The sequence below is a fragment of the Pogoniulus pusillus genome, chromosome Z, assembly GCF_015220805.1.
Source record: "Pogoniulus pusillus isolate bPogPus1 chromosome Z, bPogPus1.pri, whole genome shotgun sequence".
NCBI classification, from domain to species: Eukaryota; Metazoa; Chordata; class Aves; order Piciformes; family Lybiidae; genus Pogoniulus; species Pogoniulus pusillus.
In genome coordinates this window covers 29,948,527-30,020,615 of record NC_087309.1, presented here as the reverse complement: position 1 = coordinate 30,020,615, position 72,089 = coordinate 29,948,527, and the positions used below count along the sequence as shown (strand labels likewise).

The window sequence follows — 72,089 nt, the reverse complement described above, 5'->3', positions numbered from 1 at the left end:
CTTTCCAGAATATCTTATTCTTACAGATTCTCACCAAAGCTAGCATACAGGACCAGTGACTATTGGAGGAAACCATAATTTCTTATTCCTGGCATATATTTCAGACCTAGGACCTCTGGGTAATACTTAAATCGTAATTCAGAAAATTACTTTGTAAAGGACTCCTTATAAAAATTACTAAAAAAAACCCCAAAACCACAATAAATCTAAGGCTAAGATTAGATAGTTAGATTTTTGAATAACACCCTCACTGAGCACTTATATAGGGAAAGGCTGTCCTAGTATTTATGGTAAAATAGCTTAGAGATAATTATCTAACTGCTGAATCAGTAGTTTACCCTGTTAAGAGGTAAGTTATCCAGCCAAAGTGCTTCAGACATGTACTGATATCCTACTGACCAGATAGGCATAAGCAACTTCAATTCTGAGGATCTGCTTAAGTGTCTTTCTCAGCAGGGGCTATGACTGAATATTGAGTGATCCTGTTACATGTCTTTCCAATATAAGAAAAAATATGTTTTCTACATTCTTTACTATGGAATCTGCCCATTCTATTGACATTCTGATGCTTCTTTTTCCCCACAAGAAAGTAAAATGTCTTTCTCTTCTACAACGTTCTGTTGTGGAGGGCCTGTTGGCCTGAAAGCATGTTTATTTATGCCTCCTCTGCCTGGACATGTCTCTCTGCCTGCACCAGGGGTAAACGAGCACAAAGGGGCACAACAGACTGGGGCCATACAGTCAGCTGCCCAGGACACCTGATTGTGTAAGTTCCCACACACCCAGCTTGTGCCTGCCTGGTGCTGGGCCCATGTGATTCCCATATTCACAGTTCAGGCCTGTAGGTTTTACCCAGTATGGTAAGGTTTGGCTGACTGCCAACCTGGTTGGTCATTCGAGTGTCCAGAGTGTCCAATGAGACCATTAACTCTCGGCCCACATTTAATAAATAGGAGTGCACAGGCTCACGTGCAGCCTTCCCCACATTGCTTGCAGCTCCGCCATGTTGCTTGCTTGCCTGCCTGCATACTGCCTTGCAGCTTTATGCCTGCCTTTATATGATTATCTGGTGTGCGCCATGCCATGGGTTGCCAGGAGCAGACCCACTTGTCTGCATTTGATTGGCCTGAGGAGCCAGCATTAGACCCATGCTCAGACTGCATGAAATCCTGCCTCTGCACCTGGAGGTCCTGCTTGCGTACTCCTGGAGAGAGCAGCCAGCAGAAATAAGCAGCATAAGGTCAGAGACTGTCATTTCCCCTGATGCCGGAGGATTCCAGCCTTAAAGTCCACAGGCAGAGACCCTGAAGATTTGAACACTTGCAATAGGCTGTGATGTAGCCCTGGAGGGTGATTTCTTATTAATCCGAATCGTGAGTAAATACTTGAAATGCCTCTGTAATTTCTATTACCTCTGCCATAAAGCAGAGAGCAGCTTTCAGCTCAGCTTTGCTGGGCAAATAGTATAAGACCCCAGGTGGCATTAAGCCGTGGGGAAAACTCTCTCTCTGTTAATAGTTTCCATGTCTGCTAGCTATTAATATGTTTCTGTAGATATATATTCCCATAATGCCTTCATAACTGTGTAAAGAATACATTAATATTAAAGTTCAGTGGTTGGGGGTGGCGAGAGTTGAAAATATTTGAGTTTAATAAAAATACATATTTTTATAAATATCCTCTCGCATTAATTAATTCCTCCCCTCCACCTAATCAACACAGGTCACAGAATACGCCATCAGCGACACATTCTCTTTTATTATAGCCACTAACAACATCAACAGAAAACCCAGGGATGTAAGCAAGCTGATGAAGCATAGATGAACTTTTTAAAAACTGTTTTTCTTTCATATGTCCTTAGGAATCAAGGACAAGGGGAATGAAATACGGAACACATGCAATGCATAAGTAGAATTATTTCTAAATAGGATTTTTCTGTATTTTCTATAAGCCATGAACAACTCTTTCATGATCCATCTTGTATTCTGATGTGCTCCCATGACAGAGAGCAACCTTTTAATTTCAGCCTAGTTTTCCAAGGACATTTTAAAATTTTATCAGTATAAGTGTCTACTTGTTACAAAAAGAAAGGAAAAAAAAAAAAAAGAATGGAAAGCATCTTAACAAGTTGGTTTTCTTTCAGTCAAATCCCTGGTGAACTTCTTCATGAAAGTGAAGTGGACCTGCAGACTCCAGATGCCAGAGCTCACAAAGCAGAAAAAAAATCTCTTTTAAACATACACATGTAAGCTTTAGTCTGTAACAGAGATCAAACATGGACTGTGTCTGCCAGTCAGCTGGCATAGTTTGCATTTTAACTTCTTAGTGTGTTTTAGCACAGAGTTGGAGGACATTTCAGAAGAATAAGGGGGAAAAAAGTATGAGATGGTGGAATTGGGTCCTAAAATAATAGATGAGCTTTACCTGTCAATGCAGATTAGAATTTTTTTCACTTACAAACAATAAATAATTTATAAATATTTCTAGATTTAGTATTTGCCTTGTTTTGCCTTGCCTGCCTCTTTTCCCTGTCCCACTCCTCCTTCCTCTCCCCCTTTTCCTTTTCCCTTCACCTCTCTTTTCCCCTCCCTCAATGTAGTTAGATGTTGCATGTGCGCATCTAAAGCAGAAAGCTCTTTGCAACGTAAATTGTCCATGTTTTAATGCCCCCCACCCCTGGTTAGGACTTAAAAACATTGACAGAAGGGATAGAAAATGTCAGTTTTGCCATGACAATGAGCTTAAGGAATGGTGGAGGGAGAAAGCAGAGCATACTGCAGCTCATGGCTCTCCTTCTGGCCCTTTGACTTTTTCCCAGAAAGGCATTTTAATAGCATGATAGTATTTCAAGGACTGAAGAAATGAAGGAGCAATCATAGTAAAACACTTTTCTTGGCCAACTGTACCTGTTAGGAAGTTCAATTCCTTATAGCATGTGTCTGTGCCAACTTGCCATCAGTGCTTGTTCCACTGAAATTAGTGAGCTCCACCAGGAGACAAGACATTTTGAAATAAAGGTTACTAGTTAAAAGCAAACAAACAAAAATCCCAAACAACTTTTCTGTGGTTAAAAAGAAAGAAAAAAAAAAAAAAGAAAAAGCAAAGCAAATAGAGATCATAGCAAATTCAGCAGTAGAAGACTGATTTTCATCCTCAGGACTCCACCTTGTAGTCCACACTGCCTTTCAAAGATTTCTTCTTGGTAATTTACATACCTCAAGGGGAAGAAACTGGAGACAAGGGAGGATTAGCAGGGACTCTCTAAGTGTGAGACTTCTTCTGTGTTTTATGTTATGTGCATGCAACTCATCATATCTGCTCAGCACTTTATATGCTTATGATCACTAAGTTTGCTAGAGCTAGGAAAAAAAAAAAAAAGAAGAAGGTTTTACTATTACTGAAGAACTCCTGCTGTGGCTTACTAGCCCTGTTTCTGTCCTCATCGTCTTCTCCTCTATTCTGCATATTTATGTTTTCAAAGATCAAGAACACAGGAAAAGAGTTACAGAGATTTTTTTTTTTTTTTTTTTTTTTTAATGAAAATGAACCAGCAGTCTATCTAGTGGACTTGCAAACAGAGGCTGCTGTGAGAATCCACTAAACAATGCACTAGGGAGAAAGAATAGGCTGGACTGGCCAGGATATTGCACAGGCAATTACCACTTTGCTGTACACAATTGATATTTCACAGTGAAAAAACTCTTGGCTGGTGCTTTTGAATTGTGAAGCACAGGTGGCATTACTGTAAATTAATACAATGTGTTACTGTTATGGGATTACATCTGCATTCCACCTTTGTAGCAAGGCTCCTGTTTTTAATAGCTCTATGTGTGTTTATCCAGGCATAACCAGGGAGCTTATCATCCTGGGAGCTGAATTGACTTTTAATTTGAGTTGCAGAAGTGTTCCCCAATATGTTTATGCGTTTAATGATCACTGTTCCAAACAGGCAGGACTCAAATGGGAAAGAAGAGTAATTATTTTCTGCTGTCCATGCTTGTTGTATTTGTATTTATCTCTCTGTTTAAAAGAGTGAGTTTCTTGTAGGTGTCTTTCGAAGAGAAAAACATGTGATGTGTGAATTCATTTGAATCAGGCTGAGGAGGTTACATAAATGTATCTATTAAAAAAAGCTTAGTTTTCATTTAACTTGCTACAGTGTCACACACATATATCTCTCTCACACAATTTACTCCCTTGGCAACAGAGAAGGACAGAATATACTAATATAGCTCCAGAGAGTGCTAGAACTACTTCTGAAACCAACAACATCAAAAGAAATGTATCTGCCATTGTGCTCCCATGCATTGTTCTGACTGGATTGGGAGAATATATGATTCAGTAGGCTTAAAGAAAAAGCTCACGATTCTGCATTTTCTCTAACTCTCATCATCTTTCACATTGTAATATTTGCTTTCCATCTACTGTAGAAATCCTGCGGGCTTCCTTTTCCAGAAGGCTGAAGTTTCACCTGTGTTACACTATGCAGCATAAACAAAGTTGATTTTCCTGCTGCTATTAAATATTTGTCCTATCAAGACATTGCAGGTCATCTTTTTTTTTTTTTTTTTCTTTGCTTTTACAGTGCAGAACTTGTTGCCTCTCTTTTATCCACCATTTGAATCTTTGTTTATTGATTCTTTATGCAACTATACATTTTTACCTGCTCTAGGATTTTTATTATGCAATCCTGCATCCTTTCTAGAAACATCAGCTGCCATTGCAGCTACTTAATAATGAGTTTAAAGCTGCAAGATTTTATATCATCCAACCAGCCTTTATTATCCCTGTACTTTGGCTGCTTGGTATCTGAATGGAGAAAACAAAATACTATAATAAAGCATCTGTATCTGTATGTCTGTCATCTTCTGCCATTATCCTGAACAGGTTGGTCTTCCCTAAGTTAGATGGTTTGTGACACAAATAAAGGATAAGAAAATGAGAAAATATACTCTCCTCTCTGAAGAAGCTTTTATATACAAGCACCAGCAACAGTAATGAAGAGTGATTACTTTCTTATGTTACTTTCTTAATTAAATTGCACAGCTATTTGCAGACCTCCTTCTGGGGTCACGACTCTTGGGATCTGTCTTCACCAGTCACTAGCAGACAGAATCCGTGCAGCTTACTGTGTGGAGAAAATTGTTGTGGTCTCAGGTGATCTCGTCTTCTAGGTTCATTAGACTCTGCAATCTGAGAGCAGAGCCTGTGCATTAGCAAAAGGAATCCACTTCTTGGCAATGATTTTTTCCCAGCCTTAAGCAGGTATTATCTTGTGTTTCATCCAAAGGAACAAATCCTGCTCCACTGAGTCAAGTCTGAGTTAAATCAGAGCAAAAAGGGGAAAAAAATAGCTCTAGTACCTTCATGGTCTATAGCTCCTACCTCTGAAGAATCTGTGTCAGATGTGTCACCCCAGTTCCTTCCTGTGCATAAGATACTGACTGCTCAGTACAGACCCAGGAGCAGTGCAGGATGGTGACGAGACACACAGGTGTTCATTCTCTCTATAGACCTACTTCATGGCTCAGCCAGAACCATGAAAACATACATCATTGCAAAAGGACAACTATGAATAATATTCTGCTGTTTTTTTCAGGACCAGACTGCTTCCTCCTCAGCCCTAACTGTCACCAAGGTAGAAGGTGATATCACTTCAGCTGTAGGTATCACTTCAGCAAAGCATTGAGCACCTCATCACTGACAGGGGTGACTTCATTGCTGTCTACAACGACTTGAAGGGAGGTTGTAGCCAGGTGGGGGTTGCTCTCCTCTCTTAGGTTGCCTCTCTTAGGCAGCCAACAATAGAGCAAGGGGACACAGTCTCAACTTGTGCTGGGGGAAGTATAGGCTGGATGTTAGGAGGATGTTCTTGCCAGAGAGAGTGATTTCCCATTGGAATGGGCTGTCCAGGGAGGTGGTGGAGTCACCATCCCTGGAGGTGTGAAAGAAAAGCCTGGATGGGGCACTGTGATGGTTTGGGGGTTACCCCACCCCTCCCACACTTTTGAATTTGCCCCAGCTAACTCAGACGGACCCTGGGAATATAGATGAAGCAATTTATTTACAGCTAGGAGAATTTACAAGCAGCTATTTACAATATATACAGTTATATACAATTATATACAGAAATATACAAAGGATAAACAATACAAAAGCACAACTCCCCTCCCAGAAACCTAAGTCCCCAGGAGGGGCTTTTAAACCACCCCAACACCTCCCCCCGGCCCTCTTAACCTTACCCCAGTTCTCAGGAAGAAGAGAGGTGCAGCCAAGAGGTTAGGGAGCAAGGTTAGTAGGAGCAGGGTTAATGAGATGTGACCAGGTCTAAGGCAAAAGCAAGAGTGAGTAACAAAATGGAGAAAAAGTCTTTCTTCTTCCCAGAGCTCTCAGCGAGACTGTGAGAGAAGTTGACATCAATTGTTTTCATTTCACTGCCTGTTATCTAGTTCTTTTGCCAAAACATTCCAGCTTGCTTCAAACTGGCACAGGCACTTAGTGCCATGATCTAGTTGACTGAATAGGGCTGGGTGCTAGATTGGACTGGATGATCTTGGAGGTCTCTTCCCATCTGGTTGATTCTATGATTCTATGACATTTGCTGATTGCTGCAGATGTTGGATTAAGCAGAATATGGCCAAAAGTAGTTAGGAAAGTTAAAATATCTGACGGGTTTTGCCCACTTTCTCTCTTTTCCCATTTTCTCCCCTTCATTCAGCTGGTTAAATCAATTTCTGTATTGGGAAGACATACTCCATCCCCCAGGATGTTACTTTTATTGATGGTTTTCACTCATATTGTAAATTTTCTCATGGATTTTAAGTTAAATAAGACAACAAATCTTCCTATCTTTCTTTGCTTATATGTGCTCAGGGTACTTCTTATTTTACTCTTAAGCTTTTTTTTTTTGTGTTAGTTGAACCCGTAATGATACATCAATATGAAAGAAAATGCAACAAGGCAAAAGCAATCTTTTTTTAACAGTATCAGATAAGGGAAATGGGAAGATTATAAATCACATGAGGTACTTTTAATTCCACAGAGTAGGAACAGAGTTTGTGAGAACAGTATATACTCCACATGCAGCTGTGACATCAGAAAGTAACTGCTGAATCCTGCAAAGCTGCTCCTGTAATGAGATTTCTCTTAGAAAACACAAGCTGGTTAAGCTCTTTCTGGGTTTCTAAACCTCACTTATAAATAATTCAGGAAGAGTGCCTCAAATGCTGGATTAGGCCTGAGAACATTTTTATCCAATCTCATTTCAAGATATATTTTTAAGGGTGAAAAATGCATCTTGAAAATAATGACCTGATTTGGAGCTTTACCTTAAGAAAAATGATGCCCATTTGTTAACTGCTATGTGATAAATGTGTGTTTGTTCATGTGTGTGTGTGACACTATCTCACAGAGTGGAGTTTTGTACTTTTATATCTCTATATAAAGTTTTTGTTCGTGAAAGGATGATTACTTTCTATGTCCTGAAAAAAAAAAAAAGGCTAGTAGAATTTCTTCTGAATTCAAACTCTCTGTTTGCTGTCTAGTATCTACTTTCTTTGTATTTTGTCTTAAAGTATTTTAGCTTGGGTTTTCTAAGTACAGACGTATCATAAACGGTAACAACTGAAGAACAAGTAGAAAGGTTTTTGAGTTGAAAAAAAATTTTCTTACCTCAGGATATGAGGCATTACCTGCATTAGAATCACAGAATCAACCAGGTTGGAAGAAACCTCCAAGATCATCCAGTCCAACCTAGCACCCAGCCCTAGCCAGTCAACTAGACCATGGCACTAAGTGTCTCATCCAGTGTAGTCTTGAACACCTCTAGGGATGGTGCCTCCACCACCTCCCTGGGCAGCCCATTCCAATGGGAAATCACTCTCTTTGGGAAGAACTTCCTCTTAATATCAAGCCTACACCTGCCTTGGGACAACTTGAGACTGTGTCCCCTTGTTCTGTTGCTGCTTGTCTGGGAGAAGAAACTGACATCTTAAACTCACATGAATTTTTGGGAGCAGCTAACTTGGAAACAGGAATATTTTATAAAACAAATTCTGCCTCAGATTAGATGCACTGATACTGGAAAGGGAATCTACAAGGGACTGCCTGGCTCTCATGTGCTTCAGTAAAAGTTGGTCACCAGGTTGTCAACTGAAACAAAGTCTGTATCCAGATAAATGTCTTGGGGAATCCACAGTCATCTGACTTGAAAACTCCTGTGTTGCATTCAAGTCACAATCTTCTCCTCCCTGCATTATCTCTTGAGGTTGAGACATTAGCAAAAGTAGCAAAAAGTGAGCAATATCTTCTGTATTAGTGAAAAATCTATGTAAAATAACAGCAAAGTGATGGAGAAGTCACTAAACTCAACAGAAATTAATTACATTATTTATTGACCAAAACCACTTTAGGTTTAGATTCTTGAAACTTAATATTTAGTTTAGATATTTAGTTCAGGCACTTAGTTTAGATACTTAGAAACTTGAAAGCAAGTGAGGTGAGTAGGAAGTCTATTGAATGTATTGACAAAGTTGTCTGAGATTTCTGGCTACCTTTTTCTGTTGTTGTTGTCATTGTCTGAATTTTGTGTGTTGTAGTCAGTTGTATTATGACCTAAGGATGGGGAAATTTTCCTATGACTGTTGCTTAGAACCAAAACCTTGCTGTAAGGGCTGCAGTAGTGTGAAATGTATTCAGATGGGAATTGCTTTGAGGCAGATAAAAAAGAAAAAAAAAAGGATCATAGGATTAAAAATCCATGTGCTTGTGTATAAAGCTGCTACAAAAAAATGTAATTATATTCTATTGACTAAGCAGTATCTTTTTATTGCATTGTTTATGAATAGAAGAAACAAATTAATCTAGCTAAAAGCATCAGCGTTAAAGCCATACTACATTTCATACTTACCTTCATACAAACACACACAGACACACAAGATTTGCCAGCAAGATGAAAACACCCGAATTCTTGAATAAATTTAAAAGTCTCAACTGGATATACAAAAATCCTAGAGGATATGCAATCTATGCTTTGCCTTGCTATAGAGAGTGACTGTAAAACTCTGGGTAAAGTGCTCTCAAGCCACCTAGATCCCTTACTGTAAATGAAAGCAGATCATAGAACTTTGCAATGTGCAGCAAATGTGGAGTTTGATACAACCTGTTTTCTAGAAAGATGACATTGTTTTCATCAGATAAAGGCATAAATTCACCTTTCAAAGATTAATAATATAAATAGTAACTGTAGACTTGCAGTAATTTGCTTGTCCTAATGTGGTTTAGAAAAAGAAGATTTCTCTGTTGTACTCTTGTGGTCAAAGCCTACCTAGCAGTTAACAAAGCATTCCATTGATGCTCACTCCTATCCTGCATCAGTGGGATAGGGAGAAGAAAATCTAACAAAAATCTCAAAGACTCAAACAAAGGAGAGAGAAGACTCACTCACCAACTATGATAAAGGGCAAAAGACTTGGCTGAGGGAAAAAAAATAATCTATCAGTTAACTAACTGAATAAGAGTAGTACATGGGTAAATACAACTACAACTTAAAAAAACTACTCATAATCCTTCCCTGTGGCAATGTGGCATCCTTCCCATAGGAAACAGTTCTGTATGAGCATCTCTCACCACTGTAAGTCCCTTCTACAGGCTGCAATCCTCCCAGTGATGAATTGCTTCGGCACAGCCTTCACTTCCTTGGGATTAGTCTTTTGTTCCAGAAGGGTCCTCCAGAAGCTGCAGAAAGGAATCTCCTCTCCTGTTGATCTACAAGGCTCTAGCCCTTCACATAACCACAGGCTGAAGGAGAATGGCTGCTCTAGCATGCCTCTCTTCTCCCTGCTCACTGACCTCAATGTCTCTCTCTCTTGTTCCACTGGTCTCTCAAACAAAGGAACCCCTACAACAAAAAAACTAGCCAAACAGGTTTATAGCCTCTTAAGTATGTTTATCAAAACCGTACTGATTGGCTCAGCCTTGGCCAGTGGCACATCCAACTTGAAGACAGGTGTTGCTTCTTACAGGAGCCCACACCAGTAGACATCCCACCCTGCTACCAAATCCCTACCAGACACAAACCCCAGAATGTTGATGCTTAGGATGGAACTTTGGGATTTGCTTTATAAATATTATAAGTTCGCTTCTAAAATGTGTGCAGATTTGAATCGTCTATCTGTTTGTTTGTTTGTTTTTTTTTAAATTCAGTACCAACATGTACATCCTCTCCCCTTCCCTTGTTTCTTGTCCAGAAATCTAGTGAGGCTTTCTTGCAGGTCTGCATGTGAGTGTCTGCTCCCGGTTCATATTAATATTCATAGTGAAGGCATGCAAAGTAACATAAAATGGCTGCTTTATTTCCTTTTCATAGGTGGCTGAATTGCTTCAACACTGGATTACTGGATGGCTTTCACACATATGATCTGTTTATGTATTGCAAATTACTTTGTGTCTAGAAGACTAATTCCTTTTTTGGAAAATATGCTCAGAATGCTTCCTAGCTTTTCAATGCTATCTATCTGATAAAACTCCTTGCTAATGACATTTTCTACAGTACCAGAAAAGTGATAACATTTTACGGCATAGTTGTTAAGGGTATAAATAATATATGAAACAGCATAATCTCTCATTTTATTCCATTTCTCCACCCGAGTGTTTTGATGTGCTTATCACTGGGTGGGATTCAAGTTTCAGGATATTTCTCATTTTACACATACGAATTTGTGGCTTGCTGCCTTGGAAGTCAGATCTCATTTGATGAGGGCTGTGAGCCGAGTTTTGTAGCATATGTCTTTAAAATAATTTTTAAAAAATCATTTTTTATTAATACGAAGACCCCACCTCAAACTATATACAACATTTAGGAGAATTCATTTATAGATTTAGTTATTCGGTTGGGAAGGAATTTTCACATTAGGAGGATATTGATAATACAAACAATTTTAAAGTTCAGAAGTTGGAAAAGACAAGCCACAAGCAGACTTTGGCCCAATATAAGTGGTAGGCAAAATCCCCAGAGACTCCAGGAAAATAAAGCCAAATTATTCATGGAGGAAGTGGAGCAATTTGTGAGGGTCCTTTCATCTCCTGGTTTTAGGCAGCCTTCCATAACACTGCAAATATAATCCAAATGTGCAGAATGTGTGAAACTAAGCCAAAATGGAGCCTTGTAGTGGAGGGCCTGTAGGCCCCAAAATAGGCTTATTTATGCCGTGTCCTGCTTGGACATGTTTTTCTGCCCAAACCAGAGGCAAACACATTAAATGGATAAAGGGGGCATAACAAACCTGGTGCCATGAAGTCTGGCCTGTCCAGGGCCCATAATTGTGTAAACATGGTTGCATAAGCCCATGTGCCCATGGGTGCTAGGCCCATGCTATCCCCATATTTGGAAGGTCCAGGCTTGTGGCTTTCACCTAATATGGTATTGCTTTGGCTAACTGCCAAGCTGATTGGTCATTCTAGCAGCCAAGGGGCCATTAATCTCAGACCATATTTGATATATAGAGATACACAGGTAAACAGCTTGCTCTCTTAAACTCACCTACACTGCTTTTTGTTTATGCCTGTCTGCCAGTTCTCCTGCAGTGCATTTACTTTATTCTGCAGAAACAGTCTCCCAGCCAGCCACACACACCTTACACACCACTGCAATGAGTTACCAGGACTAGATCCTGTATTGCCTGCTTTTACCTATGGAGCTCAAACTCCCATTCAGCCGTGCACCCTATTGCACGTCCACTGCCTTATTATTGCCTGGTGTGCGCCACTGCTGCTGAGTTACCAGGAGCAGACCCCACTTGTCTACACATGACCGGCCTATATGGCCAGCGTGACACCGTGCTGGCACCGCACGGCATCGTATTCCTTCTGCACTTGAGGTCTTGTTTAAGAATCCCTGAACAGAGTGTCCAGAAGAAGCCAGGAGACATGGGCAAAGATTGTATCCTTTCCCCAGAAGCCGGGAAGATTCCAGCCAGCATCCATGGGCAAAGCTTCCCTAAAGATTGGACACTTGTAATAGGCTGTGATGTAGCCCTGGAGGATGATTGATAATTAGCAAGAATTTGTGAATAAATGCTTTAATGCCTCTGTAATTCTCTATAGCCTTCTTCCATAGAGCAGAAAGAGCATGGGCCCATCTTTGGGCAAATAACATATTGTCCTGGAGTCCTGTATACGCCTAAATTCCTCTCCCTCTGTGGCTTGAATGGGAGAGGAAAAGGTGCAAAAAGAGTTCTTCCCTCCCTGCCCTGCAGGCATGAAGGGGGAGTGAGCAAGGGGCTCTTCCGGCACGAGGGGTGCCCATGCAGTGCCCGTGCTGGAATTGGGCTGTAATTGACTGTGGTCTTCACGCCTAGGAAGTGGTACCTCTGCTCTTTGTCCAGGAAGAGTATAAATATTAGGGGACTTCCTGCCTTTGGGGTTCCCGCGTTAGAGATGGTACCTGCCTGAGTGTTCATACCTGCCTGAGACTTCTCCCCCTCCTTGCTTGGCCTGGATAGATTCGTCGCTCTGCTCCAAAGGACTGCTTCACCCATTAGCGCCCATTAAGATCTTAACGACACTCCTATGGCTTCTGAAAGAGAACCCAAGTGGACAAGCAGCTGCTTTTCAACCAGCCTGACTGTGAGTTTATTTTGGCTCAGCTTTATTGTTAAGAAAAAACACTATGAAAAAATAGCTCAAGCCTTTTCCAACTTCTGACTTCCAAAATAGTCAAATTATCTATGGCATCCTGTAGATTTTCTCAAACGAGCTGAATCTGCTAATTAAAACTAAATTAATTCTGTATATAGCTTTGGGGGTGGGTTTTTGGGAAAATAAAATAACTTCATTTTTTATATAAATCCCTGACTCAGCCACATTAATTCCCTGCCTCCACAACACATATTGACACCAAGCAGTACTTGGCACAGGGAAACTCCTCTCTCTGTTTATAGTGTGAATGTCTGCTAGTTATTAATGCTACAATTTGATGTTATTTCTAGAATGTCTTTCATAATTGTGTAGATCCTAATTAATATTAAAACACAGTGGTTGGGGGTGGTGAGAGTTCATACCATTGAAGTTAATAAATTATATATTTTTATAGAATATTATCTCACACCAATTAATTTCTCCTCTCCGCCACAATTGGTGTAGGCAGCAGAATACCCCTCCATGACAAGCCTGCACACGCTCCATAGCCAGGAGTGCTTTCTGGCATGCCACAGGAAACAGCAGCTTTACAGCAGGAGCAATGGCAGAGCTTGGAGAAGCAGAATCCAGTCCAGAAGAAGCCGCCTGCAATTTTGGATTACTCCCATTTAACATATCCTAGAAAAACTGTCCAGTGACATAAAAACTGAGAGGGGAAAAGCCCAGCCTCTCACACCACAGACTGGCTACAAACCAGGCGTGGGGTAAGGCATGTGTGAGCAGACCTCAGCCTGAGGAGGGAATAAGGGGGCCTTCTCTAGCTCTTTTTTGTCTCTCTTCTCTTTCCCCACTCAAACCCATAAAAGTGAGGGAGAAAAGCATTTTGGAGCATGTTCCCCACATTTCTAAGAGAACAGGTTGGGATTTTTGAGCATTGGAGTTGTTTGGCTTTTGGTGGTATGTTTTCAGGGAGGGAGAGGTTAAGTGTGGACTGTTTGCTGTATTATTTGATTGTTTTGTCAAGGAACTAATCATGTATATTTAAAGACAGAACCCAGTTAACAAAAGAACCTTTCTTGACTGACAGCAAAAGCCTATTGTGTTGGTGCTCTTAACTAATAAATTATTATGACACTATAAAATATCACATTTAATTAACAAAAATATGCTTTTCTGCTGCTTCTGTGTGATGCATGGAAATTCTTCTCAAACTGCCTAGAGGTTATTCTTAGTGTTCTGCTGTGAACCTGGACTCCAGCCACTGCTGTCACATAGATTCTGCATCCAGCAAAGTACTTTTTATGGTAAGTGTTACACTTCAGTAGATGTTTAGATGTGCAGATAGTGAGTGCAGTCCACTTTGAGATTAGTTGTTAGCAAAAGATTAGCTGCCTACTTTTAAAAATCCTTCTTTAGGCATACATGTGAATGTATTAAATAGTGTTTCTGTCCTTATTTCTTGGAACTAGTTCCTGAAATGTAGTGTTATCATATCTTATGTAAAATGAGAAGTGTGTTGGCTTTTGACTTGCAGTGTGTTTCCTAGCATTAACCCAGCTACAAATAATAATTTTTAGTTCTTTGCCTAAAAGTTTTAAGAGCACTACAAAGCATGGACAGTAGTTACACAGTGTTCAAAACCTTTGCTTAAAGCTGTGGTGGTTTGGGTGTTACCTGCCCACCCACCCTTGGAAATCACCCAGACTAGACTGTCGTGAAGGGGTTTGTCTGGGTTTTGGGGGAATGAAATGTGAGGCCGAATTTTAAAAGGGTTTAAATAATTTAATATTGTATACACAAAGAAATAGCCCCTTCCCCAAACTTATTTACAGCTAGCCCACACAAGCTCTTTGTATGTGGTTCTGAGATTATATTACAGAATGTCTATATACATCAAAGTTGGGAATTTAACAGAGGTTTGAAAGGATTTAGGAAGAGATAATTGAGAGTTTATGCCATCTTAGATTGAGTTTGCTCAGTTACTGGCTGGAGTCAGTTTTGATGGTCCCAAATATCATGGGTTTGAATAGATTAGCTCAGGGGTTATTGGGGCGCGCTGTCTGGAGCTTCCACAGGCACAGTCAAGCTGGGAACGGCAGCTGGAGTGGTGGCTGGCCGGGAGCACCTTGGTCAGTTTCCCTGGGCTGGTGCCGTGGGCTGGAGTCATGCAGCGGCGGTGGTCCCCAAAAGCGGCTGGAAGCGGCTAGGAGCAGCAGGTGGATGAGGGTGGCAGGATAGGAACAAGGTGTGAGATGCGAGATAGCAGGAACACTGAATTGTCCCTTTTTATGAGTTTTGATCCCATGATTGATAGTCCTTGGGCCACAATTCCGTCCAATGGGTTCTTGGCAACAGGCCAAAACACACCAAATAAGGTGAAGTCCGAGGGTCTGGTACCCCCAAATATGGAGAGGGCTCAGGTGGATTCCCCACCCTAGGTGCGTGAGCTTAAGCAACGTGTTTACTTCAACCTTCGAGGAGGCAACCCAGACTCGAAGGCACCAAGGCTATTGTGTCCCTTTGTCCTCCTTAACTTGTTTACCCCAAGTATAAGCAGGGTAACACCCTTTGTGGGGACAACATGTCCGGGCATGAATAGATTTGTAAACGTAGTCATTTGAGGCCCGTGCAACCCTCCACCACATAGACTCAGCCAGCTCTGGTAATTTGAATGAAGCTTTATATTTACAGCTTAGTACAATATACAAGCAGGTATTTACAGTATATACAGTTCTATACAGAAATACACAAGGTAAAAGGTAATACAGAAACACAGCAGCCCTTCCAGAAACTCGAGTCTCCAGGAGGGACTCCCAAATGCCCTTCCACCTTCTCCCACTACTCTACCTTATCCGAGATGTTGCCTTGTGCCCAAGGAAGAATGGAGGGTTGGCCAGGGGGGTTAGGAAGCAGGTGGATTAATCAGAGAGATGAAGCATGAGGTTAGAGAGAAGATTGCAGCCCAGAGATCAGGCAGTGCTTGAACTGCCTTATCTATGTTTGGATTCTTGCTCTTATACATCTCAAGAAGCCTATGAGTGAAGTAGACATCACCATCGTTTCCCTGTCACAGCCTGTATTGTAGTTATTCTTACCAAAATATTCTATCTAGCTGTAAACCAGCACAAAATCTCTGCACTGCATTTCTACTTAAAAAATAAAGCAGAATCTGTAAAAAAAACTGAAATGCTTTCTGGTCTGCCATTCTGCATCAAAAATCAAGGTTAAAGGAGTCTTGAGATATGATACTTTGGACATGGAGTCTGTCGCTATACATATTAATTAGTGACAGAAAAAAACAACAGTGACACAAGGATATGTGGGCACAGTAGTAGCCGAAGTCAAAGATGTTGATTGCTATAGCAGCAATATGCTGCCATTCTACAAATTGTGGTAACTCTACAAGTTGTGGAATGCAATGATTGGATAAAATGTTATTTTTAACATTCTTACTGGATAACAGTGAGGTGTTGGCTATCTTGGCACAGACTACTTTCAGTTATTTGTTTTAACTTTACTATGCTTCTGTACAAATGTTACTCAAGGTGAGCATACCAGTTTACTAGGTTCCTAACCTCAATTTCCCTGCATCAAGGGTACACAGGGATGAGCTCTAGCTGACTCCATTCCTTGGTTTCCACAGTCTGCTGCAGACTCTTGAGAAGTGGCTCTTGATCCGTTCTTCCTGCCCAAGTAATCAAAATTAGGAAACAGAGCAAAAGCAAATGGTTGTACATTGTGAATGGCAAGGTAGTCATTGTGAGGGTTTCATGGTTATGAGAAGGCATGTTTGCAGAGCTTTTTTATGAGGAAAAGAAATCTATTTGCCCTAGATTCTTAAACTACATCATCAAAGGTCAGATGACATGGTGAGCTCCAGCCCCACTAATTTTTAACCCCTGCATGATGATTGCACTTGTATGATACAGTATATCAAGGTGGTGTTGTGGAGACAGGGAATTAAGGTGGCCAAGTCAGGAAATATATAAAAATATAATTATTTTATTTTTATGGAACCCTGCCCCCGAAACTATATACAAAAATTAGTTTTGTTTCTAGCAGACTCAGTTCGATTCAGAATATCTTACAAATGATATTATAGATAAATTTGGCTATTTAGGAAGTCAGGAAATGGAAAAGGCTAAGCTATAAACACAGTTTTACCCCACTATCAAGCAGGCTGAGCAGAAGATTAAGGGAAAAGCTTACTCATGGATGTGAGCTAGGCACTCAGCAAAGATCCCTTGCTGGATTCTTTCTGAAGGAGCAGCTTCTGACCTTACCGGCAATATCTAATAATATATATCCATGCCACAGAAGTCCAAGATGAGTCACAGAGCTGCCAAACTCAGAAGTGTTTCAAGTGCTTCTTCCTGAGTGTGATGGTCATGGGACAATGCTGCTCTCACAATGGCAATGGGGGAGAGCCCAAAACTGTTAGGGTCCCCCATCTGGGAGGCAGCTAGCAATTAACTACTAATCGGATCTGAGAGAGGGTGGTCCAGGTGCTGCTGGCTCTGTCTTTCAAAGGACCCAAGGCTCGTTAAGCCTGCTGGCTTGCACAAAAGACTGCAATGTGGGGAGAGTCTTTCAAAGCAGGGAGTTTGTCCTTTGCAGTGCCAGGGGACTCTCCAGATGGGAACTATCAAGGCAGGAAGAACCCCCTATTTATCCCTTTATACAAAGTGTCTAGGCATGAAAACACAGTCAATCAGCAGCCTGATTTCAATGCAGGCATCTGCACAGGTCACCCCATGTGCTGGAATGACCCTTTGCTCCCCACCTTCAAGCCTGCAGGATGTGGGGGGGACAGGGTTTTTGAACCTTCCCTCTCCCATTCAAACCATGGAGTAAGAGGAATTTGGGGTATCCAGGATAGGTAGGTACAAGCACAGCTGCTGCTGTTACTCCAGATGGATTTCTACTTTGATGTTGCCATTGCTGGGGTAAGATAGAAGTATACTATCACCTTGACAGAAGTATTTCAAGGTCCAGCAATTAGTACCTCACAAAACTACATGCAAGACCTTAACCATTCTAGAGGACACATACGAAGAGGGAAAACCAGTATAGCTGAAATTAAAGTGCTCCTGTAGTTCAGGCCCAAACAACTGCTGTATGTGATAATGCTCGATAGTTTCAGTAATATTTTTACAGTCTCATCATACAAACTATACTTTGTTCCCATTTTGTTTCTTTGGGCTGGCATAATATTTTTTTCATGGAGAAGCCAGAGGAAAAATACACAGCGTATTTGTCAAACTCATCAGAACACTTCCTTCCAGGCAGTTCAATTCATAGCTTAGTTGAACTTTGCATGTTCTCTAAGTAATCTACTTGAAAATGCCTTGGGAAGAGAAAGGAATTTGAATTCATCCTTCTTATATCTGCTTAAACTTAGGCTTTTAAGTGAGTTGTATATCATTGCTCAACAAGACAGATTACTTTGGTGATGGTAAAGTAGAGGTGGTGCACACTTATAAGAATAATCAACATTTGGAAGGTTGATGGTTTTTGTTTGTTTGTTTGTTTTTCAGTTAAGGAGCTGCAGGAAATTTACCAAGTTTAAGAAATTCAAGGAGCAATGTTGACACACACACCAAAAAAAAAAAAAAAAAAAACCAAAAAAAAAAACCAAAAAAAAAAAAAACAAACCAAAAAAACCCCAAACCAAACACCAAACCTGCAGGGGTAAAAAAAAAAAAAATTAAAAATGTAGTCCACTACTCATTTGATGGATTGTTGCAAGAAACAGTTATTAGCTCATGGAAAAAAAAATGCTACCCAACCAAAACTGGGAATAATTGTATACCTTTCCCTGCATGGTTACAATTGACTTCCCAGAGACAGATAGACAGAAAACAGAAGGGAAATTATGCTTGCTGATTGCAGTGTTTCAGTGAGACTTTGTAAAGGTGATTGCCTTCAGATTTCCTACATAAATCAGCTGCCACTGTTAAAGTTAGCTGATTTTAAGTCTTCTCCCAAAAGCAGGAAAAAGGAGACAGGGACAAAGGCTCATAGTGTAAGAACTTTAAAAGGAGAAGTAGTCATTTCATCAGCAAGACCCTGGCGCAGCTTTATTTGCATTTCATTTGCACTGGAATTAATAATAAATGCATGGGTGTTTTGTTTTGTTTGGCTTTCTGGATTAGTCACAATGAAACTTTGTTTCCTTCTTTATCTGTCTCCCTTAAAAGTAACTTAACAAGTTGTTATGAAAAGTAACAATGATTTTTTTTCCTTTTTATGGGGGCATGACTGCTGACATTGATAATGCTAGCTGATACTGAGAATGTTGCAGATAAGTATCTGTAAAGTATTGAAGCAGCCAGTGTACCAATGACATGTCTTTTTTTTGTTACACAGTCCAGTTACATTGATGCCAATTTTTTTTTTCCAAAACTGGCAGAAAGGAGTGTTTAGTAGTGACAATCACTTGTCTAGAAAAATATCAGCTGAGCACAGACCATATTGGTGCTTATAGAAATATATACACATGTAGGATATTCTTGTCAGATACTCATCTTGAAGAATCATTTTATTAATGTGAACAATAGGGAATAACAAAAGGGCTGCAGTTCATTTGGCAGGTTCAAAGGACACCATCCATCACCCTGAGCACAGCTCAAGTACCATAGGAAAGCCAGGCTGATTCAGCAACCTATTCATTTTAAGGCCATAAAGAAATATTTATAATGGATGAGAAACTTTAGAGATAATGGAAACTGCAAAGATAATTCACAGTTTGAGCAAGCAGGTGTGTCATTTCTCTGTGAAGTCCTGCCTTTAATGAAACTGTAGAGTTTCTGCAGATGTTGGATTATAATAAAAACACTATTTCTCCTGTTAATGCTTCTTCTATATTTAACAATGGTTATCGTGGCTGGGAAATCCAGGAGTTTGTAAATAGCATCACATGGCCAGTTAGACTAAGGCCATGCATTTCAAGCTTCTGTTAGTGTTGGGAGTAGCATGTATGCAACATGAGTATTTGTTCTCCAAGAATATATCTAGGGAGCTGTTTGCTTCAGTATGTGCTGTAAGTCTTAAAAAATGTGACAGGAATAATTTGAATAACAAGCAGTTGTTGTCTTCAGCATTTCTAAATATATATTTCTGCTGCAGGTTTTTTTTTTTTTTGTGTGTTTTTTTTTTTTTTTTTATATAATGAACACTGTTTGAAGGAAAGTATATGTTAACATGAAGTATTTATCTGAAGATTTTTCCCTTCTACCTATTCTTCTAACATATTGTACACTATTGTTTGCAACTGTATGCTGAAATTCAGCTCTTGTGATCTCTATAATAACCTACTGACACCTAACAGCTACACAGGCAGAGCTTAATCCTGGATTAAATAAAGACTGGACTGTGCTCCATTCTGCTCTGACTTGAAAGAGAACAGTGTTTCTGAGTTAGTTTCTTGGAGAATATATTTATTTTCAAATGTTTATGTTGCTCAATCTTGTTCTGACTGACAAAAGACATGTGAAATAAATACTGGAAGAAGAATTCCAGATTTATTTGGTTAACAAAGCACTGCATTAATCAATGATGGAATCAGTGAAAGTAATGTTCCTCAGGACTCTATTTCTCAATGGAAGATAGTTGAGATTCACAAAAGAAATCAAGGACAGCATATGGTGCTCCTATTGCAACAGGAGTTACACAGTGTAGATTTAGAAATGTCTTAATCATATTGACCAACTTTTACTGCCCATGTTTCACTTCAAACATCTTACAGCCAATAAATCAATTCTTTTTTTTCTTTTTAATGTATCTTGTACATAATCACAGTATCACAGTATCACAGTATTATTAGGGTTGGAAGAGACCTCACAGATCATCAAGTCCAACCCTTTACCACAGAGCTCAAGGCTAGACCATGGCACCAAGTGCCACGTCCAACCTTGCCTTGAACAGACCCAGGGACGACGACTCCACCACCTCCCTGGGCAGCCCATTCCAGTGTCCAATGACTCTCTCAGTGAAGAACTTTCTCCTCACCTTGAGCCTAAATATCCCCTGGCACAGCCTGAGGCTGTGTCTTCTCATTCTGGCACTGACCACCTGAGAGAAGAGAGCAACCTCCTCCTGGCCACAACCACCCTTCAGGTAGTTGTAGACAGCAATAAGGTCACCCCTGAGCCTCCTCTTCTCCAGGCTAAACAATCCCAGCTCCCTCAGCCTCTCCTCGTAGGGCTTGTGCTCAAGGCCTCTCACCAGCCTCATTGCCCTTCTCTGGACACCCTCAAGCATCTCAATGTCCCTCCTAAAATGGGGGGCCCAGAACTGAACACAGTACTCAAGGTGTGGTCTAACCAGTGCAGAGTACAGGGGCAGAATGACCTCCCTGCTCCTGCTGACCACACCATTCCTGATGCAGGCCAGGATGCCACTGGCTCTCTTGGCCACCTGGGCACACTGCTGGCTCATGTTCAGGCGGGTATCAATCATTACCCCCAGATCCCTCTCTGTCTGGCTGCTCTCCAGCCACTCCAACCCCAGCCTGTATCTCTGCATGGGGTTGTTGTGGCCAAAGTGCAGCACCCGACACTTGGAGCTGTTGAACCCCATCCCATTGGACTCTGCCCATCTGTCCAGGCGGTCAAGGTCCTGCTGCAGAGCCCTTCTGCCTTCCAACTCAGTCACATCTGCCCCCAGCTTGGTGTCATCTGCAAACTTGCTGATGACTGACTCCATGCCCTCATCCAGGTCATCTATGAGGAAGTTAAAGAGGATGGGGCCCAGCACAGATCCCTGAGGGACACCACTAGTGACTGGCCGCCAGCTGGATGTGGCACCATTCACCACCACTCTCTGGGTCAGGCCCTCCAGCCAGCTCCTAACCCAGCACAGAGTGTTGCCATCCAAGCCATGGGCTGACAGCTTAGCCAGCAGTTTGCTATGGGGGACAGTGTCAAAGGCCTTGCTGAAGTCCAGATAGACCACATCCACAGGCCTCCCCACATCCACCAAGCGGGTCACCTGATCATAGAAGGAGATCAGGTTGGAGAGGCAGGATCTGCCCTTCCTAAACCCATGCTGGCTGGACCTGAGCTCTTTGCCATCCCTCAGGTGTGCTGTTATTGCCCCTAAGATAATCTCTTTCATTTGCAGTGCTGAAGTACTTTGAGGGAGCTCAAGTACTTAACTTGGGAATCACGTGAATTTATGTTTCTGATACAAATATCAGCAATAGAAGATAGAGCCTACAGAATAGATTTAACCTTTCAAATGAGACTGAAGATTACTCATATTCCACTTGTCTTTTGTACAACCACATTTTAAAAGCCCTTAAGAAGCTGACTTCCCAAACACTCATATTCTGACTGGAATAAAATTGATTACACATGAAATAGCTGTACTTGTAGAGAAAGACAGTTCACTGAAAAATAATTCACTTTTTAAATTCATTGTAATGAGCAGCTGTTTCCAAGATGTCTAGAGTCCTTCTTCATAGTTAGACAGAAAGATGGTCTTTCAAAGCCTACATAATGTAAAACAGTGATCTCTCTCTTTTTAACTTGATTACAGTTTGCTTGAATCTGAGCAGCATATGCTGATGGGAATTAACTCCCAGGAAATATTCTGCAATGTTTTGTTAGGTGATGGAATCCAGACAAATGTAGATAAGAAGTAACTTTTTTTTTTTTTTTTTAATTTTTTTTTTTAGTTTTTGTATTTTGTTTTTAACTGGAAAGAACAAGTGGTAACTATCTCTTCAAACTTTATTTCAACATGTTTTAAAAATATTACTTCAACTAGTGACAGCTCTAAGTCAAGTTCAGGAGGACAAAGAACACTCAGAAACAGCTACTGAATTGAATTGCTGACTGTTATTCACTGAAACTGTAGATTCAAAAGTCTGAATTAGCTATAAAACAGGTGGATCATTGTTCAGGGTTTGGGTGTTTCTTTTCCTATATAGAATCATAGAATCATTCCAGATAGAAAAAATGCTTGAGACCATGCCCTGGAGTCCTGGATACCCCAAAATTCCTGTCACTCTGTGGTTTGAATGGGAGAATAAAGGCTTGAAAAAACTGTTTCACTCCCTGCCCTGCAGGCTTGAGGTGGGGGGGGGAGCAAAGGGTCCTTCCGTCATGCTGGGTGACCGATGCAGATGCTCGTGCTGGAATCAGGCTGGTGACTGGCTGTGTGCTTCGCACCTAGGAAAAGGTAAATCAACTCTTTGTCTAGGAAAGGTATAAATATTGGGGTAGTTCCTGCCTTAGGGTTCCCACATTGGAGCTCTCCCCCACTTGGATAGGTCCTGCAGAGAGAGTCTCCCAGTGCTGTGAAGGACAAGCTCCTGAGGGACAGGACTGTCCCTGCTTAGGATGGCTTCCTACTGAAGGCACCCCTTTGTGCAAGCTTAATAGGCCTAACAAGCCTCAGATGTCTTTTGAAAGAGAGAGAGTTGGCAAGCATCTGGACCACCCTTTCTCTCAGACAGCCTGGCTCACCTGTGAGTAAACTTTCTGTTCAGCCTGATTAATAGTGGGGAAAAGCTGTGCCTATAGCTTAGCCTTTTCCATTTCCTGACTTCTAAAATAATCAGATTTATCTATAGTATCCTTTGTAAGATATTCTCAATCAAACTGAGTCTGCTAATTAAACTGAATTAATTTCTTTATATAGTTTTGGGGACAAGGTTTCAGGAAAATAAAATAATTCTGGTTTTATATATATATTCCTGACTTGGCCACATTAATTCCCTGCCTCCACAACAGATCACCACCTCCAACCATTAACACTACACTATCATGTTCACCACTAAAACATATCACTAAGTGCCGCATCTAGGAGACTTTAAACACATTCAGGGATGATAATTCAACCACCTCCCTAGACAGCCTGTTCCAATGCTTGACTACTCTTTCTGTGATAATGCCTATCCTAAACTTACCCTGAAGACTCTTCCCCCTTGTTCTATCATCTGTTAGAAGAGACCAACACCTACCTCTCTACATTGTCCTTTCAGGTAGTTTAGGAGATTATTCTGTAGGCCATTCACCAGCCTTGTTGCTCTTCATGAGACATGCTTCAGGATCTCAATGTCTTTCCTATGCTGAGGCATCCAGAATTGAGCACAGTACTCAAGCTGTAGCCTCTCCAGGGCCAAGTCCAGGGGCATAATTCCTTCCCTATTCTTGTGGGGCACACTATTTGTGATACAAGCTAGTATGCTTTTGGCCTTCTTGGCCACCTGAGCACAGTGATGCATCATGTTCAGCTGCTTGTTAATTAGAACCCTCAAGACCCTTTCTGTTGGACGACTTTCAAGCCACACTTTCTCAAGCCTGTAGCATTGCATGGGGTTGTTGACCCAGTTACAGGATCCAGCATTTGGCCTTTGTTGAATCACATACCCTTGACTTCAGCTCATTGATCCAATCTGTCTACATCTCGCTATAGAACCTCTATAGAACCTCTATACCCTCAAGCAGATCAACACTCACACCTAACTTGGTGTAATCCACAAATTTACTAATGGTGCACTCCAACTTCTTATGAAGATCATTGATAAAGATGTTAAACAGAAGTGGTCTTATGCTTAACTTAAACTCCAGAATGGTTTAAATCTATGACTTACAACTATCTTATCTGTAGAGTCTTCTTTCCATAGTGTATATCTGGAGTGACCTCAGTTTCTTTTTTTCTTTTCCTTTCTTTCTGTTTTCTTTTTTTGTTTGTTTGTTTTGTTTGTTTGGTTTTTTTTTCCATGCCCATCAGTGTCCTACAGAGAAAGCAGATGCACAGGTTAATCAGAATCTGAATCTGCTAGGCTATCAAAAGAAAATGTTAATAAAAAGAAATATTAATTTATTTGAAGAGAAGATATGTCCTAATTCTATGCCTTGATAACATCAAAAGTTTGGTCTTTCTTGAAAGTAGGCTGGAGGATGTGTTTTTTTAATGCTGAATGAATCCACAATGTTATCAACATATGCAGATGGAACACATGGAAGAATTGTGAGGAAGTGAGAAGTCCAAGTTGGTTTAAGATAAAAATTCTTCTTTAGTAAGACTAGTTAGTTTCATACCTCATTTTAGGAAACAGAGATCAACATTAAATTCTGTGGAATACAATAGAGAGCTAAGATGCAAGCATTTATCACTAATGAGAGTCTATCTACTGACAATACAACCTGGGCAGTGTTAGCAAGATAGACTGACAGGACAGCTGCAGAGATGGACTGTGAGCATCATCTTAGAGGTTAAGTGATAAAAGGTCTTGTCTTGCTTATCATAGCAAAATGAAGGTTTACAGAGGGATTGATTCTCTTTTGAATTTTATTAGGGTGGTGAATGTTAAGAATGGAAAGTTTGTCAAGCTGGCCCAAAAGCATGTATTTAAAAGTTGCCTATCAGTAACTGAAGCCTGGAGGTCGGGCAGAAGTTCCTAAATTGCCTCAGAGGAACCATGTTCTGCAACAGCATTACTTTTAAAGCAAGAAGGATAAAATATTTTAAGGAAAGAATATGATGAGCAGACGCAAACTTAGATTGGATTCTGGGGCTCATTCTTTGGTAATTTACGCTAAGAAACCACACAAATTGTACAAATGGTTGAGCTCTGAGAGAGTGAGTGTGTTCCTGAAATGTAGACACTTAGATGAGGTTTTGCAAATGATAATGAATTTTGGTGACTGTTTACTGATTATTGTAATTGTATGTATAGTAATGACATAATTAGGTAGTTAAACTTAGATTAGATAATTAAACCTAGCTTCCTCTAATTTAATTCCAACACACATTACTATTAGGAAAGAAATACGCATCAAAGTTATGAATTAATTACAAAGATTTCATAAACATGTATTTTGTAGTTCATAGACTTTTTGAAGGAAACCACAAGCCTCACTTGAGCATCGTATTAAACTGCTTTTGAAATAGACTCACTAATTCCAGAGGGATTACTTTTTCTTAAAACTAGACATGTAAGTGCTCCACCAAATCCCAAAAGGAGCAGGCACCTGTGGACCTGTGATGTGGATTGAAACTAGCTTTATGTCCATTCTACAATTTATTTCTTAACCTGCAATAGAAAAAATGTCAAATCCGTGACTAATGGAAGTCTTGACTCAGAAACAAAGTTAAGTACTCAAGCATAATGAAAGGCAGCTTAGAATTTCCTCTTTTGTGTTTCTTGAGTTTACAGTCTTGTAAAGCATATTAAAATTCTGTTAATGTACCATGGGAAATACTTGGTCTGATAAATGCAGTGGTTTATATTTGTGATGTTAAAGTCCACAACAAAATGTCAAACAATGAAGTGAAAACAGTAATATAAAAAGGAGGGGGAAGAAGGCCCGAAACGTTCCTTACTTCATTACTTGACAGCTTTTCTATGGCCTTTTTTTTTTTAATAATTTGATTTCAAACTTTTAATGAGGTATCTGCTGATAGCATCTGAGAAAAAAATCTCTGTTGTAACATGACCTCTGTTCAAATCTGCTCCCACTGATTACTAATAAATAGGAGAGACTTTTACTTGTTTACACTAATTTGATATAAACAAGTTACTTACTGTTTTTCCTTAACAAATAATGACTGATAAATTGCCCATATATTTGAGGCTAGATGGCAGTTGGCAGACAGTCTGCTAAAGTACACTTGTTTTAAATTCCCTATCTGTTGGAAGGACAGTACAGCAGATCACTAGCAATCTAAGAGGTTCCTGGAATTCATTGATGATAACTTCCTCCTCCAAGTGGTAGAGGAACTCACAATAAAAGGTGCTATGCTGGATCTAGTCCTCACCAAAAAGGAGCATCGGGTGAGTGAAGTGAAGCTGAAGGGTAGCCTTAAGGTATCAAGGACAGTGCATAGCAAACTCACCACTCTGGACTTCAGAAGAGCAGATTTCAACCTCTTCAGGTCAAAATCCTGACAGGGTCCATGGGAAAATAACTCCGGAAGGAAAGGGGCCCCAGTAAAGCTGGTCAGTGTTCAAGCATCACTTCAGCCAGGCCCAGGAGCAATGCATCTCAAAAAAGAGGAAGGCAGGTAGGAATGCCAGGATGCCTGTGTGGATGAATAGAGAGCTCCTGGGCACACTTAGACACAAGAAGAAAGCCTACAGAGAGTGGAAGCAAGGACAGGGAACCTGGGGTAAATACAGAGAAATTGTTTGTACAACCAGAGCTCAGGTTAGGAAAGCTTAAAGGACAGCTAGAATTAAATCTGGCTATGGTCATTAAGGCAAACAAGAAGAACTTCTTCAGGTATATTACTGAGAAAAAGAGGACTGGGGAGAATGTGGGACCCTTCCAGATTGGAAATGGAGAGCTGGTAACAAAGGATATGGATAAGGCTGAGGTGTTCAATGACTTCTTCACCTCAGTCTTCAACAGCAAGAGCTCCAACCACAATGCCAAAGCCCCACAGGGCAAAAGTAAGGACTGGGAGAAGGAAAATCTGGCCACTATAATTGAAGACTGTGTTTGTGAGCACCTAAGGAATCTGATCATGAATAAGTCCATGGGGCTTGATGAGATCCACCCATGGGTCCTGAGGGAACTGGCAGATGAAGTTGCTAAACCATTGTCTATCATGTTTGAAAGGTCATGGCAGGCTGGTGAAGTTCCTGCTGACTGGAAAAGGGCAAACATAATGCCCATCTTCAAGAAGGGAAAAAAGGATAACCCCGGGAACTACAGACCAGTCAGTCTCACCTCTGTGCCTGGCAAAATCATGGAGCAGATCCTCCTGATGTCTCTGATAAGGCAAATGGAAAACAAAGCAGAGGTGACTGATGGTAACCAGCAATAGCTTCACCAAGGGCAAATCATGCCTGACAAATTTATTGGTTTTTTTTTTTTTTTTTTTTTTTTTTTTTTTTTTAATAATGAAATCACAGCAATGGTGGACAAGGGAAGGGCAACTGACATCATCTACCTGGACCTGAATAAGGCATTTGACTCTGTCTCACATGACATCCTGATCACCAAACTGGAAAAAACACAGACTTGATGGGCGGAGCACTGCTATATAAGGAATTGGATGGATGATCCCATGCACAGAGTAGTGTTCAAAGGCACAGTGTCCACCTGGAGATCAGTAAGAAGTGGCATCCCTCAAAGATGTTTAACATCTTTGTCAGAGATATGGACGGAGGAATTGAGTGCACTCTCAGCAAGTTTGCAGACAACACCAAGCTGTGTGGCACAGTTGACTTACTAGAAGGAAGTGATCCATCCAGAGGGACTTGGACAGGCTGGAGAGGTGAGCCCAGGCCAACCTCATGACATTCAACAAGGCCAAGTGTAAGGTCCTGCACCTGGGTTAGTGCAATCTGAAGCACAACTCCAGGCTGGCTGGGGAATGGCTGGAGAGCAGCTGAAAAGCTCAATATGAGCCAGCAGTGTGCATGTGCAGCCCAGACAGCAACCGTGTCCTGGGCTGCACCAAGAGAAGCATGGCCAGCAGAGCAAGGGAGGGGATTCTCTCATTTTACTCTGCTCTTGTCAGACCCTATCTGCAGTACTGTGTGCAGTTCTGGAGCCCTCCAACAGAAGGACATGAAAGTGTTAGAGTGAGTCCAGAGGAGTGCCACGAAGATGATCAGAGTGCTGGAGGCTGGAGCACCTCTGCTGTGAGGACAGGCTACAAGAGCTGGGCTCTTCAGCCTGGAGAAGAAAAGGCTTCAAGGAGACCTTGCAGTAGAATTCCAGGAAGGCTGGGGAGGGACTATTTACAAGGTCTTGTAATGACAGGATGAGTAGTAATGGATTTAAATTGGAAGAGAGGAGACTTAAAACTAGATGTTAGGAATGGGTTCTTTACAGTGAGAGTGGTGAGACACTGGAACAGGTTGCCTAGGGAGGCTGTGGATGCTCCCTCCCAGGAGGTGTTCAAGGCCAGGTTGGATGAGGCCTTGAATGATCTATTCTAGTGGGAGCTGTCCCTGCCTATGGCAGGGGGTTGGAACTGGATGATCCTTGAGGTCACTTCCAACCTGAACCATCCTATGATTCTGTGACTCTATAGATTGCAGCAAGCTGTGCACACAAGATTTCCCCCTTCATCTGTGTCCATGAATGCAAACAAAAAATAATCTTGGTTTTGGGACTGAATGGGAGTATTGCACTTGATTGATGGAACAATGGGCTAATTTCAATAGCAGCAGATTTATGCCTCCTTTGAGCTCATGGTGCAGCATCTGCTATCAAAGAGTACTCTCCCAAACATCATAGAATATTTGCTAAGCAGGTTCTTTTTTCAGCTTTATTCTTACCAGGAAAGGGTTAATTAGGGAATGAATAAAAATTCCATGTTTACAAAGAGGTAATAAAGAGCAAGAGAGAAGATGGGTACCAGTGTTTTTATTCGTTGCTAGCCAAGGCTATTGGTTCATTCACAAATTAATTTACAAATAGTGCAGGCCTGTATTATTACTTTTTTAAAGTGGTTTGCTTTTATAGTTAAAGCATTAAAATGGGAATGTTGCTTTGTAGATCAGATATTTCAGAAAAACATCTAACCCTCAGAACCTTGCTTCATTTATATGACAGTGAATGCAAAATTTCCCTGCTCTGAAGGGAGGCCTGAATCCTTTACTCCTTGCCCACAATACATACAAATAATAACATTTTCATAAGACTAAGGCTAGGTAGGGTAATTGTAAATTAAAATAGCCCACTTGAAAATCTGGCTTGAGATCTTTATATTGAAAAGTATGTAAATTACTGGAGAAGCAAGATGGAGCATTAAACAAAACAAAACAAACCACCCATCAAAACAACCCACAAAAACATTTAAAACCATGAAAGAGAGACATTTTATTTGCAATATTTATTTTTGGTTTTACCTAAACATAGAAAGTTTAAATCCATGGTGAAAGATGAGTGAAAAACTCAGCCCCTTGCTTACATACAGATTTTTCCTGGAGAAGTTCAGGATATGCAGTTACAAAACTTTTTTTTTTTACATTTGCATTATTTCATAGAATTATTTTATAGAATTAACAGGTTGGAAGAGACCTCTAAGGTCATCCAGTCCAACTTATCACTCAGCCCTATCCAGTCAACTAGATCATGGCACCAAGTGCCTCATCCAGGCTTTTCTTGAAGATCTCCAGGGATGGTGACTCCACCACCTCCCTGGGTAGCCCATTTGTATAGGGTTAACACTCCAGGAGGGCGTAACCCTGAACCTGACCCTAGGGGTCTTGGCCCCTCCCCAGGGGTGGGCCACACTCCAGGTGATGGTTAGCCCACTCCCCCCCAGACAGAGGAGCTTCCTGTCTCTTCTCTCTTTTCTTTGCTCCCTCTCGACACACACACACACACTGCATACCAGCACACCACGTGGCAGCCACGAGGCAGAGACACCATCACATTGCTCGGGTTGTATCCATCCCTTTTTGTATTTTGCTGTTTTCCCTTCCTTATCCTTTGTAAACTCCCCTACCTCCAATACCTTTTCTAAGTTATTGTTAAACTTTTCCTTTTAACTTCCAAATCGAGTGAGATTGATTTATTTGGGTGTGCTTACCTGTCTCTCTCTCGATGTCTAATTCCCTATCTCTGGAAAAGGAGGGGGAAGAGGGGAGGGAACTCTATAAATTCTATAAACTGTCATTGGGTCTATTAAATTTATTAGAGTCTCTGGGAACCTGCATTTGAACCCAAGACAATTTATTAGGGGTGGAGTTCGGGGCGGAGCCGCGCTAGGGGCTTCCTGACCCATCAGGCTGGTCTGACCTGTCTCCCACCCCCCGCAGCTGCAGCCAGGGCAGTGAGAGCCACCCCTCCTCCTAAGCATCCTAATGGTGGCCCCCACACGAGGTCTCCACGCGTTCCAGCTCAGAGCTACATTGTAAATTCCCAAAACCACATTTAAACACAGTGAGATCACTGCTATCCAGTATGAGTTTTCCCCCAAAATATCTGGAGCTTCTGTGTCCCAACACATATACTCAGATTGATTCCATGTTCCAGAAACATTTCTAAACACAGTGAGATTACTAACAGAATTCAGGAAATAGGCATAGACTCGGACAGGCAAATGCTTAGAATATTCCCAGACCATATCAATGACAATCCAGAAGACATGGTAACTTATAAACTTTAACACCCAGGACCAAAACAGACATCCAAAAGCCTGAATGATTAAGACTCTCAGAATATCCATTTTTTAACTTCCAAATCTTCTCTGAAAGAATTCTTTCTACCTAGCCCCATGTTGAGATGCCAAATAAATTGTCTTGGGTTCAAATGCAAGTTCCCAGAGACTCTAATAAATTTAATAGACCCAATGACAATTTATAGAATTTATAGAGTGCCCTCCCCTCTAGAGTGCCCTCCCCCTCCTTTTCCAGAGATAGGGAATTAGACATCGAGAGAGAGACAGGTAAGCACACCCAAATAAATCAATCTCACTCGATTTGGAAGTTAAAAAGGAAAAGTTTAACAATAACTTAGAAAAGGTATTGGAGGTAGGGGAGTTTACAAAGGATAAGGAAGGGAAAACAGCAAAATACAAAAAGGGATGGATACAGCCCGAGCAATGTGATGGTGTCTCTGCCTCGTGGCTGCCACGTGGTGTGCTGGTATGCAGTGTGTGTGTGTGTGTGTCGAGAGGGAGCAAAGAAAAGAGAGAAGAAACAGGAAGCTCCTCTCTCTTTTTATACCACAGGAAGTGGGGGGAGTGGGCTAACCATCACCTGGAGTGTGGCCCACCCCTGGGGAGGGGCCAAGACCCCTAGGGTCAGGTTCAGGGTTACGCCCCCCATGGAGTGTTAACCCTATACACCATTCCAATGGGAAATCACTCTCTCTGGCAAGAACTTCCTCCTAACATTCAGCCTATACTTCCCCCAGCACAACTTGAGACTGTGTCCCCTTGTTCTATTGCTGATTGCCTGGGAGAAGAGACCAACTCCCACCTGGCTACAACCTCCCTTCAGGTAGCTGTAGACAGCAATGAGGTCACTCCTGAGCCTCCTCTTCTCCAGGATAAGCAACCCCGGCTCCCTCAGCCTCTATTCATAGGGTTTGTGTTCCAGGCCTGATGGTGAGGGGGATTCTCAGTACCTACACCTATTTGGCGGAGGGGAGAAATTAATTGGGATGAGATAATTTTATATAAAAATATATATTTATTAATCTCAATATTCTGAATTCTCGCCACCCCCATATCTTACCTTTGAATATACTAAGAACCTTCCATGGGCAAAGGAAACTCACAAAAACTCCTGACAGCTGTATGAGCCAGAACATGAGAACTTTGTTTTGAGGCTTGTCTAACGCAAAACAATTCCCTAAATGCAGTACAAAGGTGGTACAATCTGAGCAAATGATGAACTTAGTTTTTTAGGAATTATCAGGATTGTGTAATGTCTGACAGGAGGCAAGCATGACTATACACCATGCAACTCCACATCTTCTATCCCATTGTGTGAATATTGTAAATGTCACACAACCTTGCACTTCATCATTAAACTTTCCTCATAAAGGTAAAAATATTTTTTCCTCTTTTTTTTTTCTTTTCTTTTACATTTCTGTCTTTACATTTTCCTCTCCTCTACTTTACCCTCAGGTAACCATGAGTAATAACCATTTATATGCATAAAAGACTGTTACTAAGGCTTCCACATTTTATAAAACCTCATTCTTGCTAATGTTTGGCTGGCAGGCAAAAATTCACCTTCACAGATGCATCAGACTTTTAACTCTCAGAAGGCAAGAAAGGGATTTAATTATTTTTAGGTTCAAAGTAAAGAACTCGCACTAGCTTTCCACACAGAGAAAAATCTGACATAAAAATAGATGGCATAAAATTGCTGCACACAACTATTTCACAAAGACCTTTATTAAGGGCTGGATTTCTCCAGTATGGTCTGCTGAAGAAAGAGTCAAATTTTAGACAGTGAAGTGGTACAACAGCATGGCACTTCAAAACATAATTCTGACTAAGGCAGCAACTTCTAATACAATCAGACTTTAACATCTTGTTGTTTCTGAACTTCTACATGAAGTCAGCTCTGAGGTTGTTCAGGGAGAAGGAGTGCAAAGTCCTTTACTTGGAAAGGAAGAGTCCCAGGCTCAAATCAATCCAGGGGCTACTTAGCTGGAAAACAACTATATGGAAAAGGACATGGTGGTCCTTGGACACACCATGCTGAACCTGAGCCAGTAAGATATCTTTGCCATGAAGAAGGTTTATGATATCCTGCATTAGGGCTGTTTAAACTAGAGAAGGCTGAGGGAGGACCTGAAAGAAAGGTGCAAGGAAGACAGAGCCCTTCTTAGTGGTTCTCAGTGATGGAACAATAGAAAAGGAACACAAACTGAAACACGGGAAATACTATCTTAAAATCCTTTTTAAAGGGAGGATGACCAGGCACTGGAACAGGTTGCCCAGAGAAGTTGTAGATTCCATGCGTGGTAATATTCAGAAGTCACCTGAATGTGTTTGAGCAAAAGGGTTGGAGTAGATGACCTCCAGAGTTCTCTTCCAACCTCAGCCATTCTGTGATTCTTTGTTTCTGAATTATCTAACAACTGGAAAAGTTGGTAGAAAGATTAGAGATGAGATATATTTCTGCTCCTTTCTCAACCCTCTTCAGTAATTAAACAGGATGTCTGAAATAAAGACCATTCCATCCAGGAAATAACTTTTTTTTATAATCAATTTATGATCAGACACAAAATTCATCTAGGCATCAGATACAGGCCAACCAGTCAGACCAAAGATTGACAACTTAAGACCTCAGCCAAAATATAGGCAACAATGTGAAAACAGGTTCTCAATTATGGGAGAATGACAGACTTGTGCTGGACAGTTGACAAAAATCTTCTTGATAATATAAAAGCAGACTAACAAAACATTCTCCTGTACTCATTCTCAGAGAGAGCAAATTCAATGCAAAACAGTTTTCATTTTCTGAGTTCCTAATACTAACTGTTAGAAAACAGCCTCTGAAGACAACATTATCTATTGGTCTTACAGAACATTTCACAAGTTTTTTATTCACAATATTAAGTTTTCTTCTGAGGAATGACTTAAATCTACTAAACACTCATTGATTTTATCCAAAACATAATACGTAAGAGCTTCAAAACAATCTCTCTCCAGATTTCATGTCAGGCACTGGATCAGGAAAAAACAGCAGAAGTTAAAATGTATTTTAATTGCTCTCCTCATGTGCTTCATAGCAAAATTTTAGAATTATTTCTACTTCATTAGGACTTCAATAATCCACTGAACGAGTAGAAGTAAAAGGATGGAAAGAGAAGCAAGCAAAGGAAAGAGTTATGAAAGATTCCTATACACCATTAGAAATCAGTTTAAAGCTTGCACTGAAACTTACACAGCTACATTTTAGATAATGAAAGGTCTAATTAGTTTAGTTAGCAATTGCCTGTATTTTGCTGGCTTAAGGTTATTTGTGTCTTTCCTGACTGGTCTTTTGGCCTTGAGTAATTTGCTTAGCAGTTCTAATGTCAGCTGTGTTGTGAAAAAGGAGACAGCCAGCACTTTAGTCCAACTGGTAACACAACTATTTCTGTTTAAAGGACTCAGTATTCTTAATGAATTTCCTGTAAGACCCATACATCACCATTTGGAGGATATGAAAGGAGAAGGCAAAGGAATAAAACTGAAGGATGGCATCTTTTTATCTCCTTTTAATGAGATTTCTGCTCAAACTTTTATAAAACCTTTCTTTGTCATGCAGTCATAGCTGCAGCATAGCGTATTTTGAAAAGCTGGTTTAAATTAAATTCGATTCACCCCATTTCCTATAATATGAACCAGCACAGATAGCCAGAGACAGACATGTAGCTGGAAATCTATGATCCTGACGCCACATTTTCTTTAATGCCCTGCCCCAGGGCAGTATTGGCTCACTGATTCAAAGAACTTAGGTAGTAATGTTTTGGTAGCCAAAGATGGTTTGTCCTTAAAGCTGTGAGGTAGAGAAGAGAAAATCTGCAAGGGATAAAAATACTTCTCCATCTCTCTCAGACTGCGCAGACTATAGATTTTTTTTTCCCTTGTATTACTCCTAAAATAAAATATTGCATTTAAGACTGTTCAGTTACAGATAGGAAGAAAGAATATGACTGCTGAGAAAACTAGTTTCTCTTCATCTGGTTACTGCAGTTCAATACTTTTCACTGGGAGTTACTAGTCATCTGGGCAAGTGTAAACTGAATTCTGATGTAAACAGAAACAAATTCAGATAAGGTCCATGTAATTCTTCTTGGCAAAAAGACTGTTGGTTCAACACATTTCACACTCTTGCAGTGATGCTACAAATCCTGCCCAAGCTATAGAAAAGACATTCACTGGCTTGCACTAGCAGCCAAATTAATCAAAGAAAAAGTGATCTGCACCAGTTTCAAACTGTTTTGTGTGCAAAAGGAAGAAATGGAAAGTTATCCAAAGCAGGAATCAAATTCTACCCTGTGACCTTAAAAACTCAATTCCCTTTGATCCAGTGGCCCAAGACAAAAGCCGCCCCCCGCAGCCGCCCCCCGCAGCTGCCCCCCGCAGCCGCCCCCCGCAGCCGCCTCCCGCAGCCGCCCCCATGCAGCCGCCTCACCACCTGTGCCCAGCGTGATGGAGGAGGCGGAAACGTTTGTAGTGGTAAGCAGTGGAAGCGAAGAGGAGGAGGTGGAAGTCGTCCCTTTAGCCGAGAGGCTGAAGAGGAAGGTGGAAGCAGAAAGAGAGGTAGATTTTGAGCCCTTCCAGCCGAGCGATGGGGGTGCAGGAGGTGATAGCAGTGGCCCATTGGCACCTGGCAGCAAAGGACCACTGGAAGACCTATTGTATGGAGATGTGCCGTGTGGCAACCAAGATGGCATGCGCCGAGCTGAGAGGCCCTCCTTGTGCACGGTGCCAGCCTCTCAGTCTGACACCTCAGATCGGTCTAGTAGGCTCTTAGTAAATGGGGCAAGCCCAGAAAAATTCCCCCCTCCCAAGAAGCCAAAATACAGTCAAGAGGAAAGGGAGGCGATCTGCCAGGCCGCACAACAGAAGCGGAAAGAGCGAGAAGCACGGAGAAGGCAGCAGGAGCAGGAGAAAGAGAGGAAGAGGGCCCTTGCCAAGATGCTGAAAGCTCAGCGACCAGGGGAGTGCCAGAAATACATAACTGTGGTGCTGGATGAAGTTCTCTTACAGGTAGATGGTGGTGGACAGGTCCTTAGTGCTTTGCAGGCTGCAAATTACTCCTCTGTGGTTGAAAATCAGGCCGTTCCCTGCAGCATCACCTGGAGGAGAAAGACAGTGTCATCTCAGGTGGGAGAAGGAGATGAATGGACAGAAGAACCAAATGTCCTGGTTCTGCATGGATTGGAGGAGTTTTTGTCCATGGTTCGCAACTACAAAGAAGAGGCTCAGGGCTTCACAGAAGGGCAGAGCGAGACCCTGCAGAGCTACGTAGCTCATGTGATGGATAAAATGCCTGGGAAAATTCTGGCACTAGCGGTAGTTGGAATAGAAAATTATTTCAGAGTTCAGTCGAAAAAGAGACCACAGCAGGCAGCAGCAAGTGGAAACCAAGAACAGGAACAGCAAAAACTGAGAAAAAGGAAAGTTAAGGATTCTGGCCTGGAGATAACAAGAATGGATGTGGAAGAAGCCTTGGTGGATCTGCAGCTGAACAAACAGGTCCAAGTTACCTTTTTTGAGAGCTGGGAGGAGCTTGGAGAATTTGCTGCTATGTTCACAAAAGCTGTAGCTGAAGCACCTTTCAAGCGAGAGCGTGCGAAGACAGGGTTCTCTTTCTACTTAGAGAAGAGCTGGTGTGGAGGGGTGAAGGTGGATCCTTCTGGAAAGGGTCTATTGGAAGTCTGGAAGAGACAAATACAGCAGTTTAACCGTGTGAGCCTCGAGATGGCCGAGGCCATAGTGTCTGCATATCCTTCTCCTCAGCTTCTGACCCAGGCCTATAGCAGGTACTCCTCAGAGCAGGAGTGGGAAAACATGCTGACTAATATCCCTGTGCACCGTGGGGAGGGTGTGACAGCCACCTCCCGGCGGGTTGGACCAGAAGTCTCCCGACGGATCTACCTGCAGATGACTTCCCACGATCCTGATATCTACTTGGATTTCACTGGGTAGCCCCGGGGGATGATAAAAATACTGTTTGCTTGGTTTAGGTGTTCAGCTATACAGTAGCCCATTTTAAACTTCCTTCAGAAGTGCTTAGGTAATAAGTAGATTCATTGATTCTGGTTTAAAGAGTTTGTGATGGTTTGGGGGTTACCCCGCCCCCCCACACTTTTGAATTTGCCCCAGCTAACTCAGACGGACCCTGGGAATATAGATGAAGCAATTTATTTACAGCTAGCAGAATTTACAAGCAGCTATTTACAATATATACAGTTATATACAGAAATATACAAAGGATAAACAATACAAAAGCACAACTCCCCTCCCAGAAACCTAAGTTCCCAGGAGGGGCTCTCAAACCACCCCAACACCTCCCCCCGGCCCTCTCAACCTTACCCCAGTTCTCAGGAAGAAGAGAGGTGCAGCCAAGAGGTTAGGGAGCAAGGTTAGTAGGAGCAGGGTTAATGAGATGTGACCAGGTCCAAGGCAAAAGCAAGAGTGAGTAACAAAATGGAGAAAAAGTCTTTCTTCTTCCCAGAGCTCTCAGCGTGACTGTGAGAGAAGTAGACACAATTGTTTTTCATTTCACTGCCCGTTATCTAGTTCTTCTACCAAAACATTCCAGCTTGCTTCAAACTAGCACAGAGTTCAAACTTTTAAACCTCATTATAGCAGGTTAGATAAAATTGCTGAATGGCTGTAGAGTTTACACAAGATTACTAACATCTCCCATAAGAGTGAGCTGGACACTGCTTACAGTACTAGTGGTTGTTTTGTCTTCATCCAAAATAAATAATTTGGGATAATAATTAAAAAAAAAAAAAAAAAAAAAAAAAAAAAAAAAAATAGAGCTGGCAGCTGAGCTGGCCAAGCCACTCTCCATCATTTATCAGCAGTCCTGGCTCACTGGAGAGGTCCCTGAAGACTGGAAGCTGGCCAATGTGATTCCCATACACAAGAAGGGTCGTAAGGAGGAGCCAGAAAACTACAGACCTGTGAGCCTGACCTCAGTGCCAGGCAAGGTCATGGAACAGGTCATCTTGGGTGCCATCACAAAGCACCTACAGGATAGCCAAGGGATCAGGCCCAGCCAGCATGGGTTTAGTAAGTGCAGGTCCTGTCTCACCAACCTGATCTCCTTTTATGATCAGGTTACCTGCCTGGTGAATGTGGGGAAGGCTGTGGATGTAGTCTACTTGGACTTCAGCAAAGCCTTTGACACTGTCTGCCACAAGAAGCTCCTAGCCAAGCTGGCAGCTCATGGTTTGGACAGATTCACTCTGTGCTGGATCAAGAACTGGCTGGATGGCAGAGCCCAGAGAGTGGTGGTGAATGGTGCCACATCCAGTTGGCAGCCAGTCACAAGTGGTGTTCCCCAAGGATCAGTGCTGGGCCCAATCCTGTTCAATATCTTTATTGATGATCTGGACGAGGGCATTGAGTCCAGCATCAGTAAGTTTGCAGATGACACGAAGCTGGGAGCAGGTGTTGATCTGTTGGAAGGTAGGAGAGCCCTGCAGAGGGACCTGGACAGGCTGGATGGGTGGGCAGAGGCCAATGGGATGAGATTTAACAAGGCCAAGTGCAGGGTTCTGCACTTCGGCCACAATAACCCCAAGCAGCGCTGTAGGCTGGGGACTGAGTAGTTGGAGAGCAGCCAGGAGGAAAGGGACCTGGGGGTACTGATAGATAGTAAGCTGAAGATGAGCCAGCAGTGTGCCCAGGTGTCCAAGAGAGCCAATGGCATCCTGGCCTGCATCAGGAACAGTGTGGCCAGTAGGACAAGGGAGGTTATTCTTCCCCTGTACTCAGCACTGGTCAGGCCACACCTTGAGTACTGTGTCCAGTTCTGGGCCCCTCAATTCAAGAAAGATGTTGAGGTACTGGAACATGTCCAGAGAAGGGCAACGAAGCTGGTGAGGGGCCTGGAACACAAATCCTATGAGGAGAGGTTGAGGGAACTGGGCCTGTTTAGCCTGGAGAAGAGGAGGCTCAGGGGTGATCTTATTACTGTCTACAACTACCTGAAGGGGCATTGTAGCCAGGTGGGGGTTGGCCTCTTCTCCCAGGTAACCAGCAATAGAACAAGGGGACACAGTCTCAAGTTGTGCCAGGGTAGGTATAGGCTGGATGTTAGGAAGAAGTTTTTCACAGAGTGATTTCCCATTGGAATGGGCTGCCCAGGGAGGTGGTGGAGGCACCGTCCCTGGGGGTCTTCAAGAAAAGACTGGATGAGGCACTCAGTGACATGGTCTAGTTGACTGGCTAGGGCTGGGTGATAGGTTGGACTCGATGATCTTGGAGGTCTCTTCCAACCTGGTTGATTCTATGATTCTATGATTCTATGGAAAAGCTTAGATGTGGGTCTTTCTCTTGAGGAAAGATATTTTAGAAGGTAAATCCAGTAATTCTGAGTGGTAATAGAAGTGTTTGGCATCCACAGTGGAAAAAAAAAATGAAAAGATCATCTGAAAGTGTGAAGCTCACACAACTGCCTTTATTCCACTCCTCTAAAAATTATGCTGGGGAAGGTAAAATTGATCTTCCAAAGGTTTGCAGGCTGCAAATTTACACTGAGTACCTGAGGAATTTTTTGCTATTTAAAGTATTTGCTACAGTTTCTCTAGCTTTTGCTCAGCAGCCACATGCAATCATTTCTTTCTTCATCCCATTTCACAGCCACACGTACTAAAAGAAGGAAATTGGTGCACAGGGTGGACTACTGTTTCTGTCTACAACACAGAAATCCTGAGCTATAAGAATGAACAGATTATTATGAAGAATCACTTACAAATTAAAATGATGTGTCCCTCTACACTCAACTGTCAGATCCCTTTCAAAGACACCTACCCCAAACTACCACGGAGACTTAGTCTAAGTAAAGTGTATGTTAATGATACTGGAAGAGAAAAGAGAGCACCGTAAGCTGCAGGTAATTAATCCATTTAAATATTAACAGAACAATTTAAGTGCTTTCTTAGTAGAAACCATTCTGACCACTTCTATCTGAATGATTAGACTTTGAGGGAGGGAAAGCAATTCAGAAAGGAAATAATTCACCAACCCCTTGAGGTTTAGACTTCTACAACCATAAGAAACCCTTGAAAATCTCAAAGGTTTCAGCCATGGTATTTGAAGTGATATGTAAGTATAAGCAACAGCCTGACATTAAGAAGCTTGAAGTTCACCAAGCAGGTGTGAGCGCAGACTTGAAAACAAAATTGAGGCAATTTTTTGGGACTGTGATACACTCTGACCAAGTCAAAGACATATAAAGACATTTTTCTATTGAAGTTGTAATAACAGCACCTCACAAACAGGTATTGCAGTTATCTGGATAGCACCAGTTGACCTAATAGCTCCTTTTTCTTCACTTTTATGGCTTTTATTCCACTACATATTTTTCCTATGAGGAAGCTACAGCTATACTTAACATTCATCTCCACTGCTCTGATCTCTCTAGAATCTGGGGGAGAAAGGCTATTTATTTCAGTTTTCTTCCTCTTGGTGACCTCTGAGAGAAAAGCACTACTGTGGAGAACATCAGATACCAGAACTAAAAAAAAAGAAAAAGCACATAGCTTTGTTCATACAAATATCTTAATTTCTTTGAGTACTAATCACATTCACAGAACTGAATACTGCTTGAAGTTGGCCTCAAGATGAGAGAAAAAGCAGTCAGTAAATGGTCTGGAAAAGACTTTCCAGTGGCACTGCCACTTTTATAAGCAGAACACCATAATTTTCTCCCATATTTCAGTTGAACACAGTTAATTCCTTATATACTACAATGAACTGTCAAGAGCAACCAAGAAATAGAAGCCTGGTTGAAGAAGTCTAGAAAGAAAGCCTGAGCATTTACTAATGTCTAGTTACTAGTTACCTAGATGTGGTCTTTATCTTTTTACTATGCGTCAGTCATATATGTCCTAACTTGAATGTTCTGTAGATGACTACCAATCAATGTAAGGCCTGCACTGGAAGAGGAACACAACATAAACAGCAAACTTCCAGGCTGGAGACCAGCAGGGAGATTTCTAATTGCCAATTAAACACAGCATGCTACAATTTATTTTACCTCTAACAGAAGCAGTTTTCTTCCCTTCTTGCTTCATTCTGACTTAGAGAAGTATTTCACTGGAACGGGGAAAAACATGTTAGAGAAGCCTTACTTCTGAAAATTGTAAACTGGGACATTCAGCTGTTTGTGTGTTACTATTGCATGACACTGAGTGGAGGTTAAGGTGTTAATATTTCAGTTCAAACTGATAATGCGAAAGATTATTAGAAACATTATGAGGTACATTGATCCTTGTAACTGCCACTGAGGAACTGCCACGAATGATCTTGGAGGTCTCTTCCAACCTGGTTGATTCTATGATTCTATGAAAAAGAGCAAGTCAGATGTTAAAGGAGAAACCATCAAAACCACTCAGTGCTGACAAACTACTATTGCTTAAGAGACAGCTGGCAATTCCTCTTCTGTGTTAACAGGCATAACAATTCGAATCAGACTGCCTACAAAATTGTCATGTATTCAGTAACATTCTGTGTCACTACATGCTTTGGTCCTCTGGAGTGTACCTCCATAAATGCTGAAATGATATCACAAGTCCAGCGCACCGTGTAATGCACAGTTAAGGTTGTCACCCAAAGAGTCTCTCATCCAAATGGTGACACAGGAAGCCCATATATCAAGATTATAAATGGTCACAGACCCATCAACTGTCAATATAATGTTTGATATCTGCTTATTTTAAGGTAATTAATGTATTTGTAGTTATTTATAGCAATCTTTACACAAAAAACCTGCAACCCAACAGTAGTGAATCTTGCATATTTGATCCCAAAATTTGCATCCAGACTTTTTTTCCCCCTCCAAATTCTGGAAAGGTATAGGAAAGTAATGCGGAAGAAAATTACAGGGCCTCACTTTACATACCTTGCAGCCTATAAAAAAATTTGCTTCTAAAGCTTTTTTTCCTTTATTTTACTTTTCTTTTCTTTTTTTTTTTTTTTTTTTTTTTTTCATTAAGAGTGATATTTCTGCAGTATTGAGAATGCCCAACAAAACACACTGTGTTGGTAGCAGAACACACATTGCTATCAAAAGAAATTTTATGACAAGAACCACCATGTTATTGTTTGAACATGAAGGTGCAAACAATCAGTTTCACTGCTGCACATTTAATATAACATATGTCAAAATACCCCAAGTATTTTTGTGATTTCAGGTTTCAGGTCCTAGCTAAAGGCACTCCTGCCATACATTGGCTCTTCCAGTGCCATCCTTGCAGCTGACAGAGGCAAGCCCAGTGACCAGGCCTGGAGGCTGATGATGGTGCACACATACAAAGCTCATCCTGTGGTCTGATTGGGTTGCTCTGTAACTGCTTCTCCCACCTTTGCACAGGATATCACCCTCTTTAAGAATGCAGCTGGAGATGGTCACAACCACACTACCAATACTTATGCACAAGGATACTGACCTGGGAGGGTCAAGCACCTTTTTTCACCCATCCCACCAACTACCACTGAGTCGCTTTGCCCTCTCTCTCTGCTCTGCTGCTCACAACCTCCCCTGTCACACAGACGTTGTTGAGATGGGGGTTCCAATTGAAGTCGTAGCTGTGCATTTTGACAGCTAGGGCACTGCCATGAGTGGTCAAGCTGCCCCCTGCCTGGAAGCTGGTGCTCCAGGTGACACTGGTGAGACACGATCTGCAGCAGGGGGCCACCTGCTCCCCAGCATGGTGGCACCATGGCCCAATGATGGCATTAGTGGACAGGGGGTGAGAAAGGAGTGGTAAGAGAGTGGGTAAGGCTTGTCCCAGCCAAGCCCAGCCCAGGTGTGTATGTGTCCCTCATGGTGTGGTGGTCCCTGCCAAATTGCTGTCTACAACTACCTGAAGGGTGGTTGTGGCCAGGAGGAGGTTGCTCTCTTCTCTCAGGTGGCCAGCACCAGAACAAGCAGACACAGCCTCAGGCTGCGCCAGGGGAAATTTAGGCTCGAGGTGAGGAGAAAGTTCTTCACTGAGAGAGTCATTGGACACTGGAATGGGCTGCCCGGGGATGTGGTGGAGTTACCATCCCTGGGTCTGTTCAAGGCAAGGTTGGACGTGGCACTTGGTGCCATGGTCTAGCCTTGAGCTCTGTGGTAAAGGGTTGGACTTGATGATCTGTGAGGTCTCTTCCAACCCTGATGATACTGTGATACTGTGATACAGGAGGTACTTCCTCCCTTGACCCTGCATCAGGTGTGTCTTGTCTGTTACCTGCCAAGGCTTACCTGCCACCTGGAAGGGGGGTGGAGGTGGTCCATTGGATCTCTACCTTCACTGGGGGCCACAGGACCCCCTGCCCAACCACCATCCTGGGATCTGTTGGTGGCAGCATCATCTTCACAACGCAGACAGATGTGGTGACCTGAGAGGAGGGGTTTCCAAAATGCTAAGACTGCAGAGTGAATGATTAGATGGATACAGTTGTCTTTTCTTGCCTTGGCATTTTATAGGAACCCCACAGACTAGATTAGACCAGAACAGACCACTTCAATTTGATTCCATGACTTCAGGATTTCTCCCTAAAGAGCATACGGCTTCATGTATTGCCTTCAGTGTGCCTTGGACTTGAGGACTATGGTCACTTAATAACCACTAGAACCAGAGAGGAAAGAACTTCCCCTTTTGCTAGTCATATATATTCCAAGGGTGAGGTTGTCTGATCTCTGCTTTTTTCCCCCCTTTCCTTTCCAATATCAGAAATTTGCCATAAAAGGAAATGCGCTAATGGGGAGATCAGGATGGTGGAGCTGAGAAATATGTGCATCTCTGAGACTGGGTTATAATCAGGGAGATTCTTAGGGCTTGAAAGAAACAAGAAGAAATTTGCCACTATTACTGCGTAGGTGTTTTGGTTGTTGTTGTGGCGGTTTTTTTTTTTGTTTGGTTTTTTTTTTTGGTTTTTTTTGTTTTTTTCCTTAGGTATAAATTGGGAAAAATTTGAGACTTTGGTCTCATGAAGGTCAATTTTCATTATGAGAAAGAAAGGAAGAAAGAAAGGAAGAAAGAAAGGAAGAAAGGAAGGAAGAAAGGAAGAAAGGAAGGAAGAAAGGAAGAAAGAAAGAAAGAAAGAAAGAAAGAAAGAAAGAAAGAAAGAAAGAAAGAAAGAAAGAAAGAAAGAAAGAAAGAAAGAAAGAAAGAAAGAAAGAAAGAAAGAAAGAAAGAAAGAAAGAAAGAAAGAAAGAAAGAAAAAGAAAGGGAGAAAGAAAGGGAGAAAGAAAGGGAGAAAGAAAGGGAGAAAGAAAGGGAGAAAGAAAGGGAGAAAGAAAGGGAGAAAGAAAGGGAGAAAGAAAGGGAGAAAGAGAGAGGAAGGAAGGAAGGAAGGAAGGAAGGAAGGAAGGAAGGAAGGAAGGAAGGAAGGAAGGAAGGAAGGAAGGAAGGAAGGAAGGAAGGAAGGAAGGAAGGAAGGAAGGAAGGAAGGAAGGAAGGAAGGAAGGAAGGAAGGAAGGAAGGAAGGAAGGAAGGAGGGAGGGAGGGAGGGAAGGAAGGTCAGTCAAGATTTTGTCAGCTTTTCAAAGCTTTGCTACTCACCAGCCAGCAGCACATTGGGCTCATCAGCCTATCCCACTACAGATTTGCCCTAAGTTTTGCAGTGTCTTTGTTGCAGTTGTGGCCATGAGCAAAGAGCACATTTGACACAGCTGTTCGTAGAAGAGTCTGTAACAAAACCTTTGGATTCCTGAGCCACTCTTAGTGACCACAGATAAAAAAAGAGGAGAAACTTCCCTGACTGCTTTGCAAAAGTGCACCATTATATTGTTAAGGACATTTATGTGTTGGAGGACAAGTGCCAAGCTGAAAGCCTGCACAATCAGGCTGCTTTGCAGACATGTGTAAAAAAAGGTCTTCCTTATATCTAATATCCTCTCTTTTAGCTGAAAAAAAATACTCCTAGTCTTGTTGGAACAGACTGTAGTAAAGACTGTATCTATCTTATAAGCCCCCTTTGAGTACTAAAAGGCCACAATAAGATCATTCTGGAGCCTTCTCTTCTCCTGCATGAGCAACCCCAACTCTCTCAGTCTTTCTTCATAGGAGAGGTGTGGCATCCCTCTGAACATTTTCATGGCTCTTCTCTGGACCCACTCTAACAGGATTGTGTCTTTCTTGTGCTGGGGACTCCAGATCTGGACCCAATACTGCATGTGGGGTCTGAACAGAGTGCAGTAGAGCAGCAGAATCAATTCCCTTGACCTGCATCCTGGTTTTATGCATCCTGGGAAACAGTTTTTTTCTGAGCTGCAAGTACACATTGTTGCCTCATGTCCAGCTTTTCATCCACCAGTACCCTCAGGTCCATCTCAATAATTCTGTTCTCAAGCACATCATTCCCCAGCCCATACTGATAATGAGGGTTGTCCCAGCCCAATTGCAAAACCTTGCACTTGGCCTTGTTGAATGTCATGAGGTTCACCTAAGCCTACTTCTCCATCTTGTTCATGACCCTCTGGGTGACATCCTGTTCCCATGGCATATCAGTGTAGCATTTTGCTGGCATGGTCTCCACAGGTTTTTCCAAGTGAAGACATTTATTTGCACAACTTATTTTTCTTATGCACATTTCCAGTTCTATTCATATGGCACTCTACAGATAATCTTCAGATCACACACTTTACTATGCAATGCATACTAATTACATTTGTTAACCTTAAAACTCAAAACTTAAACTCAAATATTCAGTGGCTATTACTTCTACACCTTATTATACTTCTTTGTTTAAATATTATCACAGTATTTCACAGTTATCCTACTTATTTCAAGATCTTAATGATTTGGTTAGGGCAATTAACACTTAGCTTAAGCTTCTTCAGCCTCTCCCTTTACATACACTGGGAGAAAAGCTAAGCTTGAGTTTCTATTTAACAAAAGATAATTCTTAACATTGTCTGATTAGCTTCAGTCTTTTCTCCAGCCATTTAATACAGCAAAATACTTACAAAGGTACAAGGTACAACAAAGTTACAGTGTTTTTATCCGGAGGTCCCTCAAGCAGCATTTCCCCACCTCTGCAGTAGTAGTAAACTACTGCTTCCCCCTTCCCCCCCCCCTTCCTTTTTTTTCTCAAAGCAACAAATGGTGGTAAAGACCTTAACACTACAACTACTGTCTATTAGCATGAAAAAAAACCTCTCAATTGCCACCTTTTCTATGCTTCTATGGCATCCAGACTCCCACCCTTGTCTCTTTTGAGATCATCCCCAGGTGGATCCACGAGGGTTCATGCAGTTCCCGGTGTTTCATCTGGCCATCATCAGGACGCCTAGTATCACGGCTGAAGGTAGAAAGGATTGGGGACCTTGAGATGACCAAGACCTACTGCAGTGCAAGACCGTGGGTGAGAGCCTGAGGTCATCTCAGGGAGGTTCGTCTAGTTTCAGTGTGTGGGGCCGGGCTGGTGGTGACAAGTGGCATCATGTGGAGGCTTGAGAGTTGGGAGTCTTCATTCATTTTCCAGAGGCAATGGCTGTGGACGTGGTGGCTGATCATGTTGGACAACAACTTCTGCTGTGCAAGGTATCTTTCTCTTCCTCTCTTCTTCCCTCTCTTCTTCTCTCCTTCTTCTACATCCTCTGCAGCCATACCAGATTGATCATCATCATTGTTGTTATTGGTGTAGCATGTTACAGTTTCTTCCTTTTGTACTTGTTCTTTCTCCTCATCTTCCTCTTCTGTGTTGTCCCCTTTTTCTTCTCTGTTGGCCTCTACTGTGCCATGCCCTTCTTCTTTTCCTTCACGTGGGCTTTTGGAGGACACAGTGGGTATTGTTGAAGAGGACATTTTTCTGAATAAATTGAATCACATTTTATCAATGTTGTTGCTCTTGCTCTCTCTACATGTTTTGTACAAGCCTAATATGTATGCCACCTACAGTGTGAAATTTGAAAGAGGAGACAAAAAGCTGGAAAAGCAGTTATCTCTGAACATGTTAAGGAGAGACTTAGAATTAATATACAATCTACTTATGTTAATCTACAACAATTATATCAGTGTCCATTTCTTTGACAGCTTTAAACCATGAAAGTGCCTCACTAATTTCCTTAAGGTCAAGCGTGACTTCATTCTAACTATCATCTTGTAATTTATTTTTATTGTGATAGAAAAGTTTGTAGTTAGGTTTCTGGTGTTGCATATACTTTTCCGAATAAGAAGACATTGTTGGGGAAACAAAACTTCCTGCACTATAGAGCTCTCTAGTGTACTTCTTTATAAAGTGTTCCTGGGGAGATGAAACTCATTGACAGCGGCCAACAAGAGTACATATTAGCCAGACTGGCCTATCTTCAGCTTATTCAGCATAGCAATAGGACTTCTTCAGGAGTACAAATGAAGTGAGAAGAGTAAACATTTTTGCATTAGTATTCTAGAGAATCTCTAATGATGTTTTCTGCAAATCAATTCATGAAAATATAAACAGCAGAGAAACTTTCAAAAAGCAGCTATGTCGGTGACCAGCTTGCTTTTCAATTGACAACATACTTAGAAAAAAGAAGAGAATAAAATTAAAATTCAGATTACCTTTTACTGTGTCCTAGACAAGCATGTATAAAGCCTTAGGACTGGAGGAGTTTGTGTTCTTTTACCAAGAATATCTTTTAAATCTTATATGTGAGCATAACGTCTCTACTTCATATAGAGGTTTATATTTTATTTATAAACCTTAACAATTATCTTAGCCAATATAGCCAAATATGTGGTAAGTGATGATTACTACAGACTAATTCTATCCCTATATACTTTCTTTAATTGATGGGAAAGCAGAACTAAATCCTGCTGTGTAGTGCAATCTGTGGGAAGCTTGTAACAGTGTGGTTTGGACAGTCAGATCCTTCATGCGAACCCAGAAAGACCATTGTCACTTTCTCACGCAGCCTCACACTCTTCCTCCTGAGAGACCAGCTGTGGACATCTCTCTGTCTCTAACGTAATAGCTTTCTGGTTTGCAAATGGAAAGAAAATGCAATGCCTTTCCAATTTATAGTCAAGCTTTTGCTTCTCAACCACTGTAGCTGTCATATACTGCTCCTTCTGGTACTTGGCTATTTAAAACTAATCTGTCTACAGATTTCAACTAAATAGCTAATTAACTGCAATCATTAGAGTCTAAGATCTGAAGAATTTTGTTTTCCACCTTTCAGAGATGAAGGTTCACTATCAAAGTATTGATATTGCCAGTCTTCTGTGTAGGAGTTGAGAAGCATAATGATGGGGAAAGAATAAATTATAAAAGTATTTATCCTTTAGCAATATTGTTCTAAAGATCTCATATGAGTGGGACAAAATTCTTTTAAGAGGAAACTTTCATTCATCATGTTATTCTTTTACTTTCATCTTTGCATAAATTTTCCAATAGTTTTCCTTAAAAAACCAAACAAATCAGAACCAACCAAAAAAGTAACTTTTTGTCATAGGACATAAATAGTGGGGCAGAATGCTTATCCTTTCTAGTACAGTTCAGTAAGTTATAGAAGAGATCTCAGTAGCTCTTTGGTTGTTTCACAGGCCCCTACCTTGGCAAAGAGACTTTAGAGAAATTACTTACTCACAGATTAGTGTCTCTGAAATCTTTCTGGGACTGCAACTATAGTCCAGAGAGTGTGGTATATGCGGTACTGGGTTTAAACATAAAGCAATGTGGTGCTGGGCCACTGCTGGCTGCTGGTGGGCTTTTCATGGTCCTCAGACTGGGCTTGTCGTGGCGGCAGCTCTCCCACTCTCCGGTGGAATTCCCTCGGGGCTCCAGGACCTTTCCCGGCTAGGACCCTGGTGCTTGCATGGAGGCTTTTGGAGCTTCCAGGGCACACAGGTTATGTGGGTCTCAGGCTCTTGGACAGTATCCTGATTCACTCAACCTGTTGAGGCAGTCCAGGAGATTTCTAGAGTGCATGGAGGACAGCTTCATGACCCAGCTGTTAAGTGAGCCTACTAGGGGTCAAGCTCAGCTGGACCTGCTGTTCTCCAACAGAGAAGGGCTGGTAGGAGATGTGGCAGTGGGAGGCTGCCTGGGGTGTAGTGATCACGAGATAGTGGAGTTTTCAATATGCAGGGAGGTAGGGAGGCACTACAACAAAACCCACACCTTGGACTTTCGGAGGGCAAACTTCAATTTGCTTAAGAAACTTATTTCCAAAGTCCCCTGGGCAGCAGTCCTTGAGAACAAAGGGGTCCAGGATGGTTGGACCTACTTTAAACAGGAGCTCTTGAAGCACAGGAGCTGGCAGTTCCCATGTGCTGAAAGATGAGCCGGCGGGGAAGGCGACCAGCCTGGATGAGCAAACAGCTCCTGAAGGAATTGGGGGAAAAAAAGAGGGTGTATCACCTCTGGAAGGAGGGGAAGGCTTCTCCTGATGTGTTTAAGGAGGTAGCCAGATTATGTAGGAGAAAAACTAGAGAGGCTAAGCCCCAGTTAGAACTTAGGCTGCCACCTCCGTGAAGGATAATAAAAAGCACTTTTATAAATTTATCAATGCTAAAAGGAAGGGCAAGAAGAGCCTCCACTGCTTACTGGACCAGGAGGAGAACATTATAACTGATGACGAAGAAAAGGCTGAGGTCCTGAATGTCTTCTTTGCCTCAATTTTCAACAGTAAGGAGGGAGGAGTTCAGAGCAAGTGGCCTCTTGAACTGGGGGATGGGGTCGGGGAGCGGTGTGTTGCCCTGGAAATTCATGAGGAATTAGTTCAGGACCTGCTGAGTCATCTGGACACCCACAAGTCCATGGGACCAGATGGGATCCATCCCAGGGTGCTGAGAGAGCTGGCAGCTGAGCTGGCCAAGCCGCTCTCCATCATTTTCCAGCAGTCCTGGCTCAACGGAGAGGTCCCAGGAGACTGGAAAATGGCCAACGTGGTCCCCATCCACAAGAAGGGTTGGATGGAGGAATCTGGGAACTACAGACCTGTCAGCCTGACCTCAGTGCCAGGGAAACTGACAGAGCAGGTTATCTTGGGGGTGATAAGAGCGCACCTGAGGGATGGCAAAGGGCTCAGGTCCAGCCAACATGGATTTAGGAAGGGCAGATCCTGCCTCTCCAACCTGATCTCCTTCTAAGATCAGGTGACCCGCTTAGTGGATGTGGGGAGGCCTGTGGATGTGCTCTATCTGGACTTCAGCAAGGCCTTTGACACTGTCCCCCACAGCAAACTGCTGGCTAAGCTGTCAGCCCACGGCTTGGATGGCAACATTCTGTGCTGGGTTAGGAGCTGGCTGGAGGGCCGGACCCAGAGTGTGGTGGTGAATGGTGCCACATCCAGCTGGCGGCCAGTCACTAGTGGTGTCCCTCAGGGATCAGTGCTGGGCCCCATCCTCTTTAATATCTTCACAGATGATCTGGATGAAGGCATGGAGCCAGTCATCAGCAAGTTTGCAGATGACACCAAGCTGGGGGCAGATGTGACTGGGTTGGAGGGCAGAAGGGCTCTGCAGCAGGTCCTTGACCGCCTGCACAGATGGGCAGAGTCCAATGGGATGAGCAAGTGTCGGGTGCTGCACTTTGGCCACAACAACCCCATGCAGAGGTACAGGGTGGGGTCAGAGTGGCTGGAGAGCAGCCAAAGAGAAAGGGATTTGGGGTTGCTGATTGATAGCCGCCTGAACATGAGCCAGCAGTGTGCCCAGGTGGCCAAGAGAGCCAATGGCATCCTGTCCTGCATCAGGAATGGTGTGGTCAGCAGGAGCAGGGAGGTCATTCTGCCCCTGTACTCTGCACTGGTTAGACCACACCTTGAGTACTGTGTTCAGTTCTGGGCCCCCCAGTTTAGGAGGGACATTGAGATGCTTGAGTGTGTCCAGAGAAGGGCAATGAGGCTGGTGAGAGGCCTTGAGCACAAGCCCTACAAGGAGAGGCTGAGGGAGCTGGGATTGTTTAGCCTGGAGAAGAGGAGGCTCAGGGGTGACCTTATTGCTGTCTACAACTACCTGAAGGGTGGTTGTGGCCAGGAGGAGGTTGCTCTCTTCTCTCAGGTGGCCAGCGCGAGAATGAGAGGATACAGTCTCAGGCTGCGCCAGGGGAAATTTAGGCTTGAGGTGAGGAGAAAGTTCTTCACTGAGACAGTGATTGGAATGGGCTGCCTGGGGAGTCGCTGTCCCTGGAGCTGTTCAAGGCAAGAGTGGACGTGGCACTTGGTGCCATGGTCTAGCCTTGAGCTCTGTGGTAAAGGGTTGGACTTGATGATCTATGAGGTCTCTTCCAACCTTGATGATACTGTGATACTGTGAAGCTGTGGTGAGTTCTGTGTGCAAAGCTCCTTTTGCTTGCAGGCTGTAACTGTGAGTTACAGTGATGCAGCTTTACCAGAGGTTCTCAGCTCGCCTGGTGCTTATTCCTTTCTGCACGTTGCCTGCTGGCCAAGGGGTTCTTGGTAAAACCAAGAAGGCTCGAACTCAGCGATGCACCAGGCTAGCAGCCATGGTTCCAAACAGCTTTTGGCGAAGGCATACTTGCCTACAGGTGACGCGACAGACATTTGTACATCTCCCAGGTAAACTGAAACATGGCACAAAGCAACAAGGCACCTTGTTTACAATCTGGCTTGTATTTATCATTTACCTGATAATAGATTTGGACATTGGCAACACAGAAAAACAAAGCCATTAACCAATAGAATGGCATTTCCCCAAATACGGGCAAAGGCATGAGCCTTCCATAAGGTGCGTTCACCTTGTTTATTACAAGGTATGGACATGAGCAAAACATGTCATTCAGACTTTGTCATTCAAGCTATCTGGAACCAGGTCTTTTGTCTGTTTCCTGCATTTCATCAGACCCAGGAAAGAGGGAGGAGAGAGGGAGGGTTTGTTTGAGACATGTAGAGGCATGTTCTGGCTATATTTTGAAAATATTTTTGGCCATTTGCCCTTCTACTACAAAGAAACAGCCTGAAAAGTACAGAAACAAAGAGGATTGTGATGCTCTATAATTTTTTTTTTTTAAACTAATGTGGAGGCTGTTGCAGACTGCCACAAAAAAGTAAAGCATATAATTTTCTTGTGTCCACTATGACCAATGTGGAAAGATGATTAGAATTACACAGAAGCTTTTAATTGCCTATTTGATGCTTCATATATTAAGGCTTTCCTTTCATTTTTTTTTTTCCTTTTTAGAATAAAACTCTCAATTGGTCTGCTGCCTTGGATTTGAAGACAGTTTCCCCTACATCCTTTAAAAATATCTTTTTACCTTTCAGAGTATTAATACCTCTAATGTTGAAAAGGAAAATAATATGTTGTTGAATTCATGGGTGAATAGTACACTCCTAGAGAATATTTGCTTTCCACTTGTTGATGTAAAGTCTTGAGTATCAGATTGCAGTAGTTTGACAAATAATTATACCAATGAGAATTCAAATTTAGGGGTCAGGCTTTTCTCCTACACAAGTTTTGACAAAATGAGAGGGCATGGCCTGAAGCTGCACCAGGGGACGTTTAGGTTGGATGTTAGGAAGCACTTCCTCATGGAAAGGGTAATTAGACACGGGAATGGACTGCCCTGGGAAGTGGTGGAGTTGCCATTCCTGGAGGTATTTAAGGAAAGATTGGATGTGTCACTTTATGACACAGTCTAGCTGATGTGGTGGTATTAGGTCATAGGCTGGACTTGATGATCCTAGAAGTCTATTCCAGCCTCAATCATTCTGAGATTTTGTGACCTTGAGGGTTTTTTGATAACTTGCATTCATTTCTTTCTGAAGAAAGAGCTTTTGTAGATAAGACATTGATTATCATTTCCACTGAGTTATTACCTCCAGTAGGATCAGAAGGTCTTTTTATAGAGAAAAAAAAAAATCACTGAATATTGCAACACAGGCCAATGATTTAAATAAGCCTAAAGACTGCCAAATTCCGGTCTTTCTGCCCAGCAATGGCCACCTGTATTTGCTATTTGAAGCCCTTATGAGCTAGATTTGCCCCTTGAAATAGTCTGGGTTTATTTCCCCTGCTCTTCTGAAGAGCTGGGTTAATACATATACAGTGGCCTTTGTCCTACCATGGTCATGTTTCCATTCAAAATGTGGCAGTGGTCTATGCATGGAAGGATGCAGAGCATACCATTCCTTCTTTGCTCAGAAAAGAAAGGAATACTTCCTTTCATTTTTTAAATTACTCCTTTTAATGTGGCACAAATAGCTAGAATAAAAAGAGGATTTATTCTAATTACACTGAAAACATATGTATGTGCAACTATTACAATTTTCTTCATGCCATGAGAGCACTGGAGCCTTCAGATACAGATAAAATTTGTGCTCAGAACTGAATAAAAGTCATCCCTGTGCTGCAAGAGCAGTATAAGCCAAGCTGTTACTAATTGTCACCACCAATATGTTCCTTCCTCCAGATGGCACCACAGCAGTTGTGCCTCTAGGACTGGAAGACACTACATGATGAGCCTCTTGAGATCCTAATTTCCTGCACTGGAACATACTTCAGTTTAAACTGTCCCAGACAAGACTCATCTCTGGAATGTGACACCAGTTGTAGCTGAGAGGACTCTTTTGATCCCTATAATGTAAGAAGTGTTCAAGTGCCCTGGAGTAGATGTGTTTGTGTGAGCAGTTTTTATTTTTGTTTGTATTTTTTTTTCTGTTGTTGTTGTAAGTGTTCTTATTTCCAAAACAAGTATAAAGAAAAGAAAAAAAAATACAAGCCAATTACTTTTCCATTCTATCTTGAAAGCAGGCCAGAGCTGCTTTTTGCATTCTTCCTTTCAAAAATACAATCTCTGAGAGCACAAATAATTCAAACTACCATAAATATTATAATTTCTGTCCAAAGATTAAGGATAAGATGGGATAAAATAGGATAATCCAAAGATTAATGGTAATATACATGAATTACATTTGTGCTAAGAAGTTTTGTTTCTGTTAAGTGGGATTAATCCTTTCTTGCTGACAGGACTATTGGTCCTGCATCTGGGTCGAGGTAATCCCAAGCACAAATAAAGGCTGGGCAGTGACTGGCTGGAGAGCAGCCCTGAGAAGAGGGACTTGGGGGTGCTGGTAGATGAGAAGCTCAACATGAGCAAGCAATGTGCACTTGCAGCCCAGAGGGCCAACTAGATTCTGGGCTGCATCAGAAGAAGTGATTTCCCTCTACTTTTCTCTGGTGAGACCCCACCTGGAGTACTGCATTCAGTTCTGGAGCCCCTATTACAAGAGGGATGCGGACATGCTGAAGCATGTTCAGAGGAGGGCCACTGGGATGATCAGAAGGCTGGAGCACCTCTTCTATGAGGATAGACTGACAAAGTTGGGACTGTTCAGTCTGGAGAAGAGAAAGCACTGAGGTGACCTTATTGTGGCCTTCCATACCCAGCCTACAAAAAAGCTGGGGAGGGACTTTTTAGGCTATCAGGTACTGACAGGACTAGGGAGAATGGAGCAAAGCTGGAGGTGAGGAGATTCAGACCAGATGTGAGGAGGAAACTGTTCAGCATGAGAGTGGTGAGAGCCTAGAATGGGTTGCCCAGGGAGGTGGTTGAGGCCCCATCCTTGGAGGTGTTTAAGGTCAGGCTGGATGAGGTTATGGCCAGCCTGATCTAAGGTAGGGTGTCCCTGCCCCTGGTAGGGGGGTTGGAACTAAATGATACTTGTGGTCTCTTCCAACCCTGACTATTATTCTATGACTATGGCTGTAGGTCTTCTTCATATCACCTGTAGGAGAAAGAGAGTAAAAGGAGATCATCGCAATAATCTAGCCAATGTCAGACCTGGACAGGGAAAGAGAAAAAAAAACAAAACTAAGAATGTACAGACCAGAGGAAGAAAGATGTCTTTTTGAAACTGTCAGTAGCATCTGCAGACAGGAGCACAGCAACATCCATACCAGTGCTCTGGAATTCAACTGAGTAGGACTTCTGATTCGGGCACAATAACAGCCTGCATCTAAAGTCTGAGACGTTTCCATTGTTAGCTCTGTAAATGAGAAAAACATCTAATAGTGGGATAGATTCTTCCACAGGTATGTTCATGACAGTGAGCAGAGCTTGTGGGAGGTCCCAGCAGACTGCTGTCCCATAAGACGTCACGTATTTCCTTTTCACTCCTGAATGGGATAGGAGATGTCTACATGTAAAAAGCATAAACTAACACTCCTCTCTGAGCAAAATGAAGTACATCCTTTTCTTTATCTACCTTGCAGTTCCCAAAGGGCTGAAGAAGGAGTGGTGCTGTAAAGGTGACTGTTCAAAGCTGCACTGGTACTGTCAGTACCATTAATAAAGTTTTTGGTTTTTTTTTGGCTTGTGGTAAACACACAGTAATGCATCTGTCAATCCAGAATATGGCATAGGGGTTTTGAAAAGAGAGATGTGTGTTGGTAAAGAAGACAACCCCAGAGCAGAGTATCTAGGAAAGGAATAAAGACTAGAAGGAAAGAAACTCAGGTCTGCCATATGATGAAATGGTTTAAAAATATTGTGCTGTTTTATTTGGGTGGGATGTGTGTTAAATGCATAGTCAAGATTGCTGTTTGTGGATATGTCAGATTTGATCTGTCCAAATGCTCTTGTCTGGAAAGCACAGCAAGCATCTCTCAAAACTGATGTCTGAATAACTTTAGCAATATTCTAAAGCTTATTTTGCTTGTGTAAGTCATAATTATAGGCTAGGAGGTGTTAGGAGTATGCTCTTCAGGCTTTTACATTCAGAAAAGAACAGTTTTAATACATATCATGAAAGTGGAATTCACCAAAAATACATATTTGAAATAATCTAAACAATGAAATACATTAAGTATTAATGCAATTGTTTTAATTGCCAACCATTAACAATTCTGAAAACTTTCAGAACATTTGTAAAGCTCGTAGAAGAAGTGAGGTGAGTGATTACTTACACTTAAATTCAATTTGTAACTTATGCTTACAGTTCCTCCATGTTTAATTTCACTGAGTGATTTTTTTTTTCTTTTGGTTGGACTCCTCAAGCTTAGCATCCAGTACTGAAAAAGGCTTAAGTCTGTGGCAGTTTTACAGGATAAATCCTTATTTTTAGTGTGACCAGAGGAAAGGATTGTGAAATTGCCAGAAAATCTTACTTATGGAGTAATTAAATTTAACCTTAAAGCTGCAGAATTATCCCTTACAAGGAAGTGATACAATTAATTGCAACAAGCTTGCCATCTTCAATTAATGGCAATTTTTCTTCATTTTAAAACATCTTTTCCTCACCATCAAAACCAATATAATACTGATCTATGCTGCATGAGCCTTAGCATATTCCAAGCAGGGTTTCTGGAGTGCATCTGGTAAAAATAAGAATAAAAAAAAAAAAAAAAAAAAAAGGAAGAAAGACTTCAATGCAATAAGTTAGGAATATTAGGAAGTTCTTTCTTTAATGAGAGTCTAGGGGTGACATTGTTTTAAAAGAGTGCTTCAGAGGAAAATCTTAGTATAGACTTTCTCTCAAAAATTACTTAGAAATAAAAGATTTCTTTGTGTCATTATAAATTTGTGCACTATGATTAATTTAATACATACAGTCCTTTTGCCATTTTTGTTATATACCCTGTTCTTCATCTGGAAATTGGAAATCAGTTTGTAGAAGAGATAATCAAATTTGTACTATGACTGTTTTACAGACAGGTGCTGTGTCTCCTTTTCACTATCCAGTATGATGAAGTCTAACCTCATCCAGCAGTTGACAGAAATAGTAGCACAGATACTGATGCTACTAGTTTTATATGCACTCCAGAAATGAAAGGGAATAAATTCTAAGGACTGGATGCCAAATGGAATCTAAATGGAAAAAATGATCAAGGATCTTAGTTTTCAACTGCTTAATGCTGGTTTTTTTTAGGCAGACATACGTGACTTCTGTTTTCTTGATGCATGAATTACAGCAACAGTAGATTTTAATCAGCACATCTAGTGAGCTTCATAATTTGTAAGAGAAAAAATAATTTAGATGCTAAAAGGATTACTTTAATATGTGAAAAATGGCTATAAAAAAACTCTATAAGAGCCCTTCCCCCCTGCCTCTTATCTGCCTTGCTTTTTCTTCCCCCCCCATTTGCGATGCGGTGCATTTGTTCTGCTTTTAATATATATGTCCAGGAGACTTAACAGAGAAAACCTTAGTAATACAAATTGTCCTCTTCCCGCCCCCCCCCCCCCCCCCCCCCCCCCCCTTTTCTTTTTCCCTTCATTGAACTTTGTGGTTTTACTTAGCAGCAGTTTAAGACTTTCAGAAGAAACTAAATATTAGAAGCACCTTGATGTTTAAATTCCCAGATCAAGAAGCTTTTAGGATGTTTGATTTTCAGAAAGCTTTTAACAGGAACTAATGTAGATTTAACACTTGCAAAAAATTTCATCCATTTGTGTATGTCCACTAGTTCTAGTGAGACCAACTGATTTTTCAGGATATCAGGGAGTGGCAGGACTAGGGGGAATGGAGCAAAGCTAGAGATGGGTAGGTTCAGGCTGGACATGAGGAGGAAGTTGTTCAGCATGAGTGGTGAGAGCCTGGAATGGGTTGCCCAGGGAGGTGGTTGAGGCCCTGTCCCTGGAGGTGTTTAAGGCCAGGCTGGATGAGGCTCTGGTCAGCCTGATCTAGGGTAGGGTGTCCCTGGCCATGGCAGGGGGGTTGGAACTAGATGATCCTTGTGGTCCCTTCCAATCCTGACTGATTCTATGATTTTAGCTACCCCTGCTCTTCAGATAACCTCACTGTAGGGCTAATTCTACAGTCATTGTGGTAGAACAAAAGAACAAAACTTTGCAAGGGCTTAAGAATATCCCATTGATATTCTTATTGCTGAAATGTATGAAATATAGGGAAACTAGAGGAAATAAACTACTACAAGACTCACACAAAATAGCTGGCTTAAACATGATTGTAGCTTGGGATGACTGAAAGCTGGTAACTTAGTGTTTGACATACTAGAAAGCAGCTCCACGGAGAAGGACCTTGGAGTCCTCATGGACAATAAATTTTCCATGGGACAGCAATGAGCCCTTGTGGCTAAGAAGGCCCATACTATCCTAGGGTGCATTAAAAAGAGTGTGTCCAGCACACTCCCCCTCTACTCAGGTTTGGTGACATCACATCTGGAGTCTTGTGTCTACTTCTGGGCTCCTTCAGATCAAAAGGGACAGGAGATATACTAGAGAGAATCCAATAGAGGGCTACAAGAATAATTAATGGACTTAAATCTTTGTCTTGCAAGGAAAGGCTGAGAGCCCTGAGGTCTGGAGAAGAGAGGATCAAGGGGATCTTACTAATATTTACAAATATCTGAAGGCTGGGTATTAAGAAGGTACTATTTTTTTTTTTTTTTTAGTGGTGTCCTGTGATAGGACAAGGGACAATGGATACAAAACAGAACACAGGAAGTTCCATCTCAATACCAGGAAAAATGTCTTTACTGTTAGGGTGATGGAGCATGGGAACAGGCTTCCCAAAGAGGTGGTGAAGTCTCCTCCTTTAGACCTGCCCAAGGTGGGTTGGACTCGATCTTCAGAGATCCCTTCCAATCCTTACCATTCTATGATGAAGTGAGAAAAGGGAAAGCAGTCTTTGAAAACGTACAGATTTTCAGTCAGCAGCTTAGGGAATACAACCGTAAATGTTACAACTTGGTGTCTTGGAAGATTGAACTCTGTGATGTTGTATCGGAAATTTATAATAGTTATGAATTATGACTAGTAATTTATCTATGAATATTAATTTTTACATTAACATCTGAAAATGGGAGAAATTCCCTGAAGTTCTGTGGATTTTCAGTCGACAAGAAGCAATTGCATAGAATTGAACAGTTTAAATGATCAGAACTCGGAAAACAATAAAGCAAGAACAGGAAAAATATCTAGCTATGCATATGGAATCTTGGCATTCACTCCAGCATATACTCATGATGCCTTTGGTCCCTAAGTAAGCCTCCTGTACGAAAAACATTCTCAAACTCATGATGATCCCCGGGGTAAAATACAAATATTTCAGGCAGAGGGAAGAAGTGCTGCTAAGCCAGCCGGCGTGAGCTGCATACATGTGGCCGCCTGTTAACGAGCTGCAAATGAGGAGAGATAGGAAGGCTTCCTGCTGAATGTAGAAAGGCTGGTATAGAAAAGGCAATGCAGAAAGGCAGCTGTAGGAAGGCAGAGTTTCTAAATCATACCGCTTTATGTAGCCGATTTTGAAAACCAATCTGGCCAAGAGGCACTAGCTCCATTGTTCGGCCCAATGAATTCACAGCTTTGTGCCTCCTTTGACTACGCAGGTGCGGTGAGGGCAGCACAAGACGCCTGACACGAGGTGCTAAGCCCCCTAGCCCTCAAGGCTTTGCTGGGGCGAAACCCTTATTGTTTGCTCATCTGACTCACTCCTGGACCCTGCAATAGAAGAAGAGCAGCAAGCGTTAAACCTGCCTGGAAGGATTTATGCCCTACCAAAACGGATGTGGACAGTCTGAAATATTCCTAACAGTGGAGAGCAGCAGAGGTTCAAATCAGTACATACTTTATCAGGACTAATATATATGTAAACCTCCAAAAATATTGTTGTTCTGCTAGTATGGAAACACACTGACAATTCTGAAATGTTATGGCAACATTCAATTGGGTTTTATGTTGTACCTGTTCTATCTGTGTCACATACATGTTAATATCATATGATTTAATCTTAATGAGGTCTGATCAGTGATAATCCACTTATTTCCAAGTGCTAACTTTAAATCCATAGAATTTTATGTATTAAAAATATTGTAAGATTTTATTGCATGTTTAACTCCTGGATAAGGAATAGTCTGCTCAGTTTTATTTTTCCTTCCTGCTTACCTAAGTACATGTCGCTATCAGCTACCAATTAACCTTTATAGTAAACATTTTATCAAAACTAAACACTTCTATATGACAGTACATATGGTACACTGACAGTCCTTTTCACTGAACTTTTCAATTAAACTCTTTACTATGCAGCTTTATAGTCACAGAGGACAGCAATGACGTGAATAGTAACAAAAGAAGAATTAGAGTGAAAATAGTGCACTGAAATAGAAAATCTTCTGATCACTTTTTAAAAGAGTGCTGTCAGGGTGAATAGGATGTGCTCTCAGTTTCATCTTGTGAAGCTACAGGAGATGGCTTCATAGACCTCTTTCTTTGAAATATTTCATCCTGGCTCTAGGTAAAGAGCTCTGCCCTATTTTTGCATGTATAGAAAGTCACCTTCACTTTATTAATACTGTAAAGGATTTCGTTTTTACCTGAATTTCACAAATGCATGTTGCAAATGCATTGTGACCGTTTAATACTAATATTCTTGTCCACTACTTGGCATCCTTAAAGCCCTCTCAGAATGCACCTATTTATGTCACCAATATTTCCTTGCTTTTAAAATATTTTTGATTAATTTTATCTCTCGTGAGTTATTTCATACAGCACATTCTGCTGAAAAAAAAATGAAACAATCTAATATAAAGCTACTCAGAATTTCTTTTGTTTCTTTGTGTCTTAACAATGTTGAGAATGGTTGTCTTGGAAGCTGTACGCTGTCTGACTTTTTCATCTTGAGAGCATCCACACTTGCAGTTTCAGTGCTGTCACTTCTCATTAATATATTGTAAGCCTGATAATATTTTCCTACAGCCACAGCTTTTGGATTTATTAATATTTTAATTTTGAACAAAAATGTGAAGTTTTTGTGTTCTAAAACTTTCATGTTAAAGAAAGAAGCAAGTGCATCCCAGATGTGCATCATGCAACTCAGGCTGCTTTTATAGTTTCCTTGAATGTTGACTTCTTGATTTTTAAACTGAAATTAACTGAAAAGTGTTTTAAAAAATTCCAGATAAACTAAATCCAAATTAGAAATATGAAAACATATTTAAGGTGACAGAAAATTAGGTGATGGAAACTTAGGTGTAAAATATCAAGTCACTGCAACTTCTCTCAGTAGTTCAGCCCCATCCTAAGGAGAAAAAGAGTTTCTAAATTATACCTTTTCCAAACCAACCTCCTTTTAGATTAGAATATATTCTTCTTGTGATCAGGTTGTTTTGCTTCAACTCCACAAATCTAATTCTTTCCAAAAGGTCCTAGAGATGTTAAGTGATATGGTTGGTGTTGTTTGGGATTGTTTGTGGTTTTGTTTTTGTTTGTTTGTTTTGTTGTTTTGATTTTTTTAGATTCAACTTGTGATGAACCATGACAATCTCATTAATTAAACATATGTCTCTGTTGTGAAGGCAGGGAATTAATGTGACCGAGTCAGGAATATATAGAAAATAGAGTTATTTTATTTTCCCAAAATTCTGCCCCCAAAACTATATACAGAAATTAATTTAGTTTTAATTAGCAGATTCAGTCAGATTGAGAAGATCTACAAGGATACCATAGGTAATTTTGGCCATTTTGGAAGTCAGAAGTTGGAAATGGCTAAGCTACTAAACATAGCATGCCCCACTATTTAAAACACTGAGCCAAAGGTTTACTCACAGGCGAGTCAGGCTGGTTGAAAGGAAGGGTGGTCCAAATGCTTGTTCCCTTGCTCTCTTTCAGAGGCCGTCCAAAGATCGTTAAGGACTATCAAGCCTGCATAAAGGGTGCTTATAGTGGAAGCCGTCCAAAGCAGAGACGCCTCTCCCTCAGGAGCTTGTCCTTCAAACCGCCAGGGGACTCTTTCTTGCAGAATCTATCCAGGCAGGGTGGAGGGGAGAACTCTAAGGTGGGAGCCCCAAGGCAGGAAGTCCCCCAATATTAATACCCTTCCTAGACAAAGAGCAGAGTTATCACTTCCTAGGCTCGAAGACCACAGCCAATCCCCAACCCGATTCCAGCGCGGGCACTGCACGGGCACCCCTCGTGCAGGAAGGGCCCCTTGCTGCCCCCCATTCACGCCTGCAGGGCAGAGGGGGAAACAGGTCTTTTCGCGCCTTTTCCTCTCCCATCCAAACCACAGAGGGAGAGGAATTTAGGGTTATACAGGACTCCAGGACAGCCTCAAAATACATTTTCTCTCTTTGACTTGCTGGTAAGGTCAATAAAGCCAGAATAACTTTCAGATATATGTCAGGTAATTACATAACATTTAAAAAACCCTATTTGCATGCCATTTATGCAGTAGTAAAAGAGTTCAAAGTGTCTATAATTAAGAATTGCCATGAAGAACCCTAAATGAAGTCACTTAACTTAGTAAGTACACAATCAGCCTTTGAAGTATGGGAGGAGTAATTTGCATTGTTTACTCAGTTTGTTTAGTATGACATTGCACCTTTTATATTAATACATGTGACAAAGTGCCCACTACAATTATGGGATGTTTGGAGGCTGTTTTGGGCATAGAGATAAGGGAGTGACAAGAGTTTTTTCCTTTTCAGAGATGTAAGGAGGGTCAGCAAAACCTCTACCTTGGAACTCTGCAGGGCAGACCACAGTACAGTGGACAAACTCTTTTGGGAGGAAGTCCTGAGAACAAGGGATTGCAGGAAGACTGGATATCTATAAGGAGATCTTAAAGGTACAGGAGAAGGCTGTCCCCATGTGCTGAAAGACAAACTGGCAGGGTAGAAGAACGAGTTCTGTCCTTGGATCACAACAACCCAAGGCAGTGAGTGTTACAGTCTTGGGGAATAGTGGCTGTAAAACTGACTGACTGAAAAGAACCTGGGGTGGGTCTGCTGGTTGACAGTCAGCTGGACATGATCCAACAGTGAGCTCAGCTGCGCAGGAGGGGAAACAGCATCCTGGCCTGTGCCAGTAATAACGTCATGGCCACCAGGAAAACGCAAGTACAGAGTACTTGCTGTAGTCAACACTGGTGAGAACATACCTTGAATTTTGTGTTCAGTTTTAGGCCTGTCATTATGAAGAAAACATGCTGGAGCATGTTCAAAGAAGAGCAGCAATGCTGGTGAGAAGTCTAGAGCAGAGGTCTTAGGAATGGCGGCTAAGGTAGCTGGGGTTGTTTACTCTGGACAGATGGTGGCTGAAGGAAGACTTATCTCTCTCTACAGCTACCTGAAAGGAGGGTGTAGCAAGGTGGGTGTTAGTGTCTTCTCACAAGTAACATTCAATAGGACAAAAGGAAGTGAGCTGAAGCTGTGCCAGAGGAGGTTTAGATTGGATATTGGGAAAAATTCCCTGATGAAAATTGTTGTCAAGATTGGAAATAGGCTGTCCAGGGTAGTAGTAGAGTCACTATCTCTACAGGTATTTAAATATATAGATATGCTACTTAAGCACATGTCATAATGGTAAACTTGACAACGTTAATTCTACAGCTGTACTCTATGATCTTAAAGTTGTTGGGGTTTTTTTGTTTGTTTTTTTCCTGTGGCAGTAGGACGAGGGAGGTTATTCTTCCCCTGTACTCAGTGCTGGTCTGGCCACACCTTAAGTACTGTGTCTAGTTCTGGGCTACTCAATTCAAGAGAGATTTTGAGGTACTGGAATGTGTCCAGAGAAGGGTGATGAAGCTGGTTAGCCGCCCGGAACACAGTCCTATGAGGAGAGGCTGAGTGAGCTGGGGTTGTTTAGCCTGGAGAAGAGGAGGCTCAGGGGGGACCAGGCAACCAGCAACAAAACAAGGGGACACATGTGGGAGAATTCTCCCGCTAGCAGGACATGGGCTGATAAGCATGAGAACCCAAGCTGGGAAGTGTCCTTGGGCTGCCTCGGGCTCAGGAAACCAAGCTGTAAACAATGAGCAATCCACACACAGCTGCAGGGGGCTGAGCCTGCCAGCCCCCTGGGGTGGACACCGCAGGTTGTTTTGATACAGGGCAACCTATCTGTACCTTACACATAACTCTGAGCCAGCCTGTACTGTCCACTTGTGCCAACCCCAAGCTAATCATGCACTCCTCTTCTAAAGGAGTATATAAGCATTTCACTGGCTTAATAAAGTGTACTACATTGCTAGCAGCTGAGTCGACTCATCAGTACCCTGATCTCACCTCCACTGGCTTCCTGCAGACTGCAGACACAGTTTCAATTAGCGCAGGGGGAGGCATAGACTGGATGTTAGGAGGAAGTTCTTCACAGAGAGAGTGATTTGCCATTGGAATGGGCTGCCCAGGGAGGTGATAGAGTCACCATCCCTGGAGGTGTTCAAGAAAAGACTGGATGAGGCACTTAGTGCCATGGTCTAGTTGATTGGACAGGGCTGGGTGATAGGTGGAGTGGATGATCTTGGAGGTCTCTTCCAACCCAGTTGATTCTATGATTCTGTAATTGTGTGATTAAACTTACTGAGATGTAAAATCAGAACACAAAAAGGAACTTCTATGTTTTATCTTATTAGGTCTGGATTTCTTGGATAATGCTGAAGCATTTAAATGGGTGGTATGAGGTACTGAACTGAATAAGGACCTTAATACAGAGATGAAGGTTTCACTGTATCTGATCTCTTTTTAACTTTATGCTTATGTCTCTTCCAGGACTAAATATCAAGAAAATTAGGGCCCATAACCAAATTTTTAGGTAAATTAGGCTTCCAAACATATATTAATATGTCAGGTAGGATTTCAAAAGCCTAAGTGTGTCATTAATAATGAGAATGGCTAGCTGAAAATGAGAACTAGCTTCTAATGATTTTCATTTGGAGCAGTATTTAACCAATGAAAATCCAATTAGACCACAAAGGGGATTTGGAATGAGACACTACAGCACAGAGCCTCATCAGTTTTCAGGAAAGCTGAACTAAAATGCATACAGAAAAAGGAGTGATTTAGAGTGGTCTTATTAAAAGCAAGAATGAACACTGTTCCTCCTAATTATGTTTGTCCATGACATTGAGACCTCAAATATTTAGCTCAAATCTAGGTGAAGGTATGTCTATTCTCAGAATAACTGACAGCTATGTTTGTTGTGCTAGTGTCAAATGTATAAAGCAGCTAAGTAATTCTCTGCAAATTAGTGAAGTATCTGTTATCCTGTCAGTTTTTGTTGTTTATAGTCACACTCAATGACCAAAAGTTTGGAGCCCTCATCAACATGCAAAACAGTAGAATTGAAGCACATGCCCCAAAACTGACTTGAAGAAAAACCTGAAGCTGTCTTTCACCAGAATGTACTCCAAACTGAGTTCTGGGTAAGGAAGAAGAACAAGAGAAACCATTGTGAGACCAAGCTGTCTTGATGTAAATCTTCTTTTCCAAAGGAAGACTCAAGGCTTCCTTGAGTGAGCTTTGTTCATTTCCACCACCCCTTCACAAAGAATAGGTCTACTATGTGGCAGAAATCACTTGGGTACATACAGCATTAATAGAAGGTGGCTAACTTTTGTGAAATGCAATTTGAGATTATTATTATTATTATTTAATTTTAAAAAAATTAAAGTATGCATTGAAGGGATCAGGATTGGCACACCTTCTGTTTCCGAAGAGGGATAACAGAAGATAAATATATGTATGGGGAATCTACTGCTCCAAAGTCTCTCCTGTATACAAACCAGGTTTTTTCAGGTTCTCCTCTGAAGTTTGCTGCTACTTCTGAATTGAAAGAAAATGCTCTAAGATATTCTGAAAAACTCTAATTAATTTTGAAGTCCAGATTCACAGTCCTGTAAAATATTTATATTCAGTCCAATGTTGGCATTAAATTTTTTTAAAAGGTTGAGGTCGTGATTCATGGCAGGACTTAATGGAATAGTTTGTCATGTTGAACTTTAATTTGTTTCTTACAATCTATCTACCATTCTTGCATTCATTGTTACAATTAGCATTGAGGTTCTTTGTTCAGAAGATTTGTGTAAATGAAACTGTGTTTATGAGAATATCTCCTTTAAAACAAGCCTGTCTTTGAACTAGCTTTATTACTTTTGTTGGTGCATATTTATGAAGCAGTTTGTGAGGACAAAGGAGCGGTACTCTGACTAGAAGTCATCTGGGATTTTCCAAAAGTGTGAGAAAACACTGAAGAGTGGATGCTGTATTGAAAGTAGTATCATTTAACAGCTGGCAGTAGCATAATGTGCATTCTGGCTACATATTTACACTCAGAAGACTTCTGCAAACTCAAAGTTCACAATTACTGCAAGCATTTATGCACAGACTTATCACAGAATCTCACAGAATATCAAGGGCTGAAAGGGACTTCGAAAGATCATCCAGTCCAATCCCCCTGCCAGAGCAGGATCACCTAGAGCAGATCACACAGGAATGTGCACAGGCAGGGTTTGAGTACCTCAAGAGAGAAAGATTCCACAACCCCACTGGGCAGCCTGTTGCAGTGTTCTGTCACACTCATAGCAAAAAAATTCCTCCTTGTGTTTACATTAAACTTCCTATGCCTCAACTTCCACTCATTGCCCTTTGTCCTACCATTGGGCATCATCAAGAACCTGACTCCATCCTCCTGGCACTCACCCTTTACATATTTATGAACACTGATGAGGTCACCTCTCAGTCTCCACTTCTGCAAGCTAAAGAGACCCAGCTCCCTTAGTCTCTCCTCACAAGGGAGATGTTCCATTCTGTTAATCATTTTTATGGCTCTGTGCTGGACTATTGGTGTATAAACCGGTGGAGCACCTGGGTAAAATGACTCTTGTCGTGGAGGGGATTTCTCTATTCCTTCCCTGTTAGGGGGAGGTGAGAAAATAATTTGAGGCAGTTTTGATTTTTTAATAAAATTATTTATTAAAATTAATATTTACAAATTTACACCACCCCTAACCACTATGAAATCCAGGTTCTTATGCAAGGTTATGAAAATAGCTTTGGGATATTACAGGGATTGATTATTAAGTGGAAATATCAAATTATTAACAATTATTGACAGAGAGAAAGATTCTTAGGCTTAATGCCTCTTAACAACTCTAGTGTTTGCCCAGCAAGGGCTGAAACTGTGTGTACTCTTCAGATAGAGACAACTTATATTACAAAGGTATTAAAGCTTATTTAGGTGTGATAGTCTTGAGTATTAATCATTAAATCACTCTTCCCTGGGATTCTGCCTCCATGTGCCTCAGTCTCTAGGGACTTGATGGGGCCTGAGATTTGTCCCGGCTTGCAAGGGGAATTGATAAAGCTTTTCCCAGTCTTCCCAATCTCTGGGGTAAATAGAGTTTCTCTAACCTTCTGTCCTGGGGTGATCTCTGCCTTCAGTGCTGCGGCTTCTGGATGCTGTGTGTCCAGGGACGGTCAGCTGGCAGGTTTTCCCAATGCAGGAGAAGGATTTGGTCTGTGTATCTTCTGACACGGTCTGGGCAGCTAGCAGGCTGCGTTTGTAGGTTTGCAGACCATGTGGAAAGGGGTCTGCTGGCTCTGGGTCTTTCCAGAGTTACAGGATAGCTGGCAAGTAGTATTTATGCCAGGATGCAGGGTCTGTGCCGTGCTGCAGGGAGATTCAACTCCTTAGAAGAATCAAGATAGCTCTAGGCTTTAGGCAGGGGGTTCTCAGCTCCCCACATATATATGGTGCAGGCATGAATGTGCTCTGCTTCTCAGAGGGCGTGCAGATAGTTTAACTGCGCCTTGAGATCAATGGATGAGGTCTGAGCCTCTGTAATGCTTGCGAGTGAGGGAGGCCTGATCCTGTCTAGGCCAATGCAAGCAGGTCAGTGCAGCAGGATGCTGCTGTGGATCAGAGCTGAATCTATATGCTCTAAGCTTCTGACCTGGTAAACACTCTGGATCGTCTGACTGGACTGAACTGGACTGACTGACCATCTGACTATCTGACTGCGTGGTGCTCCTATGCACCCTCTTTATAGACTCTGGGCCAAGATTCATGGCTCGTTGGACATCTAAAATGACCAATCAGGTTGGCCGTAAGCCAAACCTTGCCCCAATAGGCAATAGAGACATGCCTGGACCCTCACAATAGGGGATTACCTGGGTGGACCCCAGGGGTACATGGGCTGGGCGTGTGTGTGTTATGCAACTTGTTTGCTGCCTCGTGGGTCCTGGCAAAAGAGCGTGTCTGGGCATGCAGAGGCATAGAAAAGCCTCAGTTTTGGGGCTGCTGCCCCTCCACCACAACTCTGTTCACCAATATGGTTAGATGGCCATAATCCACTTTATTTCTGTGATGCAGAGACTTATATGCATTCTAGCAAGAGGTGTGCTCCACCAAGATTGGTTACAATCAGAGGGTACAGGGTTACTTGTAAGGTATGGATAGGTCAGTATACCATAACAATCTGAGGGCCAGCCTCTGGGGCTGGCTAAACTCTGCCCACCTGCAGCTGCACTCCACCCCCTGCAGCTGCATGTGGGGGGAAGCCACCCTGTGCCTGGTATCTAACTCCCAAGGTCGCTCCCAGCACGGGTTGCTCATGTTTATGATTTCTGTGTCCTCTGCTAGCAAGAATTTCTCCAACACTGGACTCTTTCAGACAGCTCTCTGTTCCTCTTGCACAGTACTCCAGATGCAGCCTCATCAGGGCAGAGTAACGGAGGAGGAGAATCTCTATCGATTTACTAACCACACCCCTTCTAATACATCCTAGAATGGCATTGGACCTCCTGACCACAACCACTGTGGAAACAGTTCAGTGAAGTCTTATTAGCTGAATCCTAGCTTGACATTTTCACAAATCATAAAGTATGTGTTTCCAGTCTGAGTGATTTTACTTTGCAAGTAGATGAATTTAAAAAGAAAAATGACAAAACTACTAACTTTTCTTTCCTCCCTGCATTATGTTCCCTCTTGATCCTGACACAGTGTTTTCAGCATAACTGAAATTGTCCCAGTTCTAGGCTAATGATGCACAGGTGATCACAACACTTTTTTTCCTCTGAGTCCAGTAAATCTGTGTTATGTCTATTCTTTATAAATTTGTGGCTTAGGCTTCCAGGTGGGAGATTAATCTTAGGGTAATTTGTCCTCTAGCTAGGGATGGTCCTGCTCACAGTGAGCTATTTTACCTTTTACTTCTAAGTACCAGGTCAGTAACATTCTGCTGGATAGGAAACCAGTACTGCCACTTTTGATTGGTATTTTAAAAAATAACATTTTACATTCTGCCGTGTATTAGTTCAGCCTTTTTTGTATTCATGAAGTTGTTTTTTTTTTTTAAACAAACCAAAAAATAACTTTATTTTAATCTTCTCCAGTGATTCTTTTTTTTCTTGTGCATTGATTCCTTATGTGATTATCTCTGTTTCAAATCTATCCATATGGTCTGAGATGCTGATGCACAACTTGTCTTCAGGCTGTGGTCTAACACTGGCAGTTCAACTGCAGTGAAAGGCCAAAGATATCCATCCTGTTTCTGTATGCAGAAAGGAAAAGTGGACAGATAGTCTGAGGAGAGCTCTGTCTTCAGACAATATCTTGTTTTCCAAGCAGCGACACAGCTCTCTGCCAGAATCATTGAACTGAGTTTGAGGCAGCAGTGCAGCCCCCTGCTCTGGCCCAGAGGAGAACATTTCTCCTTCAGAGAGGGCTAAGGGTGGTGGCATGGTTTTATATCAGGAAGCAGAGTCATATCACAAGGCAGGGCTGCAGAGAAATATCAGGAGACTGTGGACAGGTTGTAGTATTTCAGTGCAACTGCAATGGAAATGGAGGACAAGAGTAAGAAAGGTGTGATAGTTTAAGATGTGCTGGCATGTTGTGTGGATCTGCATTTAGAGGATCAACAGATGCACTCAAGCTCCTAGTTTGAGCTGGGGGTGTGTGTATATAACAAGACAATTTCAAATTCTCTGGTTGCGTTTTATTTGACAACCTTTTGGCTAGTCAAAATTATGTGTAGATAATGGACTGTACTGTGCCAGGTAATAGAGGAAATTATGGCTGCATTAAGATGTGAAAAATTACAGTTTTTCTATGCTAAAGAAGCTTGAATAATTTAGACGCCTTCCACATTTCTTTCAAAACACAAGTTTGTGCTTTACTGTAGTACTTGCAGCACAGCCATGTTTGAATGGATTTAGGGTGCATGAGGCTGCACCCAAAGCTTTTCTGCAAAATGGAAACTTTCCACTGGTCAGGTTACTTGGAATTCAAAATAGGATAGAAAATAGCAACTATAGCTTTCTGGTAGAGTATGTTTAGGCTGGATATTAGCAGAAACTTCTTCCCTGAAAGGATTATCAAACACTGGAATAGACTCCCCAGGGAGGTGGTTGAATCACCATCCATGGGGCATAGATATGGTGCTAGGGGACACGGTTTAGCACCACACTTGGTAAAGGTAGATAACAGTTGACCTTAAAGTTTGCTTCCAACCAAAACGAACCTATGAAAACAAAGAGTTCTTTGAATGTGTACAATATTATTTTCTAAATCTACCAGACTATGTGGAATATAAATGAAGATTTTCCTTAGGTGGTATGATGAGGCTGATTATTGCTTTTCTATGCCAGTAACATTGATGTATGCACCTACCTAAAACCTCTTCTTATCACTTCATAACTGGAGCTTACCAGGAACTTTCTACTGGAACCACATTTAGCCCTGAAATGACAGTTTGTAGCATATCCTGTCCCAGTACTTTGCGTTCTGGAAGTTCTCTGTAGCCAACTGGTGAAACTAATGTCTTGTTTGACAGCAATTGCTGATAGTTATTGTGGAGAAAAGGGTATGGCTTTCTCTGAACATCTTTGCTTTAAGCAGATTTGATGGAAATAAGAAAAATAATCTAAAAAGACAAAACAAAGCTGCTTTGTGCTAGTTTTTAGCAGCTGTTACTAATGTGGCACATAGTAGTGTCAGTGTGTGAAATTGCTGTTGGTTCTGTGCCATCAGAATAATGCGTCTCTAGGGTAGAAAATTGAGGTTCTCAGACTTAGTTCAAATTAACCTCATCTGCTTGCAAAAAGATGACCAAAGTGCAGGCTGGACTGTGCAGTCATGAGATGATGATGATCACTTTGTCCTTGATTAGACTTTAAGGCTTGTGACTTGAAAACCTGTTTTATCAATGAAAGGAGGTCTGATTTCATATCACTCTCATAAAACCAGATAAAATCTCACTTGAATCATTTAAGGCACTGACTCTTCCACTTCAGATTTTGTTTTTCATGTACTTACTTGGCAATTTCCTGGTATGGGTGAATAAGTCTTCACCAAAGTGATTTTGGAAATAGTATCTGTGTGACAGTGTTTCTTCATATTAGGAGGAGTTTCGAGGACAAGGCTTTCCTTTGAAAAAAGCATAGACAGTTAAAGTGGCTGTTACTAAATCTGTAAGTGGTTTCTAATTTGCATGGATTTTTTGTAATGCCCACAGTTTCAACCCATCCGGCAGCCAAACACCACACAGCTCACCCTTCCTTCACCCTTGGGAGAGGGGAATAGAATTGGAGGGGTAAAGGTAAGGAGATTTGTAGGTCGAGGTAAAAAAAGTCATAATTGAAATAAAATTATAGTAATAAAAATAATAATCATAAAAAAAAGAACGTACATTCTCTGCCTGGAGAAGAGAAGGCTCCAGGAGGACCTAATAATGTTCTTCCAGTACCTGAATGGGGCTACAAGAAGGCTGGTCTCTCCAGCTGTCTGACTGTTTACAACGGCCTGTAGCAGTATGACTGGGGACACTGATTTTAAACTAGAGAGGAGTTGATCTAGTTTGGAGATTAGGAAGAAATTCTTTATCATGAGAGTGGTGGAACACAGGAAAAGGTTGCCTGGGAAGGTAGTTGAGGCCCCATGCCTGGAGATATTCAAGGTGACACTTGACAGGACTCTGGGCAACCCGATCTAGTGGAGGATGTCCCTGGTCACTGCAGGGGGGTTGGAATAGATGACTTTTGCACCACAAACCATTTAATTATTCTATGATGTACAATGCTCATCAACAACTAAACAATTCCTTTTTTCTAAGGAGCTTGTATGGAGACAAGTGCTGTTTGATATCTTCATGAATCATGTAGACAGTGGGATCAAGTGCGCTATCAGCAAGTTGGCAGATGACACTGAGTGTGCCAGAGAGACAGGATGACATCCAGAGAAACCTGGACAAGCTGGAGAAGCAGTCTCGGGTGAAGTTCATGAAGTTCAACAAAGCCAAATGAAAGGTCCTCCACATGGGTGAGGACAATCCCCATTTTAAATACAGCCTGGTGGATGATGAGAGAGAGTGCAGCTCTGTAGAAAAGGACTTGTGGATACTGGTGGGTGAACAGCTGAACATGAGACATTGTTGAATGCACACTTGCAGCCCAGAAGGCCAGTCACATCCTGGGATGCATCAAAAGTAGTGTGGCCAGCAGATAGAGGGAGGTGATTCTGCCCCTCTACTTTGCTCTGGTGAGACTCCACCTGGACTGTGCAGCTTTGGGACCCTCACCCCAAGGTAGATATGGACCTGTTAGAGTGGATCCAGAGCAGGGCCACAAAAATGATCAAAGGGCTGGAGCACATCTCTTACAAAGACAGACTAAGACAGCCCAGCTTGTTCAGCCTGGAGAAGAGAAGGCTCCAGGGAAACT

The 72,089-nt window shown here is 41.9% G+C and overlaps 1 protein-coding gene across 1 annotated transcript; it reads left to right on the top strand.

Annotated features, from left to right (window-relative positions):
* The first annotated feature begins 35,217 nt into the window (after positions 1-35,217).
* Positions 35,218-36,839, top strand: LOC135193151 (crossover junction endonuclease EME1-like). Its single transcript, XM_064176673.1, has one exon. It carries the CDS (start codon positions 35,218-35,220, stop codon positions 36,718-36,720), a length of 1,503 nt encoding a protein of 500 aa, XP_064032743.1. The 3' UTR covers positions 36,721-36,839.
* Positions 36,840-72,089: the final 35,250 nt, after the last annotated feature.

Coding starts and splice junctions, on each gene's coding strand:
- LOC135193151 (XM_064176673.1), top strand. CDS start 35,218: ATGGAGGAGGCGGAAACGTTTGTAGTGGTAAGCAGTGGAAGCGAAGAG.